This window comes from Ictalurus furcatus, chromosome 6, assembly GCF_023375685.1.
Source record: "Ictalurus furcatus strain D&B chromosome 6, Billie_1.0, whole genome shotgun sequence".
Lineage (NCBI taxonomy): Eukaryota > Metazoa > Chordata > Actinopteri > Siluriformes > Ictaluridae > Ictalurus > Ictalurus furcatus.
In genome coordinates this window covers 18,952,903-19,013,850 of record NC_071260.1, presented here as the reverse complement: position 1 = coordinate 19,013,850, position 60,948 = coordinate 18,952,903, and the positions used below count along the sequence as shown (strand labels likewise).

General features: G+C 36.6%; 3 protein-coding genes and 1 pseudogene across 4 annotated transcripts; 2 read left to right on the top strand and 2 right to left on the bottom strand.

Moving 5' to 3' along the window:
* Positions 1 to 14,145: 14,145 nt before the first annotated feature.
* On the top strand, positions 14,146 to 21,365 carry pou1f1 (POU class 1 homeobox 1). Its single transcript, XM_053626918.1, has 7 exons — positions 14,146 to 14,499; positions 17,869 to 18,018; positions 18,176 to 18,271; positions 19,351 to 19,596; positions 20,133 to 20,381; positions 20,602 to 20,662; positions 20,752 to 21,365. The coding sequence occupies exons 1-7, from the start codon at positions 14,358 to 14,360 to the stop codon at positions 20,963 to 20,965; spliced, it is 1,158 nt and encodes a 385-aa protein (XP_053482893.1). The 5' UTR covers positions 14,146 to 14,357; the 3' UTR covers positions 20,966 to 21,365.
* A 1,062-nt stretch (positions 21,366 to 22,427) lies between these two features.
* Positions 22,428 to 35,260, bottom strand: chmp2ba (charged multivesicular body protein 2Ba). The gene is made up of 6 exons (XM_053626916.1): positions 34,701 to 35,260; positions 30,523 to 30,614; positions 26,439 to 26,633; positions 25,078 to 25,180; positions 24,567 to 24,673; positions 22,428 to 24,189 (listed from the first exon to the last, which is right to left on the bottom strand). Exons 1-6 carry the CDS (start codon positions 34,732 to 34,734, stop codon positions 24,076 to 24,078), a joined length of 645 nt encoding a protein of 214 aa, XP_053482891.1. The 5' UTR covers positions 34,735 to 35,260; the 3' UTR covers positions 22,428 to 24,075.
* Positions 35,261 to 41,819: 6,559 nt separating this feature from the next.
* vgll3 (vestigial-like family member 3) lies at positions 41,820 to 44,796 on the top strand. Of its 2 annotated transcripts, none has more exons than XM_053626914.1 (4): positions 41,820 to 42,326; positions 43,072 to 43,396; positions 43,531 to 44,025; positions 44,211 to 44,796. In XM_053626914.1, the coding sequence occupies exons 1-4, from the start codon at positions 42,219 to 42,221 to the stop codon at positions 44,249 to 44,251; spliced, it is 969 nt and encodes a 322-aa protein (XP_053482889.1). In that variant the 5' UTR covers positions 41,820 to 42,218; the 3' UTR covers positions 44,252 to 44,796. The 2 variants fall into 2 exon arrangements, with proteins under 2 accessions (XP_053482889.1, XP_053482890.1); XM_053626915.1 differs by having other exon boundaries at positions 41,823 to 42,326; positions 43,135 to 43,396.
* LOC128609396 (uncharacterized) lies at positions 42,757 to 42,935 on the bottom strand (annotated as a pseudogene).
* Positions 44,797 to 60,948: the final 16,152 nt, after the last annotated feature.

Below are 60,948 nucleotides of genomic sequence, written 5' to 3'. Positions count from 1 at the left end.
CTGACTCTGCACTATTAGCGTAGCTGAGTGAGCTGCACACGATCCGCCATGTTCTTCAAGCTGGAGTAGCTATAGTGATAAGAATAACGTCTCAGCTTCGGAAGCTTTTTAAGTGTTCTGTTGTTGGGTGGCTGTAAAAATGGCATTATTGGAGAAGATTCAGAGCTCCTATCTTGGCAAAGGGAGGTAGCACAAAGTATTGACAATAATTGCAATAATTGTTGCACACCTATATTTAACATATACATACACACATTTTTTATTATTTTTTTTTGATAAACCTGTGTTGTGTTTAGAATTGTTTGATTTTTTTTAAACAAAAGATCAAAAGGTTAATCAATAAAGACAATTTTTCACAGCCTTCTTTGCTCATATTTACCAAGGGTGCCAACATTAGTGGAGGGTACTGTAGACTGTCAGGCTCTCTCTCCCCCATTATTCCCCCCTCCCAATCCAAGCATACACCTACACCCTACTCTAACCTTAACCTGAATAACTAAAAGGAGGAATGCACATCATACAGTACATGTTATATACAGAGAGAGACAGAGAAAATCAAAGTTATGGTATAGATTAAGTGTAAAAAAAAAAAACTGATCAAACTGAATTCAGCAGCTGAGTGGGTGTTGGCTCGTTTACAAATAAGTGTTTTCTATGGAGAGATCGGAAGATCAATGCATTTGTGATTCAGTGCATCATGCAGATGATGACTTCTTTTCAGTGGCACAGAAAATACAATGTACATCAATGATAAAAGAAGCTCAGCCCTGTCACATTTAGTATAAATTACATATAAGGGATGCTTTGTATTTCCACATGTTTTATCACATGAACTAAGCTGTAATTTGAACAAATCTCTGCAGTGTATTTTTTTAAAATAGAGATGATCTATGATTTAGTGTCTGCTTCTATGACTTGTAAATGTAATAAAACAGTTTATCATGTAATGGTAAGAGGGAGTGCTGCTCAAACAGTACATAAAAAAAACCCCAAGCAGCTAACAAAGAGAAACACAGCAAAACTGAAAAAAAAAAAAAGATGCTGAAAAGGTCAAACTGTCAACGCCTGTGCCCTTTCACTTTTCATCACATAATGCTAACATCCACTCAGCCTCTGATTACTGTGCTTGTGGAAAAACTGCAGAATGCAGTCTTCAATTAAAGAAATAGCTCCTAATTTCACACACAGTGCTGCACTCAGTGTCTCCCTGTGTTACCACATTCATTAATTTATTTGCTCTAATTTACTGTGTATCGCTTAATATATAATTTCAATTTAACATTTTACAAGATTGGCCCCTGGTATTAACATGAACTCAGAGTAAAGGGAAATGACCGTGTTGCTCTCTTAATTTCCTTGGAAGGCCAATGTAGAGAAACAATAATTAAAGCTATAGGCTAGTAATTAAACTAAATTGAATTAAATCTGTTTACATCCAGTGTGACTTTTCAGCATGTAAAGTTCAGACTTGCCAAAAGCATAAACAGAATATTTTCTTAAATTACTAGCTAGAGAAGAGTATAAATAGAGTAAACCGAGGAACAGGTGAAGATGATGCTCTAATTACTTGCTAATTCCAACTGACATGCCTCTTCTGCTTGGAGAATTATGGTGATGGTAATATGGATTAGTTTGCTTTTGCAAATATCCAATTGAAATTGTAGAAATGCTAGCAAAAGGCACAACAGTGTTACTTCTGATGGTCACTCAGACTCTAAAGGGAACTGAAAAACACACACTAAAACCATTCAAGATCAAGATGGTTTTTATCTGGCATATAGTGCCTGCTGCAGAGGCACTGCAAAATGTCAATAAAGCTGTTGGGTTTTGCTCTTCTTTTTTTTTTGCCTTTAGTGACTTTCAGCTATCAAGGGGATATGCTTTTTGATATGCAGAGTAGGGGGAATGGTTCCCTCTCTGAGGCGTCTTTTATCTCTGGTGAACCCCCATTTTCATGATAAGAAAATTAATCACCACATTTTTTTTGCATTGCACTGTCTAGAGGTGTACAATGTGCCTCTGATCAGAACAATGGACAAAAAAAATCTCCTATCTTATCACTTTTCAGTGAGGAAAAATCTGTTGATATTTGGACAATATGCTAATTTCCCATCTTATGAAAGATAAAAAAGCCTTAAGAGGACAGAAAGAGGGGAAGAGTGAGAGAGATAGAGAGACACAGACACACATGAAGAGAGACCATATCTGGTAGGGGAACACAGAGATTGAAGTAGGTTGGGAGTACACTACATCCTCATCTATCTCATCCCCATCAGAGGGGACAAAATTGACCCCCCCCCCACACACACACATACCACACATCATTATTATTATTATTATTATTATTATTATTATTGTTATTATTATTATTATTATTATTATTATTATTATTATTATCCTTCTAACAAAGCAACTTGAATTGCTGTGACACAAACTTCCAATGAATCCTGTAGTCTTTAAGTTAAAATAACTTGGGGTTTTTACAGTAAATATAGAAAACTTCCAATGTATTTCTAAGACAAATGAAAATCTAATGGATACCAATACTGTGTACATCTCTATCACAGTTACAGCTCTAAATTTAACCATATGGAAGTGTTTAAATGGCCATAAATAGTTACAAGGTGGGCCAGGTTGAGCCTGAGCTTGGGTTATCATCTATTTGGACTTTTGCATGTTCTCCCCATGTTCACGTGGGTTCTCTCCCAGTACTCTGGTTTCCTCCTACTATCCAAAAACGTACTGATAGCTTGATTGGCTACATTAAATTGCCCATGTGTGAATGAGTGTTTGAAAGTGTATGTGTATTGTACCCAGTGATGTACTGGTGGCCCATCTGCCTCATGCCCAGGGTTCCACGGATAGGCTCTTGTTACACCCCAACTCCGACTAAGATAAAGCAGTTACTTAAGATGATTTCATTAATTATGTTCAACAGAGGCACACCAGGTCTAGATGAAGGGCATCACTTCAGCGTAATGGAGCCATAAACCTCCAGGTCTGCTGTCAAAATGGAAGCTAAGGGGGAAATGTTTTATAATTAATATGCTCAACATTATCTTTGAGGGATTTCTGAATGCTTTTTTGGAGATAATTTCTTTTCATGACCCATTACAGTTTATTGGTTCAGTCTGGCTGTCCTATTTGAGCTAGGCTTATGCGGAAAAACAGACAAAGTAACCATTATCTCAACAGATTGGTCATGTTCACAGAGAAGAAAAAAGACTTCTTGGCATTTTGTGAAAATATCACAAGGTGGGAAGCAGGATTCAATCATTTAGGGGAGCTAGAAATAGAAAGATTAACAACATACCTCTAAACCAACTGTAAAGGGCTTACTGTAGAATTGCTATGCAGATGAATAGAAATGTCACTGCATGTGATTTTTATAAGCTAAAGCTTATTATTGAAGTAAGTAGATGTGTTTTCACAGGTGGAGCTGAACAAGAGTCATCAGTGGAACTAAGCCTTAAGTCATTTGTGCTAATTGACATTAGCCATACAACACCTACCCTGACAGTTATTTATTACTTTATTAATACAAAAGTAATGTAAGTAATATTAAGCATGATGACTCAGGTCTCCTTTGAGTTGATGCAAAGTTGACACTGTTTTAGGTTTAACTTTGGTTATGATTTGTTTGATTCATCCAATGGCATGCTACTTTGAAAGGCTCTTAGTAATCTCCTCCTGAAAGGTGCTCGCTGAATCATTTTACATTATGTTCAAATTGCATTTTACAAAGTGCATTTTTCTTCATTTTGCATTTTACAAAACATTTTACAAAATGTTACAAAAACAATGTAACACAAAGGAATGAATTTTATCACTAGCTATGTATATTCAAATTATACCACCTAAGAATTAACCTAGACAGCATAATCAGCTCTTATCCAAGGAGATGGATTTTTTTATTTATTTTTTTATGCAGTCTTTGTTTATTTCCTTTTTTTTTTCTCGAAATAATGATCTCTAAGCAGAAGGAACATGTAGGCCAAAACACCACAATATCCAATACTATAAAATACTACAACAGCAATTTTTAGTTGAATTGTGCGATGTTTCTAGTGTTTCAGTGCTGCAAACCTGCTTATATAGACCTCCTTGTTGACTTAATATTCTAATAAACACAAATTATTTTTTCTGGTTAATCTGCTTGTCTTTGTGGAGCTCTGGGCTGATATAGTATATCACAGAAGATTCAAAGAATCATTTACAGCATCATTTTTGTCTCTATTCCCAAATAATCTATAACAAACATTTCTGGGTTCTTCCTGAAATCATACAAAATGGCATCAATAAGTTTTTTAATAAGTTTTTAAAATGCACTCAGCTATATTGTCACAAGAGCGTGATTAGGATGATGAAAATACTGCTTCATCTGCTTTCCATACAGCTTCATTAATTGAGCTTGCAGTGCCTAACAGTGATCTAACCTACTACTGAGTAGTTCGAGATGCTCATTACAGCTTTGGGAGAATACTTACCAGGGGTACATCTCATAGGCATAACATTTGCATAAATGTGAATTTGCAGGAGGTGTGTTCTAATTCACAGCTATAATGATTCTTTTTTAAATCTGCATGTGTTTGTTCTTACAATGTCTATATGATAAGATAATTACAGCTGTGCATGTTTAAGGGTTGAAAATTTTTTAAGACAGACTGGTTTGAGTGCTTCTGAAACTTCTGATCTCCTGAGATTTTCACACACAAAAGAGAATGGTGCAAAATAAATAAATAAATTTGTTGACAAGAGAGGTCAGAGGAGAATGGCCAGATTGGTTCGAGCTGACAGGAAGGATAAAGTAACTCAAAACTATTTACCACTGTGGTGAGCTGAAAAGTATCTCTGAAAGTCCAACTCATTGAACCTTGAGGCAGTTGGGCTACAACAGCAGAAGACCTCCTGTGAGCAGGGATCTGAGGCTACACTCTGTAAAAAAGAAAAGTTGACTTTACTTAAAATTTCAAGGCACCTTGCTGCACAGCTTTTTTGAGTTTACTCAGCTCAAGGTTAAAAATTGAGTAAAGTGAAGGTGAGTAAACTAAAAAACTCTGTGCAGCAAGTTGCCTTGAAATTTTAAATTAAGTCAACTTTTTTTTTACAGTGCAGTTGGCACCAAAACTGGGTTGAAGATGAAAAAAACTTGAAGCTTGGAAACAGACCAGGCAAAGTTTTTCCAGTATTCAACTGCCAAATTTCCTATTTCAAAAACAAACAACAAAAAAGATAAAACACTTCTGTTCATATAGCAGCAGTGCTGAAACTACTGTTAGGCTATGTTGCAAATTGTCCTAATAGCAATGGCTAATAGCAAGGTAAACATCTACTTTGAGGTACAGATGGAGAAAATAACAGATGGACAGAAAGCAAATCTGCCCAGGGAAAAGGCTTTCAGCCGTCCGATTTTCCATCATCATTCTAATTTTCTCTCTTCTCTCTCTATCTCTCTCCCTGCTTGCTGTTATGGTCATGTCTTCATGTCATCACATTTTCATATGAGGTCATGACCTAATGATTTTGATTCCTTTTCTTTTCTCTTTCTGTGTAAGAAAAAGATGAAACACAGTTGCTCAGTGCTCAGTTGTCTATGTCAATCATTACCCCATTATCAGCAACTTGTTTTTGAGACTCAGTAACATCTCTCCCTCCATCTGAAAACTGTGTGCTTTTTAACCCTTGACTGTTGAGCTTGTGTTTCAAAAATATTGGATGTATTTTTGACAATCATGCCTGCCATATGTAATATTCCTATGCTACATATGACAGTAAAATTGTCACATTGGCTAGTGTAGTTTGTCACTATTTGGTAACAATAACTTGGCATTTGAAATATTTCCAAATGCCAGAAGTTTGTGATTGATTTTTTTAAATTATTGAGGAGGCACTGATCTGATAGTAAGCATTGACATTAGGGCTCATACTGAACTGACATTGGAACAGATTTGACATTTTGAAATACCAACTATAGGGATCAACACTCACTGGCCACTTTAGTAGGAACATCTGTACACTGGCTCATTCATACAATTATTAAATCTGTGTATGCAAACTGTGTATTCAATGCTTAATAGCATGCAGCTACAGCAAAAAAGCTTCAGTTAATGCTCACGTCAAACATCAGAAAAACCATCACCTGATCTTCAGCAGTCAAGTTTCAGTGAGTCTGTGACCAATAAATCCTCAGATTCTTGATCTTGGCTGGCAGGATTGGAACCCCATGTGGTCTTCTGCTCTTGTAACCCCTGTCTCAAAGTTCAACATGTAGTGAATTTTAAGATACTTTTCTGCACACCATGGTTGTAAAGATTGATTATTTGAGTTAACAAAGCCTTACTGTCTACTTGAACAATTCTGGCCCTTCTCCTCTAACCTTTCTCATCAACAAGGCATTTCCAGCTGCAAAGCTGCTGATCGTTGGATGGTTTTTTTTGCACCAATTTGTGCAAACACTAGAGATTGTTGTATCTGGAAACATCCCAAAAGATAAGAGATCACATATTTTCCACATTTTGATGTGAACAGGAACTGAAGTTCTTGACCTGTATCTGCCGGCTTTTATGCATTACGCTGCTGCCACGTGATTGGCTGATTAGATAATTGCATGAATGAGCAGGTATACCTTTTAAATCGGTGTTCCTATTAAAGTGAGTGCATGTTAAAGTAGTAAAAATTTTCTGTTGCCTTTTCCAGATTTCAGAGGGAAAACACAATAGCCAGAAACCCTCATGAAGTGATATGCCATAATTGCTTACAGGAAGTAACTATTAAACTTTTAAAAAGGATTCAGTAATTGGTTTGGAGCTTTACTTTACTGTTGCATTGCTTAGATAGCTCTAACTTGATAGCTCTGTGGACAGAATCACTCCCAGATAAAGGATTATAGTAGAAAATGAGGATGTGAGGCAAAATGTTAGTCTTCAGAAATCTGAAATTGCCTGTACAACTACTTGCATTTGACCCTTAAAGAGATCAGTTGTTCTTGTTGTTCAGCTACTTCACATTACTTACTGCTTTGATATCATTTTATGTAATGTAACATTCATAAAGTGCCTGCCACCTGGACTATTAGGGTGAACTGGTCTGATAATCTTGTAATTAATCTTGAATCTGGGTGCAGTGGCGTTGCACTAGGACACTTTCATCCTTGGTCCATGCAGTGCCCTGTTTGATGTTAGCCTTCAGGCTGTTTTTAAGGACTACAAGGGACAGCAGCGGCTCTGTCATTAGCCCCAGCACTTTTATCTGCTTCAAAGCTACTGACTATTCAATGCCATAAATCATAATGAAAATAAATGCCAGCTACTTCCCATTTTATATAGGGTAGACCCTTGAAAGTTTCTACCAATATTTGTAGTAAAGTAATATTATTCATGTCTAGCTTTAAGGGTTTTTTGCAGGGTCATATTAGCCTGGCCTATGATCTTATTATATTTCTCCAAAATGAAGTTTGTGCACTCTTTCTAATAACATTCTGAGATTTTATTAAAGAAAATAAGACAAGAAAGGAAAATACAACTTTACTTGCATACATGACTGGTGTTAATTTAGATGTGGCTGTCATTGTAAATGTAGAGTCAATTTGTTTGCAGCTGTTAAGAAATTTGTCTCAGAAACAAAGGACTACGAGTACCAAATGGTCTGTCATTTTTCATTCTACCAGAGGATGAGACAAGAATTCACACGTAACTGTTATCGAAATATAACTGTGCATGTTTATGGGTGAGATGTATTTTTAATAATTACAGACAAATGTATATTTCTATTTTATAGAGAAGACCATTATTATAAAGGCCTATAAATGGTAGGGATTACAATAATACCTTGATTGGCTGCCATGAGGATTTTAAGGATCAGGTCTCCATATGGTCTTAAAGTGCTCTAAACCCTCCTGCTGGACATAAGAGTGTATTACTAAATATCTGCACATTTGTCTTTTTTGCAAAAAGATTTTTCTCATATATACATAGCTGATAGAAGAAGACCAGCTGAATGTCCTTCCCAATTTCATCCTTACCTTCTTGTCATCTATGTTACTCTTTTATGATGAAATTTTATTAATATTATATGATACAACAAGGCACATCAGTATATTAATAAATTATTTAAGAAAAAACTTGTATGCACAGTATATAGCCAATTCAGTGACGTTTTGCACTGCAGCATCAAGATTGATTGTACTTGACAGTCTGAGGTAACTCAGTCAGCCCAACATCACAGCAACAGACAAATTTTTACTGAGCTTTTTGCTTAGTTACCAACTATGACCATATGTTTTTATTTTCAGTCAGGAAATGCCTTAGATGGATCATAGGATTATCCATTACATTACAGGGCAATCCTCTGAAAAAAAAAAAAAAAAAACTTTGACGACCTGCCATTCTCTTGGAACAAAGGGTTCTTTGATACAGAGTTCCTAGTTTCCCAAAAAGGTTCTACTTGTAATCTTTTACTAATATGAATGTTCATACAGGTTCCCTTAGTGAGACTGAAAAACCCTTCTGGACATATAACCATTGCATACCTGTATGGTTGCCATAAATATGAAAGTGCCGAAAGTGGTGTTGTTTGTCAGTATGTATTTTACAGTATATTTAGCAGTAACTGTAATTTTGTTTAGGAACAAAAATCTATTTATTATTTATTCATAGAATACCATCTCATACAATCACTGAAGGTAATTGTATATCCACTTGTTTATTTACTCCTCATGAGGTCTCCAGAATTTGACAGCTAACTTTGAGTTTCTGTTGTTAGATTATTGGCCTATACTGTGATCTAACCTATATTGTGCTATATATTCATTTGGAAAGGTTTGTTTTCGTTGTCTATTATGTTACAGTTACATACATGGTTCATCATGGCCTCTTCACTGTGAGTGTAGTATGCTCACAAGTCCTTTTCTTGGCCAAATTTCAACTGTTATAGACTTTTGCATTTTTATTATAACCATATTTTTTACTGCTTTATGTATTACATATATTTGTATTTATTACCTGACTTGTGCAGGTCAACCAACATCTCTTTTGTATTGAAGGCTCTTTGGGGGATTTTTTATGGTTAAAAAAAAATATGAGGGCAAAGTTTTAAAAAAAAAAGTTATCAAACGAAAAAACAAACACATTGCAAATTCCACATTACGGTAAACATTTCTGCTACATTCTTTTTTTTTATCAGTGTATAAAGAAGGAAGGAAAGCAACTGAACACCTGGGTACAGTATATACAGTAAACACAGTTAGACTATTTGTTATTTTTCAATGGAATATAACATCCTAGCTCACTTACACCGGATTTGTAAATTCAATGTCTGTGTTAATTTGTTGCAGTCTGTAGGGAGAATATGATGAAAATGGAACAAGGAATGAATAAGACATTTCTCTTACTGCATAAATAACACCAACTAATGATTACTAAACACAAAGCTTTAAGCATTCAGTATTCTCATAAAATGATCAGCTGGGAGAAATAATACAACAGATTTGACCAATGTTGTATATATTTTATATTAGAGTATATTAAAATGACGACATGACATTAAAGTTGTGCACCAGACTTCAAGGATTGAACATCCCATAGTGGGTATGCTTTAGAACCAATATTAAATATATTAATCCTTGAAACACCCTTGCTTGTGTTTACATAAACATAAAATACCATTAACAATAAAAACACAAACATTTGGTAATAATAAATGCTGCCAACGGATGAGAACCCATGAAACTAGAGCTGTCTAGCTTGGCCTCCAGCCTAACTATTCAGTGAGATATTGAATATGATGATGAAATTATCTTCATTGCCACTGTTTTTCCTGTTTATTCATTGAAATCCGAGTCACTGATCCCTCCAGGCAGATGTTTTAGGAATTAAATGTACGGTTGTCTTGATATTCATCAGTACACTGAGCTCCACAGCAGTTCATGTTTGCATAATTAAGAAATTAAAGCTGGGAGCTGTGGCCTGTTTTTCAGATGACATTTATCACAGCCACTTGATTAATTTTCAGGCAATCAAGAGAAGCAGCCAACAGCTGTTTAAAGTAAAGATGTTAAAGATGGTTTTTTTGGTACAGTACCAAAAATCTTTCTTGTTATAAATATCTGGCAATTGCACTTGTATTTTATGTTGGATATTAATGAATTAATATTTGGATTTAATATTTTTTGTAACATATGGACACTGGCTTTACTAATTTTGAAATTCTTTACTACTGGTTTGTAATTGAAAAAAGAAGATACAATATATTTGCGTACACAATGTGTGCAAGATATATATATATATATATATATATATATATATATATATACATATATATATATACACCTAAACAGATGCCCCAACACAATAAGCCTGATTTGTATTGTATAAATGTGTATTAAATAGCTAAGCTGTGATACCTGTGAGAAGGTGTGTGTAGCTGCTGTTCCCACTGGAGGCCTGGTTAAAGGGTTGAGGTGTCACCATGTCTGGCCATGAGAGACATCAGGCTGGAACAGGTGCAAGAGGATGACTCCAGGCCTTCGTTCACTCTCCCCACGCTAATTAAGACCAGTGGCTTTGTGCAGCGGTGCCTGGTTAGTCTGGAAGGCTGTGAGGGCTCAGTGTGCAAGGATTTAACATAAGCGACCTAATAAACATTGCCCTACTCTCTCAAATCACTGTCCTTTTGTCCTTTTTCATGGGAAATGGGCATGTTTAAGGTTTCTGCCTCCTGCCTGTCTCTGTTTCTCTGTCCATAAAAAGCACACTCATGTGGCGCTTTTTTCAATGTGTGTCATTTATGAAAGCAGCCCTGTTAAAAGCCAATCACCAGTTCATAGCCTCTGGCATCAGTACATCATTAAGTGGAGTTAAACACCTTCAAAAGGGACAAGGCACTACAGCACACTATGCTGAAATCGTCATTCAATTCAATTCAAATCAATTCAATTTATTTATCAAGCACGTTTAATTACAACACATGTTGTTCCAAAGTGCTGTACAGATTCAACAAATAAAAGAACAATTCAGGACACTAGCCACTCTTAAATGCTAAAAAAAAAAAGGAAGTTTGGTTTTATAGCTGATTAAAAACTAGACAAGAAAGGAGCCGGTCTAATATGTAAAGGGAGACTGTTCCACAGGGTAGGGGCCAGGGTAGGGGCCACTGCAAAAGCTTGATCTCCCTTAGGTTTACATTTAAAGCAAGGACCATCTAACAGAAAAAGATTAGAAGATCTCAACTCTCTTGGTGGTGAGTAGGTACACGAGGTCACAGATATATTTGGGAGCAAGTCTAGCCAAGGCTTATATAGACAAACAACAGAATCTTAAATTCTATACGAAACTTCACCAGCAGCCAGTGAAGAGAGGCAAGAACTGGTGTGATGTGCTCCTTCTTTTTGATCCCTGTTAAAAATCTGGCAGCAACATTTTGCACCAGCCATAACTGGCCAAGAGACGACTGCGGGAGACTGACATAAAGTGCATTGCAATAGTCAAGCCTTGATGTGATAAGGGCGTGAATCACACTGTCGAACACGACTCCGAGGTACTTTACATGAGACTGCACATTATTTGATAGAGTTTAACTTCCTCAAAGCAGTCCAACAACCAGTAATGGCCCCAGTACTATCTGAGTTTATGAGACTATAAAAATGGCATACAAAATTATACGAAATATTATATTTCTGAAAATTTGAGCTCAAAGGAAGCATATAGAGAGCAAACAGCAGAGGAGAGAGAACAGACCCCTGAGGAACCCCATAGTGTAAAGAAGCTGAAGAAGAGGAAAAGTTCACTAAAAGTACCACAAAGCTCCTGTCACTCAAACAGGAGGCAAACCATTGCAATGCCACACTCTGTGCTTAGGTCTAATAGCACCAAAACGATCTTTGTCTAAAGCCAGACTGATAACTGTCTATGATGTTAAATGAACTATATAAGTGTGCAGTTGATGATAAACAATTTTCTCTAACAGTTTAGATGTAAAAAAAAAAAAAAAAAAAAAAAAAAAAAAGGCAACTGCGAGATTGGTCTGTAGTTGGCATATGAAGCAGAGTCCAAATCGGATTTTTTAAGTAGTGGTTTAACAATTGCATGTTTAAAATATACTGGGACTACCCCATTTGTCAGTGAACTATTCACGATTGTTGTCACATCCGAAGCCACTGTACCAAGCACCTCTTTACAGACGTGAGCAGGCAACACATCCTATTTACAACTTGAACATTTCATTTTAGCGACGATGTCCCTCAAATGGGACACAGACACAGGATGAAAACAGTCAAAGCACCCAGATGCCCTGCCACAAAATATAGTGGACGAATTTGAAGGCCAAATAGATGTCTTAATGTTATGTACTTTCTGGGTGAAAATTTTTAGGAATTTTTGACAAACTTCAGGCGAAGGTTAAAAATGCACTATCGACGTTGGATGTAAGACAATGCCAGTGGTCTTAAACAAATTCAAGGTCAAAAATTCAAATGCAATGTGTACTTAGTCACACAATAATTTTTGTTTTTGCAAAGAATTGCGTGAATTGTGTACAATATCATAAACTGTAAGGCTAAATATGAACATGTAATATTACTAATATATTTTAAAATTCTGCTCTTAAGTCTAATCCCCTGAGTCTTGAAAGTCACAACATATGCATGCTACATTAACTAATATATACAGTATAGACCCGTCTATACTGTATGTATATATTCAAGAAAGCACTAATTATTATTTATTTATGCTTTTACTTTGCCCTCCTTTTGCACAAAGGGATTAGAACAAGTTTTTAGAGTACTATTTTTTCCATACATAGTTAATTTAACTAACTAAAAATGGGTGGCTAGACTTATTATTACTCAGTATTCCTTGTTGTCAATTTTGGCAGCAACATAATATCATAATCTTTTAGTGACAAAGATGCAGTATACGATATAGCAAAGCCTTTTAACTACCAAAATAAACACATTTTGCCTTCATGATTAACTGTATTGCCTTGACAGAATACATTTTACAGTTTTAAAAAAAAACAAAAAGTATTTCTCTATTAATTAGTAAGATTTTTTTTTTTATCTGACAATTTTGCAAATAGCTTTTGAGGACTTTGGATGGTATCAATGCTTTATCTGGCCATAGAGATATGGGGGGAAAATAACACATTTTAGACAGTGAGATGCAAGTAAGTTTAAATGCAGGTGTAATGTAAAAAATCAGTACATCATTTCATTTTCACTAAGTGCAAAAATCCTAAAGTGCATAAAGATGAGCATTTACCAATATGCGATTACATGCTGACAATACACATCACTGTCAAACACAAAGACTCTGAAGAGCTGCACATCAACTGTTTATCAGTTGTGGGTGGCCGTAAATCTTGGAGGACCATTCACCTGCTCACTTAAGCACGGAGAGTAAAATGATCACAAGTAGAACAAGTCAAGACATCAGGATGAGGCCTAATCAGGGCAGCTCAAACGTGCTTTTAACAATTACACAAATGGACTATCTCAATTGCAGTCATCTCAAGGGTAATCCTCACTTACCAGCTGGCATGGTATACACATAAAAAGCCTAGATAAACCATGTTTCAGAATTGGTTATTTTTACTGCAGAAAGATTCCCTGTAGCTGTGTTTCTAAAAGTGCCAGATGTAAAGCATAAAATATAAACAGTTTTTCACTGACTGAAAACTAAAGGTGATTCATAAAACAGTATGTCTCATATAAAGTTTTGTGTGCTAATTAATTGCATAGTGCTTGTAAAATATATATTGTAAAATATATATTTATATACTACCTAAGACAATGCAAGTTATTATTATTATTATTATTATTATTATTAATAATAATAATAATAATTTGCCACTTTGATTTTTAAATCTTGTAAATCATTTATGACACACTTACATACTTATTCTAATTTCTATTCATGTATTTTCTTTCTTTTCATATACATACATACATACATACATTATATATATATATATATATATATATATATATATATATATATATAAACAACATCTAATCCTTTGTGCAGCATTTTATAATTGGCTGTCCTTCATACATTTTTAGCCTATAAACAATGACAGTGGATTTGTGTAAGCAGTGGTAGGCATTAACTGAAACCCTCGTGGACAGTGGAAATGGGGGGGTGGTATCAAGTTACCCCTTTTTGCCCTAATTAGTGTGCTTTTGCTCTGGGAGGCTGCGGAGGCCTGGTGTAGCCCTGGGAAGGGAAGCATTAACATGGATGAGCAAACCTGGTAGGAGAACCTGGTATAAATACCTGTACACGCCATGCATGTGTCACACAGTTGGCCTGTACTGGCAGTGTAGGTGACCACAGAGACATCAGGACAGAGATAGACAGAGAGACATGAGCTGCCAGGCCTTCAGCAGTACTGACTCTTTCAGCGCTTTGAGTGGCGATTCAGCTGCTCTGCCTCTGCTTATGCACCATGCTGGAACTGCTGACTGCCTTCCCGTCACCAGCCACACCACCAACATTGTGCCTCCAGGTAACTGCACCTCCATTTAGCAGACTTGCCTCATTTATCTTAGACTGAAATAGAGGAATGTACAGTGATGAGAGTTCTGACATCTGTCAGCACAATCTACAGGCAATTACAAAACCACTGAGGTGACTTTGCCAGTTGATGCATTTCTGGTCTACTGTTGGCAATGCTGCTGACACTGTGATTTAATTCAGTCATTTAAGTGATAGCTTTTCTGCAAAGTAGCATTCACACAGCGGTTGTCCTCGCTGATTGACCAGTAATTTGTCTTGAAATACTCATAAGTAGTGAAGATGAAGAGGCTTGTTATAAATAGATCTCAGAGCAGACAGAGGTTCTGTATGGAGACAGCTGTCTGAGAGTGAGAGAGAGAGAGAGATAGAGACAGAGAAGTGATTAGGGCTTGGTATGTGAGGTCAGTGTTTTTCTATAGCACAGAGATTCTCCAGTATTACTGTTTACACATCTTTCAATCACTCTGTCTTGCACTTACATTGAAGTCATGACCTTTCCAGCAACACCACAAACTCTATTCTACTTTACTCATTCTCTTTGTCCCCTGCCCCCCGCCCCCCCAGTTACCAAAATGTAAATGTATTTCAGATTTAAGCTCAGACTTGATTTCAGAGAGTTGAAGCTATTGAACTATTGCTTAGTTGAGCTATTGCAGTTCTCTGGTGGTCCACTGGCTAAGGATCCCATACTCTCACCACCGCAGCCTGGGTTTGATTCCTGGGCAGGGAACCCCAGCCACAGGGGGTTGTACTCAGTGTCTTTCCCAAGCCGGGATAAAATGGGAGTGTTGCAACAGGAAGGGCATCTGGTGTAAAACCTGTGCCAAATCAAATATGCAGACCAATGATCCGCTGAAGCGACCCCTTACATAGTGCAGGAATAATGCTACACAGGGCCATAGCTAGGGATTTCCCAGAAAAATTATTCATGTGGACCCCACCACCCTCCACCCATATCATATAGTTTAAAAGTGTAATATCATATCACTTTCTAATTACTTATAGCAGAACATGGTAATGTTGTTGTAAACACTTTTATTTCAAAAGGTAAATGTGTATATAAATATTATATCAAATCAATGTCATTAAGCTGTTAATAACTTTTTATTTAAACATTGTTTAAAGTGCTTAATCAATTATTTAAAACAAACTAATAACATAATAACATTATTTATTACATTAATCAAATAAAACATAAAAAAAGTACCAGCAGTATAATAAAAAAGTCTTTCCAATCAGTCTGGTGTCTAATAGCTGAAGTAAACATTCAGAAATTGAAAAGAATGCAGTCAAATAAAACCACTTAAATTACTCATTGTCTTGATTTTTTTATTAGATTAATGTGCTACTGCATAATATATTATCTAAAAAAGCTAATAAATGTATCCATCCAAGAGAAATTAGTTATATTCTCATTTTCTTGACAGTATTGTTATCTTAAAACATATCACATCAGCAGCCGGCAGGTCTGTAATCCTTGTTAAACACATATCCATTTTTCTGTGTGTTATACAAAACAAATCTATTTACATAATAGCACAAAAAGACGGGGACTTTGACCGCGTAATCGTTCGGCCAGTGCGTGCCAGTACAGTACGGAGAAAATGGGACGATAATGGCAGGGGCCCGCGGGCGGGCAGCGAAATGATCAGGGCATGGCATCCCATCACATTGATTACAGTGCACTAACCTGTCTTGTTAAAGGTCTTGATAGACTGTGATCTAGCAGTTCTCTTGGCCTCCCTCTCCTCCTTTTCAGTACATTTCTGGTACCGAGATTCATGTTTTTTTATCACTTAGTCTCCAGTTCTTCCACTTTACTTCAACTTTACTTCTAACTTCAGCTATTCTCAGAACAGCCTCAACTGTGATTGGTGACTTTCACTAGCTGACTTACAATTTTTTTGGGTCCCTCTGCTGTTTGTCACTGACTGAGATGAAATAATTAATAAACATCAGAATAATTAATAACCATTTTTAGGGAGGGGAAAGGAAATATTTGGATAAACTTCTTTCACGAAATTTCACAAAATGTTTTTTGTGGTTTTCATTAAACTCCAGCTGAACTCAAGCTGAAGCTGTAATATATATACTATAATTAATCATATAGTTGAGGCCTATATAACATAACTACTGGATTTATTGGGCCCCCTGGGCAGTGGGGTCCCCTATAATTGTCACCACCTTTTACCCCACTAGCAACAGCTCTGACACTAGGAAGAATATTGAGAGAATATTGCTTCTTTTAAGTGTATTCATTCACTCAAGTGCTTTTCCATTTACCCACACTATCTAGTTTGGCTCCAATATTCCACAGTGAAAAGCCTAATATTTGCTTTTTTTTTGACAAGGCAACAGCTGTACAGTGATGTCTAATGAAAATGGGCTGTGTTGTGTTTCTGTATGTGTGTGTAACTTAGCATGTGGAGAATTTGTTTCAATTGATTTAAATAAGTAAAAATAACAAGCTCAGTTTGCACAGCTGCTGTTTTCACATAGCAATTACAGAACCAGACATATAGTTGCATTGACATGTTGATAGCTAAATTAGCATTTGTTTTTTGCATCAGTGACTTGCATGTGAGACAGCTTTGATTAAAAGTCCCTAAGAAGCTCACTGAACTGTAATGTTTTTCTCCCACTCATTGCTACACACAATAAATCCTAGCACTCAAGCACAATTGCTTTAACAGTATAATGCACCACTTATGTTATTTCACCCAGCACACAATTATTCACTTGCCTCAGTCTGAATTCACGTAGGCACCCCTGAACATTTTGAAGAGAACTGATTATCTAATAATGTATTGACAACTGCTGTCATGCTGGTATATCATTTGGTGTCTTGTCATGCACAGATAAAAAGAATAGATAGATCTCTTTATATAATTACAGTATGGATGGGAGGTTTAATTCAACAAAGTTTCATTTCAAAGTCTGCAGATGGGGTACAGAAAACTTCAGAGAAAACTCACTGAACAGAAGTGGGAATAAGTAAAGCAAGAATAAAGCAAGAATCTCTGCTGGAGCTCTTTGGTACTAAAGAAATTGTAGTTTTTCTCTGAAGTCTTTTCATTATAGGGCAACTGCTGATACAAAAGCATCAGTGATAAATAACAAATGTTAACAATGTGAAATATTGACTGTGAAACTCAAACACATAATATATATTATATGCATGGCCTTTTTTCTTTTCTTTTTTTTCTTTTTTTTTCTTTTTTATGGTTCTAAGGAATCAATGTGATGGCCTTATCTAAGTCCCAAGAATCCCTGGGGCACATCTGTCATTCTTCTTATAATTTTGTCTGTTGGATAGGGCTGATAAGATTACATGTGTGTCCTGTGCTCCTCTCCACAGTTCCCTCTGGCCTGCCCTTGGTCCAGTCGTCCAAGCGCTCTCACATGCATCTGTCCACTTCTGCCCTGAGCAACGCCTCAGCCGGCCTGCACTACTCCATGCCTCCATGTCACTATAGCAACCAGCAGACCACCTACGGCATGATGGCAGGTGTGTTGGGTCGCCTCGCTGTTCACCTTCGTCAGGGCACTCTTCAGAAGCCTTCATTCAAAGCATGATTCAGTGCTTTGAGTGATAGCAATCATTGCTATTCTTCAAGTGTGAGTGTGACTGTTTGATGATGACAGCATAGGTTTTCTGTCCCCAGCACAGGAAATGCTCTCAGCCAGCATCTCTCAAACACGCATCCTGCAGACTTGTAGCGTCCCACACAATATGGTCAATGGACCCAACTCACTTCAAGGTACAGTCTTCAGGACAGAACATATCATCATCAAGCCCTTTTTTCTGCTTTTGTTTGAGTTGTATAATATGGTGCTATCTGCTAAGGTCACTATAGATCAATATAAATCCAAAATACATCTTTGAGATGTACCAAATGAGAAATTCAGTATAATTGCAGTTTATTTAGATGGGACAAACTCTAGGATCATATGGATTGAGAAGTGTGAATAGGCTTCCCCCTAGTGTTTACAGGGATGATTAATATTATGGTAAATACATGAATAATATGACTGATATATACAATATAGTGCAGTCCTTCTGGAAGTGTTGTCTGAGGTTTGTGAAGTAGAGGGAGCAGTGGAAATTATAACCTTCCATTATCAAAGCTCTTATATTTATGGTTGACTTCTAATAGTCTGTAGCATATTTGACTGGCCCCTTGAATTTAGTGAGTTTAATCCCAACCTCACTAACTCAAAAACAACCAAGTAAGCTTACAAATAATAATAATAATAATAATAATAATAATAATAATAATAATAATAATAATGTTTGGTCAGAGAAATGTCCTGGAATAAAACGTTCTGTGGCTCCAATAAATAGCCATAATAGTATTGCAGATAGTCAAATATTCAGTCTTATATTGAGAGTTGGATTATGTTGTTAGAATAAATCTGGATTATTATATAGCTGTGGAATTTATTTTACAGTTTGTAGTCCCTGGCTACAAAGGTTTGAGAACCCCTGACTTAAGGAAGGCCATATTTCACACCAAAAGTCTTTGTCAAACCCCCAAAAGACATTAAAATTATACATGAAGCATTTTCTAGCATGCTATTTTTAATTGACATTTAAACCAGGATTTTTCTACTGTTAAAACTGTGAAATGTGAAGATGCAGGCTACAAATCTATCCACAAGGGGGAAGCACAGTCCTTTTTTTGTGCCAACTAGAATAAACATTTGTATTAGGTTTCAAGTGACTTTGGCTTCAATATGGTGTAATACACATGCGTATACACCTTTTCTTTACCGGTTGTTAATATACAAATACACCATTGTACCATTGCTAATGTCTCTGACTTCATCTAACCCTAAGGTGCCCTGGCTCCATGTCTGTATAAGTTCCCTGAGCACAGTCTGGCTGGAGGTTCGTGTACTCTGTCCCACAGTTTCTCTACACTGCCCCAGGCCCTATTCACAGATGAGCCCACCCTGGGAGACATCAAACAGGAGCTGAGGAGGAAGAGTCGAGCCCCAGAGGAACCACCAGACATGGACTCACCCCAGATTCGTGAGCTCGAGAAATTTGCCAATGACTTCAAACTACGCAGAATCAAACTTGGTTTGTCCCAGTCATTATGTTGTTTTTAACAGATGGTGGTAATAATATAGACTTCAGTTAGATCAAGTTATAATACAAAAGTGAATCTGTGCTTTCAGGTTTGTTTGCTTGTTTATTCTGCAGTTGTAGACCTAAAAATTCACATAGTCACAAAGTCATAACACATCTGGTATTTAGACACATACTTGTCACATGTAGTGGACTTTTCAAATGTAGGGCATGTGTTTTAATTTTTACACACAAATGATTTATTTTCACCTTAGTTTTTAAAATGTAGGATAATTCATCTGTTAGTATTCTCATGTGTGAGCTTACAGACAATTTATTTTCACGTGAATTTGATCACATATTCGCATGATGTCACATGTGTTTACTTGAATTCACAGTGTAAGTTCAGCACATAACATGGTGAAATGTACCGTCATATATTTTTCACATGTGGAAAAATATTATTCGCATAATAAACAGCATACAATTTGTGATTGCTAAAGTATTTAATTCTTATGCAACCAGAAAAATTTGCCGATTCAAACGAGGTGAACAAAATGACAAAGTTGACATTAATACAAGAAAATATTGCAGAAATAAATCTAATGTTGGATATGTTAAAAACCTCACAGGTTACACTCAGACTAATGTTGGAGAGGCTCTAGCAGCTGTACACGGCTCTGAGTTCAGTCAGACCACCATCTGCCGCTTTGAGAATCTACAGCTCAGTTTCAAAAATGCTTGCAAGCTGAAGTCCATACTTGCCAAATGGTTGGAGGAGGCTGAGCAGGCTGGTGGTGAGTGATCAACTAGAGCAGCTTACACTGAAACATGTAATATAATATATTACAGTATGCCACTATTGTATCCTAACTTCTTAAAAGTTTAGACTATACTGTGAGTATATAAAAGAGTGAAATATCCAGGCACGTATGGTCCCAACTATTATCAAAAAGCATTTGACAAAAATCAGGTATCATGCTCAGGTGTGTATCCACACTTCCTTTCTCTCCACAGCATTATTTAACGACAAAATGGGACTTCAAGAACGCAAACGGAAGCGAAGAACTACCATCAGGTACTATACAAGTGCAAGTGAATCTCTGAGATCTTGCATTATTTTAAAATACAGTTCACCAGAAATGTATTTTTAATTCACTTCCTCAGTCTAGGGGCAAAGGAAGCATTGGAGAGGAATTTTGTGGAGAAGAGTAAGCCATCCTCACAGGAGATTGTGCGCATGGCAGAAGGTCTCCATTTGGAGAAGGAGGTGGTGCGTGTTTGGTTCTGCAATCGCAGACAGAGGGAGAAAAGAGTCAAGACAAGTCTACATCACAGCTCTTTCATCACCAAAGACACTGTAGGTAGACATGATAGATGATGATGATGTGTTAAAAAGCTACTCTGCTCAGGCTTAGACCATTTACCTCTTAACTCTTCAGACAATCAAAGTAACTTTGTGTCATAGAGAATGGAGAAATATTGTCTTGTTCAGAGTATTACATATAGTGCATACTGACATTGTATCGGGGAGAAAAAAGTCCCTGTTTTGTGAACAGGAGTGAATGTAGTGCTCTGCCTGTACAGAAGTGACCCATTTAATGGAACATATGCAGAGGAAATGCTGTATATCATTAGCATACTGTTGGGTTGCCATAATATTTTCACATCACGTTGACTCATTGTGAGGTTTAATTTTTAATTATTTATTTCTTTTATTTGAATGAACAAATGATTCATCCAAGTTTGTGACGAAGCATTTCGATGTAGTAAGTTATTTAAATTAATATATTCAGGTCTGTCTTTTGCAGTAATTCAAATGTAATATATTGAATTGATCTACAAATAAGGCAGTAAAATACTGATTTCCTATTGATAAATCACTGTAACATAATAAAAAGTGAATGACAATGAAAACACATAAGATGACTTCATGGTGAGTGTAATGATCCTGTGAGTTTTTAAAGGCTCTCATTCTAATCACACTGGTCTTAATACCTTAAATAATTAAAAACCTTGTATAATTAACAAAGGGATCAATTAACAGCAGTAAAAACTAAGTGTAGTACTCAATTCACAACAGTCATACTAGCAGATAAAAAAGCATGTGCGCGCGCACACACACACACACACACACACACTCGTACTCGTGGGGGACGCATATGTCCCAAGTGTGGAGGCAGACATTAATTTACTTCTCCAGGTGTATAGAGCAGTAGCAATAGCTATTCTATCTCCCCACTGGTTTTACTGTGGAATATTTATTGTAATGTTCTACAATCCTGCGTGTATGAACACATTCAAAAGGACTTTCTCACCCATATTCATGAAATATCATGATCTATACCGTCATCAGCATCCTGTCACGGCTTGCAATAAACAAAACATTGCTTATTTGAGTTATAGAGTTGAATTTACACTTTAGAATGGTGCGTTGTTGCTGGGAAAATTTAAGTATACAGTATATACAGAATAATAAAAAAATATTTTTTAAATAAATTGCAGTGGTGGATTTTCTCCACAAATCTATTCATCTTAAAACTATTTATAAGCCATTATTTTAAACACTGTTAAATTATTTTGAAACTAATGAGTTCTACAGAAATTCAATTAAGCAAGGTCATGCTGCAAAAACTCATTAAGACCTTATGTAAAAATTATATTTCCTTGTCATTATGAACAATTAAGCATAATTTAACGCAATTAAGAATGGTCTAAAAGGACAACCTGGCACTTGTACATTTATGCATTGCAATTTCTTAAAAACAAACAAACAAATAAACAACACAAACTCCTATATTTTCTGATGCATTTGTAACTTGTAGAAAACAAAGAACACAGCACAAGGTGTTTTTCTTTTTTATTCATTACAAAACCAAATGAATCCATAAAATTTTATTCACCTACATTTAACATAAGTTATATTTAAAAAATAATAAAATAAACAAACAAAACATTATATTAAAACATACTGATAATCATAATGTTAAAAAGAACGGTAGAGAGATGTATTGCTTTTCCAACTGGCACTAAAACTACACCAGAGTTTAATGACTTTTGCATACTTGTACAATTCAGTAGACAAATGTAGGGACGTTTAAATGTAAATGTCCTTCAGCTAACGATGTATTCACTCATTAACATGAGAACTACAGCAGTAACACTGACGTCCTTCCTGGCAATTTTCACAGCTTCTTTCTCTTATCTATAAACACGGCTCTAATTTGACCATGACAGGGGAATTCTCAGGTCAGTAACAGGCCTTTAGCATAATTAACCTGCATATGTGGACTGTGATAATGAAAGTGTTCTTCAGCAAATACTAGACCACATAATTAACTGCAGCTGATGCTACAGTTTTGTGTTTCTTCAACACCTGTGTGTCTGCGTCTAATTAAAGACCTCTTAGTGGAGCTAATATTGAGCTAATTGCGTTATTGCTGACAGGATCACTTGTATGTCCTAGTGCAGTCATATCTAAATTACAGTAGGTATTATGTTAATTACGACTATGCATCAACCAGCCTTCCAAATTAATTCAGTAATGAAGACCATTTCATCATAATGGCATTCAACAAATCTTAATGCAAGATTTTTCAATGAACAAGACAAATGCTTGCCAAATCCTTACCAACTGCATGTCAAATCCACTCATTTCATTGTGAGAAAGCCTTAGCTTGAACTTACTTTCAATATTCATGGTCGAGAACCTACAGAGAAAAACTGGAAAATGAGCATCTCATATCTGCAAAAGTACAAAACAGCACAGGTATAAAGACTTATAGGTATAAAGACCAGAAAGTTAATATTATGTACACTAAAACCATAACACCATGCTTTTGGGAGTGCAAACCATACCCTCAGCTAAATGACATGAAGATGGATTGCAGAACTGTAAATGAGGGAGAACTCCTTGAACTCTAGGCTGACGTCTTGGGTGACACCAAGGCCCCCAACACGGGTAGGAGTTGTTGAATAGTAGGGAGTTAGGAGATGCTGAAACTCTGTCAGTAGTGCAGAAATGGGGATATGTGGTGATTTATAGGAAGTTAACTAGTAAGAAGATGGAGCTTTAGGTGTGGTCTTTCTCCCAAAGTTATGACCACACCTAAAGTTATGTCATAACTCCATTTTGTAGTGTATTAGGATTATGCAATGCTGCTAGATTGTTGGACTTAAAGCCTTAAATTTTAGGGCTGCAACTGATTTCGAGAAGGCTGGTCTTTTGGTATGTTGAAAGGCTAACAATAAGGTCCCATTCTGAGACCTTCACAAGTCCATTCCTTTACTCACCCCAACACCACTTGTGCTCTTTAGATATATACAGCAAATCCTACAAACTACATCATTATTACATTTTTACATAACTGATTTAGTAGCTAGCCCTTTGGCCCTCTGTATCTACAGTCAGTAAAGTCGTGTGTGTTTGTGTGCTTTAGTATAAGCCCTTTGCTTTGGCTCTGAGAGCACAGGTGTAGAGTGCAAAGAGTTTCAATTCATTCCCAGGGCCTTCAGCTGCCTCTCAATGTCCTCATCGGAAATGGTAGCGGTTTTGGCCTTTGATGCACTGGGGAGACTCTTTCCAGCTGAGGGGGCGCTCACCATCTGTGCAACACCATTCAGCAAAATCACATCAGCTTAACAACCAACAACCATACAGCTTCTTGTCTGTGTCAGTCCTTCAGATTAATGTCTGACATTAGCTAGACACTTCAAGACTAAATAATCACATTATTTTCGAAAGAACTAACAAAGAGAAAGCTGAAAGAAAGGAGGTAATATATAGATTACGTTTGAGCCCAAGGGAGCACATCATACATCTGTCTGAGTTGATGGAATTGGGTGAGCAACAAACCATAGGAAAAGTCAGAAGCCACAAATCTGCCTAAACTACCTAAAATCCATGTTTAACACCAAAAGATCCATATGAGACAGGTGAAAACTACTCAGAAATTTAGATAGAGAGTAAATGAGTCTCATACTTTTCCAGAAATTTCGATTCCAATTTCATCCAGCACCTGGTTCACAATGTCCTGAGATTCCTCTTCATCTCCTGACTCACTAAAGATTTCATCCAGTGTGTCATTGACTGAGGATTTTTAAAAAAAACATTATTAGTAATTTATAGTTCACTAAATACGAGTATGTCTTATTGGTATATAATTAAATCACTAATAAATAACTACAAACATAATTCAAAACAAAAAGCTAAAAATGTATATATTTATTTATGCATTCACATTAATTTGTTGTTGTGTTTCAGTATTTATTTGTCTGTTCTTTTATTCATTTGTATGCTTTTTTATTTATTTCTGCATTTCATTTATATGATAATTACGGAGTGGGTTTTTCACATTCAAGCACAGAAATCAGATGAGATGAGATGTTCTTAAAAAGATTCATGTGTGCTGCTGGTAGAAGATACATTTATGCCACAAAAACCATAATTTCAGGTCATTAAATTCATAAATGAATTAAATAATGAATTCTCACTCATATCTTCAGTCATCCCCATTTTCAGGTTTTCTTTCTGGAAGTCCTGCATCGTCTGCAAAGTCTTCTTTGGATCCATTTTTTTATTAACAGTCTGCATAGTCTGAAAGACATGCTATGAATCAGATTCAGAGAAAAATAGCATGGTATCATTTGATACACAGGGATAAAACATTATAATCACAGACAGGCTGCAGCATGGATGAATACATTTTGAATGTAGCTCGACATAAATCCTGTTGTAAGTACAGTACACATAAAACAAGTTGAGCTGAGAGCAGACTTTTTTAAAGTCCCTATGGGGATTCAGCAGAATGACACTGCAGACAAAACAGGAAAAGCCCTATGATTATAGAGAATTATTTACACAAATCATCTCTGTCATGTCCTCATTACAGACCCTGTCTTTGACAGCAGCTATTCCACAAAGCCTTCATTATGACACTACAAATCCCAGGCCACATCAACAGTCAGGGAAGTAAATATTAATAGCTTCCTTCCTGACACACAGAAAGATACAGTGTGTGCATACGCGCATGTGTGTGTGTGTGTGTGTGTGTAAAAGTGTGGCCTAGTTTAACTATTAACTAGAAGAGAAAAACATCTACTAAATTCAGTTAATATCACTTATTAATTAATATCACGATTATCAATACTATACTTATTTCAATACTGCAATTTCCCTTGTGAATACTGACTAAATCATTTGTGAAAAATTTTAACAGTAATTTACAACAATGTATAAAATTCCCTAGAGGTCTGACTTCAAATTTAATTTCAGATATTATATTAGACATCAAAATAAGATGCACTAGTCTTGCATGAGTCTAAGAATTTCATCTAAGAGTCCGATATCATTATTCGTAGCTCAGAGTATTGCCCTGCTTTGAGCTTTTTATTTATTTATTTATATATTTTTTAAGTACATGCTTAGGGCTCACACTAGTCATGCTATCCAAGGCATCCAGGGGGCAGTGTCTCACCACATTGTGGCCTGCAATCACACTTCTGAGACCCAACTACAAGCTTTTTTAATGCAGCAATTTAACAGACACTATTATAACTTGAATTACCACAGCTGTTGGCAACGACTTGCCTGCAGTAGGTTTAGGATATGCATGTTTTTTGTCTGTTACTAGCGCTGTATCAGGAATAGTTCATTTGCATGCCTGCTGCCTCGTCTCCTCCAGAGACTAGTGCTAATTACACTTGCTTATGAATCCTTTTATAGCTCAGTATCTGCTGTGTATGGGCTTCTGCAGCCTTCCTAAAGTTTTCCCACCAACAATGATCACATAAAGTTAACAGGATCATTCCTAAACTTAGGGAAGTCTAGTGGCACCAAAAATTAACAGCCTTACCTTGGCTGTGGTAGACATAGCTCCAGCCATTTTCATTTGAGAGTTCATGACCTTTGTTTGTGTGGACATAGAGGTCACTTTGGAGCTCACAGCATATGTTCGGTTCTTCTGCTTCCTCAGCTGGACTAGCTGCTTAGCCAGGATCTTGCAGGCATCTCTGTTTCCAGCTTTAGCCATTTTCTTTATTTCCATTTCCTGTTGAGGGCAAATAGATGTATAATGTAAATTAAATATAACTTCCTACCAAATATGACTACCTGAAATGCCTCTTTAAAGCAATACCAGCTATGGTTCCTATAACAAGAGTTATGCTTGATGGTAAACTGTGGAAGCTGATGCACCAAGCTGATGGCTGAGTTTAGCTTCTCAAGTAAGCATCTGTTAGTAAGTGAATAAAAGCAGCATATTAGGGCTCCAGGGACTTTAGACATTAGACAAATGCTCTACTGCAGAATGAAGGTATACACCAAGCTCTGCCCTGCAACACCACCACAGTCTCAGTTTACTGGAAAGCTGCACATTAGCAGCTTTAACTAGAATACACACATGTGTTCGTTAATAAATTAACAAAATTGCTCATAAAACATCTGCCTCCAAAAAGTGTAGGACAGATCGCCACCCAAGTGAAACGCACAGCAGTGCTGCTAATGTTGGGGTTTTTTTAAATAGCAATGAGAAAATTGAGAACTTGTTTCTATTCAGTTTTAAATATATGGTACATGCCATGTGTTCTATAAAAACAGTTGAATATAAAGTAATTTGAAAAACTCCAATATAATCATTTTAAAAGTTTATAATAACTTCATAAGAAATATAATATAAAGAGCAGTAAACAGTAGTAAACTAAACAACGTCAATATTTGTATTGTATTGACAACCCTTTACTTTTTTATTATTATTAGTCTCAGGTATACTTTGTGCAGTTTTATAAGTTAATTATCTGGGAAGTTTAACTGAGCATCTTGGAGCATCTGCCAAAGTTCTTGTGAAGTCTTTGACTGTCACACTTGCGTCATTTTTTTGTATGCAGCCTTCATTATGTTTGTTTGTCTGAAAAATGATCTGTTGTGTAATTTGTTGCTTTCTCTACTGACATACAAAAGATTTTGAGAAATATATAATGCCAAACATATATTTAAAAAAAAATAGAAGACTTTTGCACAGTACTGCAGATTTATGGATAGTCATTAAACCCTAGTCTTTCTTTCTTCACATTACTTGGTCTGAGGAATGTTCTGGTCATTATAATTGACCAACATAATTAGACAAAGGTTTTTCATTATTTTGGAGACTTAAACAAAACAAAACACTGCATACACACATTAGGTGTGTATTATGGAAGTGTTAATTATTAATAAATAATTCACTAATACCAAAGAGCAATTATACCATTCTTACCTACCATTTTTTTATACCGAGATGTTGTTTTGTAGTATAGGATATATAATTTTTGGCTACTGTTTGTCAAAAATTCAACATATACAGTCATGTGAAAAAATTGGAAATTTTTTGGAAAGCAAACATTTGATCATCTTTGAAACAGTGCCTATTAATAAAGTTGATATACTTGAACAAAACCACAAGGAAAATAGCTTTTTCAATCATTTATTCAATAGAACTATAAATAGATGTGATATTCTCCTGTGGAAAAAGTAAGTACACCCTTGGCCTCAGAAGCTAGTATTGCCCTTTTTGGCAGAAATAACTTCTTGTAGGTGTTTTGCATAATTGTTCACCAGTCTCTGACATTGGCTTGCTGGAATTTCTGACCACTCTGCCATGTGATATTCTTTCAGTTGCAAGATGTTTGAGGGTTTTCTTGCATGTACTGCCTGTTTCAAATCCCCCCACAACATTTCAATGGGATTGAAATCCGGGTTTTGACTAGGCCATTCCAGAACCCTCTATTTCTTCTTTTTGAGCCATTCTTTGGTGGATTTGCAAGTGCGCTTAGGATTATTATCCTGTTAAAAGGCCCACTTTCAGTTCCAATTCAACTTTTGGACAGATGGTCTCACATTATCTTCAAGCACTCTTTGATATGATGCAGAATTCATACTTGAATCAATGAATGCAAGCTGTCCATTACCTGTGGGAACAAAGCAACCCCAAACCATAACATTTCCTCCACTGTGCTTCACAGTTGGTATGAGGTGCTTCTCCTGAAAAGCTGTCTTTGGTCAGCGCCAAACATGTCTGCTGTTACTGTGGCCAAACAGCGCTCTCTTTGACTTGTCTGTCCTGAGCACATTATTCCAAAAGGCCGGGACTTTGCTTATATGCTCATTGGCAAACTGTAGTCTTGCTCTAATGTTCTTTTTAGACAGCAAAAGCTTATTCCTGGCACGCCTCCCATGCAGGTCAAATTTGTGCAATCTCTTTCTGATTGTAGATACATGCACTTTGACACCAACAGTTACAAGACTTACCAGCAGATCCTTTGATGAAATTTTGGGGTTCTTGGAGAATTCTTTTTGCATCAGACGGTCTGTTCTTGGGCTGAATTTGCTGGGACGGCCAGTCCTGGACAAATTGGCAGTGATTTGAAATCTGCACCATTTGTAAATTATTTTCCTTACAGTAGAATGATGTATTTCAAATAATGTGGAGATCTTTTTTAATCCCTTGCCAGACTCACAGGCATCCACAAGTTTTTTTCTGAAGGCCTTTAGAAAACCCTTTAAATCTTGGCATGTTGACACCACACACCTCAATAACAAAGAGAACACCAGACTCTAGATATAAATAAGACAGGTTCCACCTGCACTCACTAAGCAGGTTCTAATCACTGGCCCCCAATCTTGAACATCTGATTCTAATTTTATGGATTTTAAGGTGTCATAAATGTAGCGGTATACTTACTTTTTCCATGTGACTTTCAAAGTGATTGTTTTTTTTAATTACTAAAAAATGTCAATTGTATGTGTCCTTTAATAGAGTGTCACTTTTATTAATAGGCACTGTTTCAAAGAGGATCAAATGTTTGCTTGTCCAAATATGTTTAAAAAAAAATTATTAAATTAATTCCATGGCGTGTACTTATTTTTTTTTTTTTCACATGACTAGTGTTTCTGAAGTGCTGAAACTCACACTGGCTTTGTGTACACTGAAACAGGTGCTTGCCATCTCTCACTCTCTTTCACAAAATAACAGCCTGAATGCAGCATTGATAAACACATACAATGCATCTTCCTACTTCAGCATAAAAAAAATGTGCCCTTTGTATACATGACAGATGATTCATTAGTATGGTGTCACTCTTCCTGGTTGAAAAGGGGGAATTTTACTATAGAAACTTACTGTTTATGAGAATCTGATCTTGTCATGGTGATTATTAATGTTGTTTGGTGGAGTGAAATTGGAGCAGTGGAATGCAACTTATTAGGGATGTTTTATTGCTGTGTCAGCCACTAGGCCGTGCTTAGAGTCTAAGAGCTGAAGCAAAAGTGACAGACTGATGTCTAAAGCAGTACAGTCTCCTGTCTACAGTCTGACAGTAGATCCACTATCATAAGATATGGTAAACTAAGCTGCACTGCAAACTTTGCATCGAGCTGCCAAATGACAGTGTGCTATTATTTAATAGTTTGTTTGCCTTTGGAGAGACACAAAAAATGTGCTACACTTCTGCAAAAAAGCTCACTTTAGACATCTTTCTAAGTCTTCCAACGGAGAACTTTCTTAATTAGAATAAAAAGGATTTTAGGATATTAAAAGGATATTACATATCCATATAACTTCCTGGGAGTCAATTATATTCAGATTTCTATGTTTACTAAAAAGCCAGATCAGTTCCTTAATTTAATGATTAAAATATGGTAAAATTGAGGGGAAATACATTATTCAGAGGTTATAATGCAGACTAGCACTCTCTTTTTCCTCAGCCCTCAGGTGTTTTAGCAAGAACATTCCTCCTATTAGTGCCATTTAGACTATCTAATTTACTTGTTTCAGCAATAAATCACAAGCATAACAGACAACACTTTACTGAAATTACTGCAAGTGCTCTGTACAGTTCAAGTGAAAACATGAATTTAGGAAATAATTTTTGCACGCATACATGCCATTTTTCTTTTCCACTTACCATTTGCTTCTCTTGTTTCTCCAAAGCAGCACGGTCTCTGGTGATTTGTCTCTGTGTGCCTCTCAGCTCTTTAGTCTGCTCTTTGATGATATCTGTGGCAGAAGAGGATGAGGAGGAACATACAATAAATCTCCCTTGAAAATCCAGTTATAGTTCATTGAGCCGAAACTTTGATCCTTTGCATGTGTGGACCACTATGTAGGCTACTAAGGCAATTCCAACCACAGTGCAATACTGACAGCAGATTCGTGCTCAGAAAGCATTGTACGAAATCTGATTTTAAGTTGTTCAAAAAGGAGCACGGCAAAGGTGTGACTTTGTGCCAACAAAATGTATGGAATTAATGTGGTTTATGGAATCAAACTGCACCTCTTAAAGATGCAGTTCTTTGATTCTCCATTCATTCATCAGATTAAAATACATCTTATTGTGGGCCATACCACAAGAACACACTGAAATTAATTCAGTATTTTCCTTGTTTACAGTATTTTCCTTGTTTATTTTCCTTGTTTACATTTTGCCTACAGAGAAATGGGGATTGGAACTAGACATGAAGATTGGCCCTCTACTACATGCTCAAAAGATTGTTGTACACAACTGTTCAATGATTCAACCTGATATAAAATGAGTTAATTAGTTGTGATCACATGGGAAAGCAGCGTTATTACTTTCTAGCTTCAGTCCCATTGAGGCATGGTCTTTCTGTTATTGGATCTACATTTTTATAGAGACTTCAGACCATGACACCCCAGCTGTGGTTCAGATTTCCTTTTTTTTATTGAGTACCAACTTTCTTATCAGAGACTATCGGCTGTTTCAAACAATCACAGTGCAATTTTCAAAAGGTGAACTTTGTCTTTACTTGGCTAAATAAACATACATGATTCAACGCATGGCAAAAGATACAAGAATTCCAAAGTCTTCTGGAGCATGTAACATTGGGTCTGTTTTATTCAATTGGAGTTAAAGCCATATAAATCAGCATACGCTTTTCTTTAACACTATAATAGGGCACCTCCAAAATCAGGGTATTCTCCCAAAAGAAATTTCAAAATTTTATCCTAAAAATTTTACCACTAAAACACATCTTTAACTGGAAGATCTTCTCACTCCTAAAACACTGGGATTACTAATTTGAATGGTGGCCACAATTCATACTGGTGAGCCAAATTCACAGGGTTATTAGTGCAGAAACACTCCAGTATCACAGTCTCCGAAAGGAGAATCAAAATCATCTGTAGAACACCAAGTGTTTGATATATTTGATATTATTAAAATAAAATAAAATCTTGAAGTAAATTACCATATAGAATGACTGTAAACTAACTGCACTAACAACACTTGGGTACATAAAAAATCCTGCATAATTTGCTTTAAAAAGAAGCCCATTTAGCCCATAAGACAGCCGACATGAACAAAAAAGTGATTACTAAATCAGAATATTGCCTTGAGTAAAACATTCAAGCATTTATATGCGACAGGGGGAAAGGGAAACATGAACCAAAGCTGTGGTGAGTTTGTCTGGAGGCAAACCAGACATTTTTTATAGTGTAAAAGTTAACCTCCATCCACCATTTAACAGACATCCACGCTCACACACTTCAGGTACCAGAAAAGGGAGCCCACTGCCCATAGGGATATTACAGTCCAACACATACACTTCTCATGAATGACAATGATATTATGATACAAGTTCCTCTACTAAGCAGATAAAACAAAAAATGCAGGAAATGAAAAGAAAAGAAAAATTAGACGCATCAAACAAACAAATATATAATAATAACAATTAATAATAATAATAACAAACTACAGAATAAATAAATAAATAAACAACAATAATAATAATATTAATATTAATAACAATACCCAAATTAATGTGAAAACCTTTTTTTTAAGAAAAAAGGTTTAAAAAATATTTAAAAAATTAAAAATCAAACAAATCCAATAAAAAAAAACAATTAAAATATTCTTATTTTAAATGGATAAATAAAATTACACAATAACTTTTACAAATGTTTCTTACCAATTTGTCACTCAAAACTGGCAAAGTAACTGTTAATGACTAATACGCTACGTAAAAGGTGACGTATATCGAAACGTATTAGAGGGTGGGATGTCGTCCACGCAAGTCGAGAAGACAAACCAACTGTGCCATCTCAAAGTAAGGTAGAGGACAGTTTGGCACGCTGGCGCTGCACTAACACTGTGTTAATACTGTGTTAAAATGGCACTAATGCCAATTAAAACTAGGACTTGAACCTGAGAAATACATCATGGAACAGCAATGACAGAGGAATACATCTGACATGCAAGTATGAATAATTATTTCTTGTGTTTATGTATTTTAATTCATGCATATTTTTACTTACAACAGTGATCTGTTAAACCTGTCGAAAGTCTACGCACAAATTATTCTATTAAACGGTTTTTATTACATGAAATATTGTGAAGTGTAGATAGGGCTTCATATCTGCTATGGTTTAGCTCACATACCACAAATGTTAAGGAAATGTACAATAAATGGCAAAACCGTAAAGCATGGAAGATTTGATTTTATAGTATATATATCTCACATTATACACACACGCTTTTGGACACACTTTAATAACAGGAATCAATTATTAATGATTGGATGAAAGCTATTTGAATGGGAGCCAGAAGAAGGTTTCTATCACACATTTTTGGCAAATAGATATCTGCACTATAAAGAAAATTATACATATAAATACAGTCAACTTCAGTGGTCTAGTGCCATACATTGATATGAAGTTGATTTAACATACTGGAAGGAAAAGAAAAGTATAGGCTATAAAAGCCTTGAATAATGTAGCCATGAAATAAGCACTTAGTCTGGCTCCATCAAGCATTAAGAGCAGGATCCCTCCAACTAAATTGTTTTTTGATGTACCTCATTAAACGAAGTCAATATGTTAAATGGCTTGTTAATACAGGTACCTTAAATTATAGTCAAATACTGTACACTTTACCTCAGTCAAGTGCAGCATGTTACATTATGTACACTATGTACATTATGTATGTATGGAGTGAGATGTTAGTGCTCAGGTGAGTTATTCAATTACAATATTTCTGTTATGGTTTAGCACAGATACAAGGAAATGTACAATAAATGGGGGGGGGGGGGGCTGCATGTATACACTTTTGGATACATTTGAATGACAGAAATTAATTATGAATTTTTTTTTGACAGCTATTTGAATGGGAGCCAGAATAGTTCACAGTAATACGGTGAAGAGTGTTTCTAGCAGACATTTCTGCAAAAAGAAATATATATGTGTGTGTAGATATCTGCAATATAAAAGAAAATAGACCATATGAATACAGCCAACTGCAGCAGTCTAATGCCATGAACTGAAAGGAAGCTGATATAACACCACTGTGAGGAAAAGAAAGGTATAGGCTATAAAAGCCATGAATAAAGCCATGAACTAAGCACTTATTCTGTCTCCAACAAGCATTAAGAGTAGGATCCCTCAGACTGAACCAGGTACCCTGAATTACACTCGAATATTGTAAGCTTTACCTCAGTCAACTGCAGTATGGTACATAGAGTACACAGACTGAGTGAGCCGTTACTGGTCAGGTGAGTTATTCAAATTCTGTACCACTGCTAAACGTACTAATTAACATTACTCAGAATATATTTCTAAAAAAGTTCTTAGTTTAAAAAAAAAAAATCATTATCAGTAATTATCATCATCATCATCATTATTATTATTATTATTAACATGGGTCTCCCGTTAAATAAATCACCCTTAGGAACTAATTGAAGATAGACTGGACTAAGGGCTCTTTCCACACACATAAATTAGATTATAATTAAGTAAAATTATTCATTTATAAAAACACATTAAGTGTTTATAATTTGGGATGATGATGATGATAATGATTATTAGTAGTAGTAGTTTTATTATTATTGCTAACATGATTCTCCCCATATTGCTCCTTCAAACAGAGGGATCACAAAATTTTAATAATCTTCCTTAAAGCTGCTGGTGTTACCCAAGTTAGGAGAACCGGTAGAACATGAATTCCTTAACTAGCACGTGTGGCAGGTTTGAATGGAGAAACTGTGAAAGGCACCAAACAGATGCAAAAAAAAAGTATGAATTAATCAGCAACAGTTAAATAAATAAATACATTTTTAAAAACTAACTTACCGTCGACAGTCTTCTTCTTAAACAGAGACGCCATGACGACTCGATGGACGTTTAAAACTAACTAACCTATGACTAAGATGAAATTTAATGTGGGATCTCAGCCCCTCTGTGTGCCTAGTCAAAAGTCCTGATTTCCGTGTTTGTTATCTCTAAAGCGAGCTGACTTTCCCTACACATGACTGCACTGAGTCCGTGCGCCTCTGACGTCACCTCGAAGCTCACGCGCTCTTCCTACCACGCGATCTAGAGGGCGCTGTAGACCGTTGACTGAGGAGGAGGGACTCTCTAATACACAGCGTTGCCAGATTCGCGGTTTTACTGTTACGTGAAAATGCGGTTGTGGGTGAAAGTTAAAAGGAGTGGGGGTAATTTTAAAAGTACTTTGAATAGGCTATTTAACAACTTGGAACAAGCTGTAGGAAATTAAAAATAATTGTCATATAAAATTATACTGATTTGGGTGGTGAATGCTTGGTGACTTTATTTACTCGGTGCCTGTATTTGTTTGTTTGTTTGTTTGTTTGTTTGTAATTGTTGTAATTAATCATTCGGTATAGGTTGTAGAAATGTTGTAGCTAGATTACTGATTGTTGTGATTAATTATTCATAATAAAATAATTATTTATGATAATATAATGAATTATTACTTAATTGTTTATGACACCCAACAATTAGCCTATTTATTTAGAAAAAAAATATTGTTTTATAAATTTGTGTTGATGTGGGTTTTTATTATTATTATTATTATTATTATTATTATTATTATTTATTGCTATTTTAGCCGGTTGCTTCAAACGTCCGTGTTTGGACACTTAAGAATTATTTTGAGCTAGTTTAGTTTCAGCCTCCGATGTTCGGGTTTTGACTTTTTTTGAGCTCGACATTTAGTTTTGGTTAACCTGGCAACCCTGCTTTCATTACGTGGTCGCTCACTGAGCGTGTATAAAGCCTTGCAGCCCTTTAATGAAGGTTTTGGATGGACTGGTAGCATTTCTCCAGAAACGCACTGTTAGGCTATATACTTTCACCGAAATATATGTAGCCCCTCTTTATTTTTATTTCGCCTCTTTTATGAATGACCACTAAAATACCAAGCATATGAATACATGCATTTTCTCAAAAACAAGCAAAACAATAACATAATCTAATTACAGTTGTCTTCAGAGAAAATGTATTTGACCATTCTGCGATGTATATGTTGTGATCAGTTTGGCTATTCCCTCCAGCTGCACAACGTGATCAGTCACAGAGAGCTGAAAAAGGCAGGCTCAGTAAATGAGGGTTAGGGGATTAGTGGACCTGAACGAAATGCTGGAAGCCATAAAGATGAGAGAAAGAGGGAGACTGCACAGGGTGACTTTGAGGGACAGTGTATGTGTTGCCTCCAGCAGTTTACAGTCCCACTCTGTGAAAGATACTGGCCATCCTGGGGCAATATTCTTGTTAAGGTTATTAGGGGGATGTTTTCATACAATCAGCACGGCTGGCAACAGGGACTGGCACTAAATGTTCTCATAATGATAATAAGCTCACTGGTGATCAATCTTGCCCCCAAGCACTCAGACCAATTGTACAATCTAATAATGAGACAAAACCACAATTTCCTTTGCCACTGAAGGGTGTCTTCGAAGTATATTAAAAATCTAGATCACATATTGAAGTGAATGTATTTGGTGCATTTGGTGAATCCCACAGAGGCACTTCGGAAACAATGATCTCTGTTTCTCTGTTCATGGCATTGCCCAAGGCTAATAGACACACAGTGTTAATGAGCTAACTATGCAGCCAGACAGCTAAATAAGACATTTCAACTGTGAAATGAGATCTTTATACTGTTTCTGTTATAGAGTCAGAATTATAATATCTGGGAATCTAAATCTTTTTTTGTGTGTGTAAAGAAAAATGCACCTTATCTCCATATTTTATGTTTTTCCCTGCAATATTATATTGACATTATATCATTGACAACTGGTCAGACATTAAGCTTGCAGCAATAAGATTTGTTCAATTTGTTCAGCCTGACTGTGTATGTATTTGTAGAATGCTCATGATGGCCATAGCACAGATAATGTATTCACTGTGGCCTCAGAATATGACATGACAGCATTCAAACATGGACAGTGGAATCTGGGTCCCATCATGTTGATTTAGTGGCCACATCCTTGCAGTGATGAATGTGTTGTGCTTGAGCACACTGGACAAGAGGCATGGGAGCTCATATATCGAGTGACTGCCTTCGCTCCATCTGCCCCTGGGAAGAATATGGCTCAGGATTGTCCCACACCATACCACACAGGAATACCCAGGGACTATGGGTAATGAGAGATTATCACCCCTGTTGGGCTGCAGTTGTGTGTGCGCACACACACACACACACACACACACTCATTCAGCGTCAGAGACTGCCACCCATAACTGACCCAGTAATTAATCAGTCATGTATAAATATGTCTCACATGGATAACATTACCATGATTTTATTTTTTAATGTATTATTTGGCAAAATAATTTTCTTCAATCACAGTGCACCATCCGACGGCAATGTTTGACCTCCTCTCCTCAATTCCACATCTGGCAGCATGGTTCAAATAAGTTAGGGCACACGAAGTAGGGTACAAATTTGTAATTGCCAGGTCTTCCCCTGTATTTCCGTTACCACAGCCTCAGGGTAAAGGAGAAGCCAGAATTATTCAACTGAAGCAAATGAACAGTATTTGCATGGGGAATTAGAATCATTAAAGTTAGAAGGGCAAAGGGAGGAGAAGTCCTTCAGACAGGGACACTGGGAGAATTCCAGACAGACTTAGCTAGTGTCTGTGCACCCTGCCTTCAACCAATATGTGCCCAAAATACAGAGCATGTAAGTGAGATTGGCAGAGTACAGTAGAAATAAATTCATCTTCTCTTAATTACTCATATTGCTGTCATAGAAGAAAATGTATATCGTATCCACATTGTTATCTTTTAGCATCATTATAATAATGAAAACTAAGCAGTTTTTAATTTTAATACATTTCCACACACAAAAAAAACAATAAACATTCAATGACTGGTGACTACTGAACACATGCAGACTCAGTGGTTAATTAAAAGAGAGAAAATGTAGATCAGATAATATAACCAGTCTGAAATAAAATAAATTCATAAAGGCAAGAAGTATGCAGAAATTCACTCAAAAAGAATTTGCAGTATGCCCTTCCAGCTGAGTTCATTGTTTGACATTTATATATTTTCTTTAGTATGCAAAGAACTGATGAGTTTCACTATCTCTACCTATGAGGTCTTTGAATCCATATCAGTTCATTTTAACTCTCTTCTTTGTTATTACATTTTAAAAATAATGACATTTACACACAAAAAAACCCCAGGGATGCCTAATTATCCAATGTTCATGCATGGACCCTACTTAAGATGGCATTGATATAATGGTGAATCAATTTAAATGGGAAGTAATCGAAGTGAACAAGTAATACAAAAAAGCTTTGGTGCCTGGGCTTACTCCAGGACAGTTATACCATCTGAAATGAGATTTCTTTTAAGAGCCACTCATGCAATTAAAAATCAAATTCAGTGTTGGGATGATAATATAATTGCTGAAACAGTAGGATAATTAAGTGTATGAAAAATACCTCTGTTTGAGGACATGCTTGTTGAGTGTTCTATTAAATACATTTGTCCTGAAAATAGGATTTTGCTTTTTACCAAGATATTATGTTCTTTACCTGAACCCTTGACACTTTAACCTCAATCAGACCTTTAGTTCCACAGATGTAAAAATAACAATAATAACAATAATCATTTAAATAATTGGAGAATGGATATGCACAACTGCATCTTCACTGTGCTGCAATAATTCATAGACTACAAGTTCTAGATTTTTAAATAACTGTGTCACTGTTGTTGCTCTTATAATTGTGCTGGTAATGCAATCAAAGTGAGCATATATTTTTTTTAACAAATAAAATAATTTCATGCTTAACATGCTTGATTGTTTACACTTACCTTAAACTCTCAGGTTATTGTTCAGTTGTTCATCTTAAAACATATTATTTGGTAACTACTATAAATTATTCAGTAACTACACTGAAATGAATAGGAAACGTGTGCAGTTGCAAGACGAATGTTGAATGTATGTACACTGTATAGCCAAAAGTATATGGACACCTGAACATTCCATTCCAAAACTATGAGTATAAATATGGAGTTGGTCCTCCCTTTGCTGGTATATCAGCCAACATTCTTCTGGGTAGGCTTTTCACTAGATTTTGGAGCATGGTTGTGGGGATTTTCCCATTTAGCATTTCCCATTTTAGATTTTCCCAAGAGCATTAGTGAGGTCATGTTCGGGAGGCCTGGGGTGCAGTCAGCATTCCAATTCATCCCAAATGTGATCAGTGGGGTTGAGATCAGAAATCTCTGCAGGCCATTTGAATTCTTCCCCACCAATCTTGACAAACCATGTCCTTATGAACCTCGCTTGATGCACAGTGGTATTGTCATGCTGGAACATGTTTGGACTCCTTAGTTAGAGTGAAGGGAATCTGTAATGATACAGCATACAAAGACATTCTCAGTTTGGGGAAAATCCACATATGGCTGTGGTGGTCAGGTGTCCACATACTTTTGGCCATAAAGTCTATGTCTGGACTTGCCAATGGTTCCTGGGAGTTTAGAGGGCTAATAAAACTAAAGCAAAACAAAAACAAAGCAAACCATTAGCAAACACAGAAACTGGGTAGATGGACAGAGGGACCTTTGGTCCCTACTTGACTGTTGTGTTAATATTAACATTACTCTGGAGCATGGTCTTTGGGATGTAATAATGTAATTTCTGGAGAGAAAAATATATGAGCCATTACTGTAATAAAATGAAAACATGTGGATAATTAAGATTTGTGTCACAGTGTTACGCAGTTGTATACATTATTTTACTTTTCTTAATTAGAAGTTATGATGACTAATCTTTTAGCATAATAATTTTCACAGTGACATCGTTATTTTTTGCAAGACATTTCTTTTTCCCCTTATACTAATTAAAATCCACATGACTTCATTTCTTTCCCCTCACAGGACAAAGGGGGGATTAAACAGGTATTAAGGCAAAGCAAAGAATAAACAGTTTAGCATTCCTCTTCATGTGTCTCTAGGGATTGATCACATCCTGCAGGCCATGCTTCTTCCATACCATCTGGAGGAGGGGATGAGGACACAGCCAGTCAGAGGAGATTGCTGCTACACACACACACACACACACACACACACACACACACACACACACACACACACACACACACACTCACTCACTCATCTGCTTACTGTGCTTTTTTCAAATCAACAATAATTATATTGTCTAATAAGCTGTTCATATCTTTTGATCACTCAGATCACATAATGTAGAAATTAAAGAAAAATAATAATTGTTACAAATTGTTATGTATAATAGGCTATAGAAAATGTTCTTATTATTTTGGGAATGGATGTGTAATTACCACACATTAATAAATGCACTGCCAAAACACCATCCTGACTGTGAGAAGGATATTATTAAACCTTATCTAAATAATATAATAATTGTCTGTGTGCACGATCTATAAAAAGGTTTTGTATTATTATTGCATAATGCCTATTATCATCTCTGCCTCTTAAAATGTTCAGGGAATGAGTATGAAGAAAGATACAAATACAAATCTGTATTTAATTGCAGTGAATACCTTTTTAAAAATCTTTCTTTTGCAGTCATGGTTTCTAAAACAAGTTGATAGACATTATGGATTTCAAAGACATAATACATCAGGCTCCCTGTGCTGTTACTTACCTGTTAGTGTGAAATTAAACTAGCTTCTAAACCACAATATTCTGGTAACCCTTCACACAAAATTTTAATTCTGAATTTAAAATACACACCAACACTGTAGCTACTATTTAATCATCACATTTCTTTTGTCTTTTAAAATCCATCCATCCATCCTTCCATCTGTTTGTAGAGGTCCCTATAAAATGCTACTCCCACATGCAGTACTGTGAGTAGTAGCACTAAACCATTAAAACTTGCCAGGATTCTAAGATGCCCCATGTTTTTACATTTTGGATCTCAAGGATAGATATATCTGGTAGATTTGACCTTATGAGGACATTTGGCTGCAAGAAAACAGTTTTTTATGCCGCTTTTATTTGTTGATTAATTGATTAATTAATTTTGGTCACAGAGGTTGAGGTTATGCTTAGGATTAAGCATATATGCATAGCATTATAGATACATTAATAGTTACTCTCAAGGGTAGTAAAAAAAAACGTGTGTGTGTGTCTGTCTGTCTGTCTGTCTGTGTGTCTGTGTGTACATGTACGCTTTCTGGCATGGGTTTAATATTATATGGGTTCAATATCAATAATTTATTTATTTATTTATTTATTTATTTATTTTTATGTGTAAGGGACTCTGGGTTTAAGGACTCTAACCTATCAACCAAAATCCAGTCAGATTACATAAACCCTTTAGACCCAGGACCCATATGTGAGTCCACTTTTAAATTCCTCAGTATTTTAACTACATACCTCCCACAATCTTTAAAATGAATAACTGATTAATATGACAGGAAATGAAGGGTTAATGCCATGGAACATACACTCTCCAAGCCTACAGCAGGTGGCAGCACATACCTGCTTCAAACCTTCCATAAAACATATTAAAAACTTATTAATAGAAGCGGACGAGCAAAACAATTTCTAATCTCAAAATAAGCTTGCACAGAGATACTGCAAGCTAAAAAAAAACAAAAAAAACAAAAAACATACATGGTCTTGTTCAAATATTATGTCAAATTAATTAATTACGTGCTTAAATAAACGTATTTCAATTCAAACAAGCGTATAGCCCAGTCAGACTGAATGGCAATTAGAAAGTGAATGGAATAGACAGCTCTTCTGAACAGACACAGGTCACTCGTAAATGAAAATGATCAACCATTTTCATTAACATTAACATAAAATAGTATTGTCAGTGGCGACATATGGCTTCTTTTGATGTCTAGAGAATGAAGTGGGGAAAAAAGAAGTTATTTTCGCTACTTAATTCGTTAGTTTCTCAAAACTAAGCTTTCACAGATCCGTTTCATGGAACCTATTTACATTCGTCTCTGAAGACCCCTAGAGTTATGGTTTGATTGTTTGTCGAGCTCTGGACCCGAAGTGGGTGTGTGACTGCGCTAATCACTTCCTCCAATCAGATGAGGGCGCGCTAAACTTCCATCCAATCAGCACAGCTTGCTGCAACTTTTGGTAACTCTTTAGGTAGGAGCGCTCGCGTTCGTTTCTCTATTTTGATCTACGAGCTGTAGGTGGTGAATCCTCGATTGGGAAAACTTTTTGTATGTAAATTTTCCCTTTTACACACTGCAGCGCTTTTGTTGACGCTCAGGTTTATAAAGAGAGCAGTGATGACACCAGCATTTATCTCTCATTGAGGAGGCAGATACGGCCGCTTGTCTGAAAACCTATTGAGATTACCGACAGCCTTCTGCCATGAGCTGCCTGGATGTTATGTATCAGAATTATGGAGCTCATCATTACTTGCCAGCGACGGCAGCAGCAGCTTATAAAGCGGCATACTATCATCACCAGCAGCAGCAGGTAGAGTCCCTTACTTCTGCATTCTTAAGTGCATAGTAAGAGTTTTTCTTCCTGTCTCCTTTTACTGAAATACCTTTATCTAACTTTTTATTGAATTATTTTTTTATCTGTATTTTTTTTACGTAGTGGTAGGCTATATATTGGTTATGCTCTCAGAACCACTTTAGTGACAGCTAATTTGATTAAGTTTTAGACATTTGTGGTGGAAGTTACTGATACCATTACATCAGTTGCATTTTATGAATAAGTAAATGAAAGAAAAGATATCTGTCATTTATGTATCAGCTGTAAAGCAAAGTGAATAGTTTTACAGACTGATAATGTCTCTATATCAGCTTAAAAAGCCAAACGCTACAGACTCAAAAATGTACAATAATGATTTATGACTATTTATGCAGTCGCTTAAAATTGCAAAACACTTTAAAGTACTAAGAGCTTGACCTCACTGGTTCTACAACACACCAACATAAGATAAAGATGCATGTTTATTGATCCCCCATATGGGAAATTCAAGAAATATAAAGTCCTCGTATGGATGACGTATCAAATATTAAACTGATAAGAACATAATACACTTGATCTTAGCCAAAAGGCGAATTGAAAAGGGATTATAGTAATCAATAGTTCACCAAAAACTATTACCTAGTTCGTCAAGGAATATCTTCCAATAGTGCAGCAACAGGAACTGAAGGTGTATGCATTGTATTCATTTAAAACATTTAAAACTTCTTATGTTGCTCTACAGAAAAAGTTCAGCACATACAGCAGAATGCAGGACTTTGCTAACTTGCCTGCACACTGTGTCCAGAGTAAAGAGGCTGAGAAGCCCAGACCTGAGACTGAGTTGCAAAGAGATGATGACGAGCAGCATGGTGAGGAGGAGGTGAGATCTAAGGATTCACAACCAGCTGAGACAGAGTATCTGAGCTCCAGATGTGTGCTCTTCACATATTTCCGTGGGGACATTGGCGATGTGGTGGATGAGCACTTCTCTCGTGCCCTCAGCCAACCTAGTGCCTTCAGTAATGACACCAAGAGCATTAGGCTCCCATCTGGAGGATTATGGAAAGGTACGTTGATCCAGGATGACAATTATATCATCAGATTTTATGTACGTTTTAATATTAGATATAGATAGTTTGTATTAATACATGACTTTTAAATCAGTATTGTACTGATAGTTTCAGATGTTTGTCATTTTCAGATGGCATTTCTCTCTGCGAGGGTCAGAGTGGCTCTTTGCCCTCTTCGTTATGGAACAGTACTTACCCATCTCAGTCCAACTCCTGCATCCCCTCCATTCATAGTGATTTCCCTGCAGCTGCTGCCTTCCACACAGCAGATACTGGCATTTGGAGTGGCCATAGCCTGACCCAGACTGGCCTGCCCCCTCATTCAGCCCTCACTGAGTCATGGCCCTATGGCCTGGGTGGCCAAAGTGGCACCGGACACCATCATGTCCATGACATGTACCCTCATATGCACCCACGCCACCATCATCCCCATACTCATGCACATCCCATGCTCCATCACAGCCACAGCAGTGCTCTGGACCACCGCTTCAGTGCCCTTCTGCTGCCTGGCATGAGAGCATCGAGTAGCCCTTCTTCTAATACAGAGGGAATCAAGACAGAGCTGGAGCCTGCTGCCTCTAGCTGGCCAGCATCCTTCCATGGCTCTGTAGATATCTATGACACAGGTAGGAAGAAAATATAATACTCCATGTAATACATGTTCAGGCCAATAATTGAATTTATACACTCTATAACTGTGGTCAAATTATATGTATTAACAACAAAGTATCCCATATATAGTTCCCTATATTAATATGCAATATCTGGAATATATGTGCCTGTATTAAACTTTTTTTTCTCTTTCTCACAGCTCTGGAACAGGACAAAGCAAAAGCCAGTGTCTGGTTCTGAAACAGAGAAAACCAACCAATGACACACAGCCTTGGAGTAGAGCAGCGCTGACATGAGCAATGTGAGATGGGCCAGAGTCTCACTGTGGAATCTCTCCCTGGAACGCTTTCAGATTTCCTGGGAGGCGACTCAGGAAAGGAAACTTTGACTCCCTCCATTAGACAAGCATAACAATAAACTTGGAGAAAATCAACTTTCTGTAAAAGCAAGCCATCTTGTCTGAGTTTGTGTATGATGCGAAGAGCGAGGCGTTAATGAATTCGGCCAGAGTGCTGTCCCACCTGGACTTTCAAAGAGCTCTCACAGAGGGAATGCAATGAAGGAAGCCACTTAAATGTATCCAAGTCTAAGAGGTATATTTTTCCTAATTTTTGTAAACCACGTCGAAACATTTCCTGTTTGGTGGTTTGTGATCAGGAACAGAAGCATGAGCACATACCACTGGTTTTGTTGAAAGAACTGCCTGTCTCGTTTCAAATGAAGGCCAGTTTTGTGTTAATGTGGCTATAAATATGTGAATGTTTGAGTAGCAGCCTTGTTCAAATAGAAGTTCTACTTTAATATATTTTGTCTATGGTCTTGTGATCTACAGATTTGACAGTTCTTTAAGAAATTTGTGCAAATTGTTTCTACCAAAGTGTTAACTGTTTTGTTGTATTATTTTGACTTTTGAATAAGAATGTAAGTGTTTTTGATGCTAAATGATAAATAAATTGCTAAGTTCTATTGGCAAATATGCTATGTTGACTGGATGCTGTGTTGTATGTATTGGTTAATAGATCTCATTATGTTATACCAAAGTATTTTACATTTTATGTCAGTGAATGAATAACTTAAGGACAACTAATGACACATGTTGATGGCAGAAGTGCTTTGAGTGTATAGTAGACCAATGATAGGCTTTTGACCAATTTTGGGAAAACACTGAGAGCACTGAGAATCCCAGAAGGCATTGTGTCATTCCATTCAAATTCAGCAGGACAACCCCACTTTCACCAAGCCACTAACATTGAGAAGCTTTTTAAAATTTGCTGTATTCTTAGAAATGACAATATATTTGACCTGAAATTGAAAAGTTTAATGCATTTCCTGTTAGAGCCAAATCAAGTGAGAACGTGTCAGTTTTAATAAACACCACACACCCACTGCAGACACCATGATTTAATACAGAGTTAGATACACCACATAAATGTGGAGAGGAATGACCGTAAAATCCGTCCAAGAATGTAAAGATCGTGCAGTATGTGCTCTGGTGTGAAATTGTACATGATTTTGGAGAACTACAACTTTAAATATTTTTGATGGGAAACTAATGCCAGAAACTGTATTATTTTCAGCCAGCTGTTGGGGCAGTGCTGGATATGTTGGGAACAAGAACGTCACACATCATCTAGTAGTGAAATCTCTGACCAGGTGTCAGGACCAACCACTAGCTGTATATGATTATACTGTGACATTTTAGACTCTGGGGACTGAACCTGTCATTCTGTCTCTTCAATTAAAATAATTCGATTTTTAATTGAGATTTAATCAAGCCATTACTAATAGACAGATTGTGTTTAGGTCAGCTATTTATGTCAGGTTTGAGACTATCATTAAAATGTATAGAACTGAAATATGTTATGGAAGCTTTAGACACATTTGTCCAAAATTACTATTGCAGTCAGATCAGGGTATTCACTATGCCAAAGGAACTTTGTGTTATGAGAATACATAAGCTCTGTATTTGGACTATGTATAAATTGTCCATAGTGTGCGAGTGTGTCCAATTGTGCCCTGCGATGGGATGGCACCCTGTCCAGGGTGTCCCACGCCTTGTGGACCGAGTCCCCTGGGATACGCACCAGACTCCCTGCACCCCTGTGTAGGATAAGCGGTACAGAAAATGGATGGACAGATGAATGTATTTGGACCTTAACTACTGTATGTCTAGAACTGAACAGCTTGTTGTTATGTTTTTGAATATAAGCTCTAGTAGATGCCCACTTAGTATAGAGTAATCTGAAGTACTAGTGCTTTGCTAATTTCCACTCTCGATTATCTAAGTCCTGAGAACATAAGGCTTGTGATCAGGTGCAGGAAGAGAGCTCTTCAAGTGGCCCCAACAGAAATGAAGCTCAAGATAAATGAAGTGGTTCCATCTACAATGAACCACTCTCCACATGAGTAACCACAACTCTCCTCTATAATAATACATGATCTACTTGTTGTTTTCTGTACAGTGGGGAAATAAGTATTGGACTTGTCAACATTTTTTTCAGTAAACATATTTACAATGAGGCTATTCACATGAAATTTTCACCAGACATCAGTATTAACTCAAGAAATCTGGAAATATAAAGAATTCACAACATTAAAGTCCATAAATAAAGTTATGTGTAATAAAGTGGAATGACACAGGAAAAAAGTATTGAACACGCTAACTGAAACTTATTTAATACTTAGTTGAGAAGCCTTTGTTTGTAATGACAGCTTCAAGACGCTTCCTGTATGAAGAAATTAATCAGCCGCAGTATCCAGGTGTGATTTTGGTCCATTTTTCTAAAGATATTGTCTTTAAATCTTGTTCAATTGGATTCAAGTCAGGTGATTGACTGGGCTATACTAAAGCCTTGATTTTTTTTTTCTCTGAAACCAATTGAGAGTTTCCTTTGCTGTATGCTTTGGTTCGTTGTCCTGCTGGAAGGTCCACCCACATCTCATAATCATTCTGGTGGATGGCAGCAGATTCTTCTGAAGAATCTTCCAGTAAAGGGCTCCATTCATCGTTCCTTCAATTATACGAAGTCTGCCAGTACCATGCGAAGAAAACATCCCCACACCATGATGCTTTCACCTCCAGCTCCTGTGCGTGGCCGGTTGATGACGGAGTGATGTTTCCACTTGTGGATAATGGCCCAAATGGTGCTTACTGGAGGATTCAGAAGTTTGATTCCTATATATTTGATTCCATCAATATATTTTGCAACAATAAGGTTCCGAAGGTCTTGGGAGAGCTGTTTGCTTTTACCCATCGTGAGATGTTTCTTGTGTGACACCTTGGTAACGAAAAGCTTTTTTATAGACCATCAATTTACTAATCCAGCTGATTTGCACATATAGGGGGTATAATTACTGACAGATTTCAGCTGGTTCCTTGCTTTACCTTGCCTTGGAGAACTGCTTTTTCTTAGCATGTTCAATACTTTTTTCCTGTGTCATTCCACTTTATTACACATAATATTATTTATGAACTTTAATGTTGTGAATTCTTTATATTTCTAGATTTCTTGAGTTAATACTGATGACTGGTGAAAATTTCATGTGAATAGCCTCATTGGAAATATATTTACCTAAAAAAAATGTTGTCCAAGACTTATTTCCCCCACTGTATATAGGAGGTATACTGGTATATATATACTGGTATATAGGAGGTATACTGATGCAAATTAGTTCATGAGTGTGGTATTGTTGCATGTTTGACAGCTTATATCAGCTTATAAGACTCATTTGAGGACTTCTATCAAGGATGAATTAGTATTTTTAATTATATATATATGGAGCAGACTGTCGATACACTGGATTATAATAATGTTCCTAACCCAAGCCCAAGACATTAATTTGAATAATTTTGTATTATAAATGTTAAGAAAATATATGATTTGGTTTAAATGAACTTGGAAGATGGATGCATATTAGGTTGGCACAGCAGCCTTTTCAAAGAATATATTTTTTTTTTATTAACTGAATGTGTAATCACTGATAAATCCAAGTCTAACAGCTCAGTGGAGAGAATGCTTCACTTTCTCCACTGCATTCTTAGTAGTATACAAGGAACCTAGCTTTCTCCCCCAGCCAACTCTCCAGGCACAGTCCCTCCCTCAGGAAACCAGCCATTGGAAAAATGCAGCTCCTGCTTAAAGCATAGAAATCAAAGTACTCAGCTTGTAGCCCCTGCATTAACATGTAATGTACTTATATGCTAATTCACTCAGGGCTCCTACCGGTGTCCTTTGGACACACCGCAGGCACTTCCAAGCCAGACAGTTGACAGTACCATGGCAGGATGATGCCTAAAATAGCTCTGATACTTCCTGTGGGGGGAAAAATTAACCATAAACGGAAAGTTTTTTGTTTTTTTTAAGATATGGGTTTTCCAATTTTGTTGATGCTAATATATAGTGCTGTGAAAAAGTATTTGATTTCTTATGTTTTTGTGTATATCTCATATTAAATAGATTTAGAGCTTAAAAAAAATACAACATAAAACAAAGGCAACCTGAGTCAACTGTAAACACAAAACACAGTTTTTATTTATTTATTTATTTTATTGAAGCAAAAAAAAGCTATTCAACTCCTATCACCCATGTGAAAAACTAATTGCCTCCTTAAACGTAAAATCTGTTTGTGCCACCTTTAACAGCAATAACTGCAACCAAATGCTTCCGATAACTGGAAATCAGTCATTCATTTACTTATAAGACTAAGACTTACTCCTATGATTTGGGTCATTGTCTTGCTGCATAATCCAGTTGCCCTTGAGTTTCAACTTACGGACTGAAGACCGGACATTCTCCTTTAGGATTTTCTGGTAGAGAGCAGAATTCATGTCTTCCTCAATTACTGCAAGTTGCCCAGGCCCTGAAGCAACAAAGCACCCCCACACCATCACACTTACACCACCATGCTTGACCGTAGGTATAAATGCTCTTTTTGTGGAATTCTCTGTTTGATTTATGCCAGACATAATGGGACCCCTGACTTCCAAACAGTTCCACAACTCATCAGTCCACAGAACATTCTCCCAAAAGGTGTGTTTTTGTCAAAATTCAGACAAGCCTTAATGTTCTTCTTGGTTAGCAGTGGTTTTCACCTGGCCATTCTTCCATGGATGCCATTTTTGCCCAGTGTCTTTCTGATAGTGGAGTCATGAACAGTGACCTTTATTGATGCAATAGAGGCCTGTAGGATCTTCGATGTTGTCCTTGGCTCTTTTGTGACTTCCTGGATGAGTCGTTGCTGTGCTCTTGGAGGAATTTTGGAAGGTTGGCCACTTCTGAGAAGGTTCATTACTTTGCCAAGTTTTTCCATTTGGAGATAATGACTTTCACTGTGGTTCTTTCGAGTCCCAGTGTCTTTGAAATAGCTTTGTAACTCTTCACAGACTGATGTATTTCAATCACCTTCTTCCTAATAATTTCTGGAATTTCTTTCAACTTTGGCATACTGTGTTACTGGGTAAGATCTTTTAACCAACTTCATGCAGTTGAAAAAGTTCTATTTAAGGGTTGATTTGATTGAACAGGGTTTGCAGTAATCAGACTGAACCCCATTATGCAATTTCATAGATTTGGGGAATTAGTAACTACAGGGGCAAATACATTTTCACAAAGACCCAGTTGGCATTAGATAACTTTTTTGCTTCAATAAATATATAAAATAAAATAAAAATAAATAAATAACATTATCATTTAAAAACTGTATTGTGTGTGTTTACTCAAGTTGCCTTTGTTTTATCTGAGATTTAGTTTTAATTTCTGAAACAATTTATATATTTATACACAAAAACAGAAGAAATTCTTTTTCACAGCACTGTACAATAAAATTTGTTCATGTCTTTTGCTGTATATTTACTAATTTAATATGAGATTTGGGATGCTACAACTACTGAAGAGCACAACGTAAAATAAAAAAAAACTAATGAAGAAAACCTGTTAATGGCATAATTTGAGGTAATAGGTTCAAACCAGTTTATGACCAGTAAATAAATTTAGAATATGTATATAAGATTTTGTTAAGATTTCAAAACTTGAATTAGGTTTTCAGTCAAGACCGACATTTGTGGCAGAAATCAACTAAAGTAATCATAGAATTGTCATATATAGGCTTAGAATTTTAAGGTCTTGGCATGAAATATTAAGAATGTCACATAGCTCAGACAGAAGAAAAATAGAAATCTAATGAATGCTTCATGAAATTCTATGTATAAGTCACATGATAAAACTAAAAATTGCACAGTATTAAAAAGCATTAATGGTCACAGAGTTATCACCACAAGATGGATACTCTCACTATAAAGAGCTCTTGATGATCATAACTGAGAAGGAAAGTGTTCAAACAGCCACATGAAACCAATGTTTTGCACTTTTACCTCCTAACAGCATAATTTAAATATTTATTACATATAATGTGTTGTTATATATATATATATATATATATATATATATATATATATATATATATATATATATATATATATATATAATTTGGTTCACTATTTCATATATAAAATAAATGAATAAATCTCCACCACTGAGCATATGTGCTGCAGACTATTAACTGCTAGTGCACCAGACATCTCCTGGAGCAAAATCTCTGTATGAAAACATAGTCATCAGCTCGATAAAAGAACACTACATGTATAAATCAACGTACAATGGTAAGCATTTTACATTTATGATATTTGGCAGATGCCCTTATCCAGAGTGACTTATATTTATCTCATTCATACATCTGAGCAATTAAGGGTTAAAGGCCTTGCTCAAGGGCCCAACAATGGCAGGTTGACAGTGCTGGGGTTTGAACTCACAACCTTCTGAGCAGTAGACCAACACCTTAATCACTGAGCTACCACTGCCCTACAGCATTATTTTAATTGAATATAATGAGACTAAAACCTGGAGAAAGTAGTTTATCTTTTCTTTCCTAGGGGGTGAGCTGGAGTGCTTGTAGGGCAGAGTGGAGCCTTCCCTCATCTCTCAGCACCATTCCTGCGTAATTGAGCAGATGATTAGTGTAACAACACCAGCTGTCTGGATGTGAAACAGCACAAACACAGCCACCCCTATTTCATTACACCCCTTTGGCACACCTCTATTTTCAGGAATGTACAAGACCATATGGCAGTCATAAAGTCTGCCTCAACCTAAAGCTTGATCTGCTCCCTAACATCCACAGGCCAATTTCACTTCTAATTTAGAAGACTAATTTTGACTAATTTGCTTTCCTCATGCAAGGCACTAGAGAATAAAACACTGTACTCTGGTTCTGCTTTGATATTAAAGGCATTGCCCATTTTCTTCAGCCAATGCATATTATCACCCTAACATGTAAGTTATGTTAAACTGAGCATATCATTTGATATGAGCTGTCTTCAGTACTATCTGTCTATCATTATATGCCTTTCTACCTTTCTACAGTTTGTATTTTCATGGTAGAAAACTTCAATGATTTTACAATTACTTACGAATTACTTACAAAATGGAATTTGATTCAAATAAACTTAGCCAAGTACGAAACTATCTTGGTATTAGACTAAATACACTTTGCTTATTTGGCTATTATTATAATTGCCAAATTTTATATATATATATATATATATATATATATATATATATATATATATATATATATTAATACATAATTGCAGAGCACTATCATAGTAATGGTAAGAGCAGGTGGTCGGTGAATAAGAGGCCAAATTGCAGAGCCATTAATAAAAGTGAAATATGACTTAAAATACATGTTTAGGTCAACGCTGTTGTGTGTTTATAATGTTAGGAATTAGGAATATCCCATCAGCATGTCTGCTCCCTCCACCTGAAGAGCACTTGCCCACTGTAGCTTCCCTTATTTTATGTTAAACAATAAAAGATTAATGATATTATCAAATATTTATTACTGTAGGATAGAGGATGGCCTCAACGCAGTCAATATCTGCAAATGGATGGAGAAGATGAAATAACATATTCCATACAATCTGTGAGTATGTGGTGGTGTCTTTTCTACAAGTTTGTACTGAATTTTGTAAGGTTTCTACTTCTAATTCAGTATTATTTGGATTAGTAATGATATTACATTGAATGGAGTATTTGCTACACTATTCTCTTTCCATTATTATATTTACTGTATGTACTTTCTTTCCCCTAAAGATGTACCTCGTGTCTAGCACTCTTCATTGTCACAGAAAGACATTATCTATCAAAAATACATATTTAAAAGGTCAACTCATTTTGAATCACAGCGACTGGGTAAAAAGCAAAAAAGATATTATGTTCTACTAATTCTGCCTTAAATAAGTACACAGCTCTGACCCCAGACACTGAAAATTAATTTATTAAACTTTTTTTTTTATGATACTAATGCTAATTAGTAAAGTTAAATTAGTAACTAGCATTAGTAACATAAAACAAAATGTCACAAAAGCACACAGATGAACTTCCTGGCTACTTCACCCAATGACACATTGTTTTTCATCAGTGAAAAGTAATTCAGTTCAATAAATCAATCATTAAAATAACAACAATACTCACTTCAAGCAACACTCTCATTTATTTGTTCTGACCCTTATCTCTCTTTTATCTTGGACATAACACATGTCAAATATAATTAAATAAAATTAATATAAAGAAAAGATATAATTAAATAAAATAAAGATCTAATTAAATGAAATTAATATAAAGAAAAGATTTTTAAAAAAAATTGTGTGTGCCTTCTCTATGCACACTCCTATAATGTCTACAGCTTCTGAGTTACATGTCTGAGTGTAAGAGAGTGTTCTGGATATAGTTTGAGCATGCCAAATATTTTCATTAGTGGTGCTAATCACTGGGCCCCGTGGTCATCTGATGAGAGGAAGAGATTCATTAGAAGGCCTGCACTTCAACATCCACTAGTCATGTCTAAACAAAGTCTGGCCTGTTAATGGATGGACTAAAGCAGGAGCAGGTGGGAGCAAGCAGGCGTTCCTCTCACAAGCGTCTTGCGCCACTCCTCCCAGAAACCCATGACTTACTGCATATTGCGCAACGCAGAGCATGCTTCATGAAAAGAGCAGAGTTATTTCCTATCTTATGAAAGTTATTATTTATTAAAGTCCTCACTACAAAATATTATTTGCTTGACTGTATGATTGTTTTTTGTTTTTTTTTAACTGCACAGTTATTTCACTGTCATCATGATTGAGGCAGTAATATAACGTTTGTTTGGTCTTTTTTCCCCCCAAAATGGAAATGCGTTTAATAGAGTGAATGAGTGCTGCACGAGTGCAAAGTAATGAGAGGCAATGTTAAGCCAAAGGCTAGAATAACAGCCCAGTGTAGGCATAGCTAGAATACATCTCCATTTTAATAAGAGATTAGTGGACACCCTCCACCTGTTTCTGTGGCTCAGGAGCTTGGCAACGATCCGTGTGGGCCTCGGTGCGAGACCGTACATCTGTTTGGCATGTTGCGCATTTCAATCCCAGCTCTGCCACAGGCTTCCTGAGCTCACAATGAAATTAGTGTGTTCTGTGTGAGCTGAGCCCTCAACTACACGGCCGTTTGTTTTTCACCACAGCAAAGTCAACAGCTGTAGCTGTATTTGAAGTCCACCTAAAACCGCCAATTAGTCCAGTGGCCAAGAAGGAAGAAAAATTCAGACTGCTCCTTCGCTTTTGATGGGCTATAGGGTTGGCCTTGTAGGAATTAAATGTTATTTCTGCTCTCAATAGCCCACTGACATGTTTTATCCAGGTCAATATTTTGCAGCAACACATTTTATCCTGTTCCTGTTGGAATATAGAGTGCTAACTGAGGGTGCATCCTTGAGAGCTGTTAGTGCTAGACAGGAATTTGCATTGGGACTGTGGCTGAGGAGATTTTAGGCATGCCACAGCCAGAGGAATGTTGCACACCTGATTCAGTCTCTTCTCTGATGCCTAAACTTCACACCTCCTCAGCACAGCCAAAGTGAGTATACTCCAAACAAAGCACAGGTCTGCCAAAGCATGCACATGGATCATTCATTACTGCTCTGAATTCCCCCTGTGAACAATAAGGTAAAGCAAATTAATGCTGCCCAGGTTAAAGGCCTTGCAGGATTATAACAGCCTTAAGGCAAATACTGTGAGATAATTGGTCCTAATGAGATTTATAATCTCCTCAGGCATCTATTAAATGCTTTATCCTCCAAGTTGCTGCACCTGTTGTCAGGCTGTTTCACAGCACTGAGAGTCATCACTCCTCATATTTCAACATGTTAGCAATCAACCACAAATAATGAAGGTTTAGCTCAGTCCAGGTGGGAAAAAAAATTGCTCAATAGACAACATTTGTGCATTCTATATTACTTTACTTTATTTTAGGTTTACTCTTTAAAAGAGCACACACTAGGGCCTGTAATGACAAGGAAAATGTCTGTGCTACAGCTGTCACCGACTCAAGAGAGAGAGAAAGACACTATGAGGACTGCAGTGCTGTGTATGCATGCTCACACTGTGAGTGACTCTACTAGTTGAATTCTCTGAGGCCTGTATCTTTCCTTGCCATTGACTTGCTGTTTTCTGACAGACCCCTGTTGTGGTGAATCAGCCTAAACACACAAACAGCAAAGGGTCTTGCACAATAGCACTACTGAAAGTCCTCTCCCTTCAAATATGTCCATTGTCAACTAATTGAGTTAGAACAGACCCAAGTCTTCATACAGGAAACGATCCGTCAAAATCTTGTCACGTTCCCAATTACACTAATCAGTGGGACCTGCCCTAAATAATTCAGTGCTTTCCTTTCCATCTTTAATCTTTAGAACTTTTCTGCATTAATAAATCAGTAGACAGATTCCTTGTATGAAAATGTAAGTGAAGTATACCTATAATATACTGTGTCACGATATTTAACACATTCACCACAACTACTAAGCCAGACACATTTATGTGACTATCCTATAAGACATTTAGCAATATATTGATTTTATATAAATGCATTCATTTTACTCTAAAAACGCAGGACAGATCAAACCCCATCTATCAGATGAGAACCTAATAAATTACTTAATATCCATACACCAATAATAGCAGCTTGGTTTACACTAATACAGTTAGGAATTCACTGCTGCCACCTGTTCTACATTCCAAGCCATGCTGGAGATTTAAAACCCCCACCTGCCCCAAGTGTCCCTAACTGGACAAGGTATGTGAGGCCATCCCTGGTGTACTGACCCATGACCATCCAGATTGAGCTAGGCATTAGGCAAGTGGCACAGTGTCTGGACTGCTATAGTAACACAATCCTGGGCTGCCACCTGCACGGTGTCAAATACTGAGTAAACGAATTAATCATATCTCATAATTTATTTTACATACATTTTAATTCTCTAGCAATACTAAGTAATCAATAATCTAAGTGAGGTAGAGAGACAGATCAATTGGTATTTCTAGCCTTACTTCAACATTACTGACAGGCATTGTGTTTGCCAATTGCAGCATGCATCACACCGATTAGCAGAGGAGGGAAGACATGACGAGGGGAGGCACTTCACATATGTAAAATGTCTCTCTGATGGCAGCCCCCTGAAACACCTGTCAATCAGTCCAGAGGAAGTTGGGTAGGTGCAGCGAGTGTGTAAAGGAGCAGGGCCAAGGCTCCTTTCGCTCAGCCTGAGCTATGCCCAGTGGGAGAGCTGATCTAGACCCTGCCCAAGCCCAGCAGGTCTAGGGCAGCCGTGTGAGCCTATCCACAGGCAGGCCAAGTCCTAAACAAGCAAGCCTGCTGAGTCTCAGACAGAACAAGCCTGCCGCTGTCGAAGACTAAAAATGGATGGCAGGACAATGGAATTAGCTGCCAATTTGTATCACTTCCCCTCAGGTCCCAGAGCCATCTTATCCTGTTAAGGAGATGCTCTCAGCTGGGGCTACATAGCGCTACTTTGTGGCAGAAGCAGGCTAAGTGAGATAAAGCCCTTGTTATCCCACTTTTCCCTCAAAGAGATTACAATCTTTGCTGCGGTGCAGCTTTTTGGGTGGTGCTCTCATATCCACTGGTGCTTCCCACGCTTGACTGACACCGAGCCCCGGGAGGTGTCATTCTTGCAGGACACATCAAGTGTCGCTTCACTGTAAGAGCTCAGTGTCCTCATCAGGTGCTGAGGGCCAATCACTGCATGTGACATACCAGACTCTTTCTGGCATCTTCTGCCTAGCTTCTCTGCACCAGCTGGGGGTAGGAGCACCGCACAAGCAGCAGAAAGAAGAGGGAAGGAGGGATGGAGCTTGAATGGAGGGAAGCGTGCTGCCTTTTGCGTCAGGGGGCAGCATGAGTGGAATGTACGAGTGATAATGGGCTGTGGCGGGTTGGTTCTGTTCGCCTTATGCCACAATGGCGGCTTTGACAGCTGAGAGAACGGTGCTTTTGTGCGGGCCTGCCAGTGACACTACACATTGTTGTGAATGCTCCGCATAGCTGGCATTCTGCCTCGTGCCTTTCTCTGTGTTCTAGGCTTATCAAAAATTCCTTCTTCTTTCTGTCTTGCATTTCTTTTTGTGTGGCTGTACATTGTGGTAGCAGCTACTGCTGAGGCCAAATGACCCTTGCAGAATGTTTTATTTAAATACCAGTAACTACTGGGGATTGTTTTATTCAAATAACTTACAAATCCTTATAATGATAAAATAAAAAGGTTTTTTACCATTATCTTACTGCCATTTTGTTATTGTCTTTTTTGTTGTTTTTCTGTCAATCTATTCCAACTATTAACAAACATGAAAGTAATTCATATGATCAATATAAAAAAATATTAAAGACTCACAAATACAATTTTGCAGTAAACCTTATTTTAGCTGAGCTTCTGATTTATTATCCTTTCTATGAGTGTATTTGTGATCCTCAGATGGTAGACAGGAAAAAGTAGATGAGTAATAAACAGAAGTAGAACAGACTCTTCCGAAGGTACAATACAAATCAAGTAGATGAACATGCGTGTTCTCATTTTGCTTTTACAATGTCTAAAAACATCTTTTATTTGAAGAGGAGCCATCATGCCCTGACAAAGGGGATGCACTAATTGGGTTTCCTTCTCAAGTCTTTTAGTTATTACTGACCAGAGAAGGAACACTGAAAAAAATTAAGTTAGCTTAGTTGTTCAGTATCTTCTCATGATTTTCCTTAACACTACAGAAAACACCATAAAGGTACAAGTCCTAAGATTCACTGCATACTGGACATCTTACAGAGTAATTTATATATATATATTTTTAAAATCCAAAGTGCAGGTATCAAATTAACGGGGAAAAAATGGAGGTTCCTATATGCTGTAGGGGGCATTTTACTGGCATGGTTTGTGTTCACTTGCCCCTTTAGAGGGATAAAGTCACTGCAGATCAGTTCAGAGTAATTCTGACTGATCACCTTTATCCTATGATGAAACGTTTATACCACAATGGGAACAGTCTCTATCAGAATGTCAATGTCCCTATACACAGGGTAAATCATATGATTTTTACAGTCTTTACAGTCACCAAATCTACACCCTACTGAACAATTAAGGTACTGTACATTGATTTAGGATGTGTTAGACAGCATCATTAAAATCATAAAAACTGGTTGAGGTATTATCTTTTAGAAGACTGGTTTTAATCCCTCCAGTACAGCACTAGAGACTTGTGCCAACGCACACTTAAGCTGTTCTGGAAGCGTTTAGTGGCCCAACACCTTACTAAAACACTTTCTGTTGGTTTTTCATTTGTCAGCCTGTAGATTGTTGTTTCACAATGCAATTCCAGATGTACAGTATCTTGGATGGGTAAGACAAACAGACCTGTACACAGCATTTGCAAGTTTATTAGGTTTGCCTACCTTGAACATTTACTCACCAAACATTTTATTACGTAGACCTACCAAGTCATTAGGTGCACTTGAGTACTCTTTGGACAGAAGAAGATTTCTGGACTTATGCCTCATAAGTAATGTTGCCGGGGATGATTGTAGTAATTATGATTGTTTGCATGACATAAGCAATCTCAGAGATGTGAGTGAATTCAAATATACACAATTGTGACATCAAAGGCTCTACATATAGCTTATATCTTCAACGAAAATGTATTATTTTGACCTATTATAACTATATATGCTTGTTGTAGGGCTTGTGTCAGCACAAATTGTGCTTGGTCATTATTAGGTTGCATGCCCATAATGACATGTATGTAGGCTGTACCTGTGCTAGGAGCTCAATAACTTGCCTAACATTGCTTCTAGGACAAGTCCTTTTAAATGCTGTCTATATTTTATTATTTTGAGTTTTAAACTCAGCCAATACTTGATTTTGAGTTTGGTTTCAGCCGGAGACAATAGAAAGAGCACTTTCTGGAGGGTCTTTATATTGAAGAAAAAGTGTGAAACCTCTTTTTCCACAGAATATAACAGAATCTTTACCAACATATCACTTCACATGGGACATGTTTGATCTGGGGTTATTTCATGGTCATTTTTAGTAGATACAAGACAATGTAATCTTTCCAGACATAAGAATGTGCAGCCCGTAATAGATACTGGCATGATGGATTTGCGCAGGACTAAAATACCAGAGATATACTGTACTAGTAATACACCAGTATATAACACTGCAATGCTGCCAGCATTTTTTTTAAGGCTTACAAAATGTACATACATTCATGTGAAAAAAATAACTACACTCCATGGAAATTGTTGGCTTATTATTATTATTATTATTATTATTATTATTATTATTTTACATATTTGGACAAACATTTGATCATATCTGAAACAGTGCCTATTAATAAAGTTGATATACTTGAACAAAGCCACAAGGAAAAATAGCTTTTTTAATAATTTATTCAACAGAAATATCAATAGATGTGATATTCTTCTGTGGAAAAAGTAAGTACACCCTTGGCCTCAGAAACTAGTATTGCCCCCTTTGGCAGAAATAATGTCTTGTAGGCATTTTGCATAACTGTCCACCAGGCTTGCTGTAATTTTTTACCACTCTTCCATGCAATATTCTTTCAGTTGCGAGATGTTTGAGGGTTTTCTTGCATGTACTGCCTGTTTCAAATCTCCCACAACATTTCAATGGGATTCCAATCTGGGTTTTGACTAGGTCATGCCAGAACCCTCCATTACTTCTTTTCAAATCCCTTGGAGGATTTGCTAGTGTGCTTAGGATGATTATCCTGTTGAAAGGTCCACTTTCAGTTCAACTTCAACTTTTGAACAGATGGCCTCACATCATCTTCACGCACCCTTTGATATGATGCAGAATTAATAGTTTAATAAATGCATGCAAGCGGTCCAGTCCCTGAGACAGTCAAGCAACCCCAAACCATAACATTTCCACCACCATGTGAGTGTGTATGAGGTGCTTCTCCTGAAAAGCTGTCTTTGGTCTGTGCCAAACATGTCTGCTGTTACTGTGGCCAAACAACTTTGTCTTTGATTCGTCTGTCTTTTGATTCAAATTGTGCCATTTGTAGATTATGTTTCCGTACAGTGGAATGATGTATTTCATATAATTTGGAATTTTTTTTAAATCCCTTGCCAGACTCATAGGTATCCACAACCTTTTTTCTGAAGGCCTTACAGAACTCTTTAGATCTTGGCATGATGACACCACACACCTTAATGGCAAAGGGAACACCAGACACTAGATATGAGGGGTATAAATAAGACAGGTTCTACCTCCACTCCCTAAGCAGGTTCTGATCACTGGCACCCAATCTTGAACACCTGATTGTAATTTTATGGATTTGAAGGTGTGATAAATGTAGGGGTGTACTAACTTTTTCCGTGAGATTGATCTGGGTTTTTTTTTTTGTTGTTAATTTAAACTGTGAAAATTACTAAAGAATATAAATTTTATGTGTCATTTGATAGTGTGTATCACCTTTATTAATAGGCACTGTTTCAAAGAGGATCAAACATTTGCTTGTCCAAATATTTCCAAATCAAAAAATTTCTATAAGGTGTACTTATTTTTTCACATGACTGTAGCAACAAGTGAGCTATTGTCTAAGTGAACACCTGTAAACTGCATATCCTATATATATATATATATATATATATATATATATATATATATATATATATATATATATATATATATATATATATATATATATTATTATTATTATTATAATATTATATTATAAAAAATAAAATAAAACATAATATACCCCCTATACTGTGAACATTGCTGTCAAAAGTCACATCAAGCCTAACAACTTAATAGACATACAAAACAGCAATTCATTGAAATCTGCCCAAGACCTTCTTAGCAGCTCAAAGAGTACTAGGGCCCCTTCTACATTGCTTCTAGAAAGCGATGTACATTATATAGCCAAATGTTTGTAGACACTTGACCATCATACCCATATATGGACCTTCTCCAAACATGAGACCTAGCCCAAACATGTTCCAGCATGACAATGCCCCTGTGCACAAAGAGAGGTCTATAAAGATATGGTTTGCTAATGTTGGTGTGGAAGAATTTGAGTGGCCTGCACAGAGCCCTGACGTCAACCTTGCTGAACACCTTTGGGAGGAATGGAATGCCGACTGCACCCTAGACCTACTCGCCCAACAACAATACCTGACCTCACTAATGCTCTTGTGGTTGAGTGAGCAAATCTTCACAGCCAAGCTCTAAATCTAATGGAAAGCCTTCCCAGTGGAGAGTGGAGCATATTATAACAACAAATGGGGACTAAATCTGGAATAGGATGTTCAAAAAGCCCATATGGGCATGATGGTCAGGTGTCCATAAACTTTTGGCCATATAGTGTATGTGGCACCAAACTTGTGAAGAGAGCATGTGTAATCTTCACTCATTCCAAACAGGGGTGTTGTATGACAGGGCAGATAAAAGGAAGGGGTGGGGCAAACAGCTACCTTGCAATAAGGATTTCTGTCTGTTTTTTTACTTGGAGTAAATACAGCTTATGGTAA

Bases quoted from the DNA above. Each gene is read 5' to 3' on its own strand.
- pou1f1 (XM_053626918.1), top strand. From the start codon at position 14,358: ATGAGCTGCCAGGCCTTCAGCAGTACTGACTCTTTCAGCGCTTTGAGT. The intron at 14,500-17,868 runs GTAACTGCACCT...TCCTCTCCACAG, and splicing joins CACCAACATTGTGCCTCCAG to TTCCCTCTGGCCTGCCCTTG. The intron at 18,019-18,175 runs GTGTGTTGGGTC...TTCTGTCCCCAG, and splicing joins CACCTACGGCATGATGGCAG to CACAGGAAATGCTCTCAGCC.
- vgll3 (XM_053626914.1), top strand. From the start codon at position 42,219: ATGAGCTGCCTGGATGTTATGTATCAGAATTATGGAGCTCATCATTAC. The intron at 43,397-43,530 runs GTACGTTGATCC...TGTCATTTTCAG, and splicing joins ATCTGGAGGATTATGGAAAG to ATGGCATTTCTCTCTGCGAG. The intron at 44,026-44,210 runs GTAGGAAGAAAA...TCTTTCTCACAG, and splicing joins TGTAGATATCTATGACACAG to CTCTGGAACAGGACAAAGCA.
- chmp2ba (XM_053626916.1), bottom strand. From the start codon at position 34,734: ATGGCGTCTCTGTTTAAGAAGAAGACTGTCGACG. The intron at 26,634-30,522 runs GTAAGTGGAAAA...TGCCCTCAACAG, and splicing joins AGAAACAAGAGAAGCAAATG to GAAATGGAAATAAAGAAAAT. The intron at 24,674-25,077 runs GTGAGAATTCAT...AAAAATCCTCAG, and splicing joins GGGGATGACTGAAGATATGA to TCAATGACACACTGGATGAA.